The 72089-nt window shown below is 44.8% G+C and overlaps 1 protein-coding gene and 1 pseudogene across 1 annotated transcript; both read right to left on the bottom strand.

The window, feature by feature from the left end:
- Positions 1-13594: 13594 nt before the first annotated feature.
- On the bottom strand, positions 13595-40682 carry LOC126474753 (homeobox protein slou-like). Its single transcript, XM_050102230.1, has 3 exons — positions 40625-40682; positions 14159-14238; positions 13595-14053 (listed from the first exon to the last, which is right to left on the bottom strand). The coding sequence occupies exons 1-3, from the start codon at positions 40680-40682 to the stop codon at positions 13595-13597; spliced, it is 597 nt and encodes a 198-aa protein (XP_049958187.1).
- On the bottom strand, positions 19874-19991 carry LOC126476875 (5S ribosomal RNA; annotated as a pseudogene).
- Positions 40683-72089: the final 31407 nt, after the last annotated feature.

Genomic DNA, 72089 nt, shown 5'->3' with positions numbered 1-72089 from the left:
GTGTGTGTTTTACTTATTTTTTCTGGTTTCCCCATAATCTTCACTGTGAAGACTTGCACTAAGCAATTTTCACTATCACTGTTTACAAACTACAGAAACAAGACGATGGACATTTTTGAATGTTTTCTCGGTGAGAGTTCTGAAGCTTTGTGAAGTATATGTCATTCTGTGTGTGTGTGTGTGTGTGTGTGTGTGTGTGTGTGTGTGTGGAGAGGGGGGCGGCGGTGGGGTGTTTGTAGTTTGGTGTTGTCTAATAGTTCTTTGAGGGCAGAGAATGCAGCGAAAGCTAATAACTGAAGAAAACTAGCAACTAAAAAAACCTATAGTTGAAGGACAACAAACAATAAACGAATACACAGCTCTCTGCAACGGAATTCTATTCTCTGTTCTCGAAGAACTATCAGACAACACCAACCCGTAAACACCGAGAACCCCCTCTCTGTACATACACACATACACACACACACACACACACACACAAAGAATCTTTTAATTAGAATTAGTCGATGTTAGGCATAACCAAAACATTTTCAGTCGACAAATTTCGGAGTCAGTAACAGTATTCCGGTAAATTATCAGTAGTGAATTGATTTGGACGCTCAGCGTCGTGAAGCTATCAAGCATGTGACGGTACTGAGTGTATATTGTCTGAGAAACTGTCGTAAATTTGTTCTAAGGTGCCTTTCATAAAATGCAGTTTGTGTACGGCTGCTATTCATTGCCATAACCTAAGGCATGTCTCTACGGAGTATAACGGTAAATGTTCGTGGGGAGTGACACGAGGGCGTGGCGTAATGCCTCAGATTTTTTATCTGAAAACTTTTTAAAAATTTTAATTAAAATAAACGTAATTAACATTGCACATCTTTATTCTTCATGTATACATATCTACCGCACTCTGCTGCTAGAGGGCTTCGAACTTCAGCATATAATATGGTGATGTGTAACTGACTACTTTATGTTGGTGCGTGAGAAACAGTAATCGTGTTTCGAATTCGAGGAGTTTGTCCACACGTGGAGCATCGTCTCCTTCATCATGACAATACCAGAGCACACACGACCGCTGCGACATCTGCAACAATACGATGGCGTGGGTTCACTGTCATCGATCATCCTCCGTCCGACTTGGCCCCATCCGATTTTCATCTGTTTCCATAACTTAAAGAATACCTTGGAGGAATTCGCGTTAATAGTGATGAAGCGGTGCAAGCACAGGTGAGGCTGCGGTTCCGTAGACAAAGTCAAACATTCTGCACTGACGCTGTCAACAAACTGGTGTCTCGTTGGGAGAAATGCGTTCGTCACCAGGGTGGCTACGTTGAGAAATAAATACGTAGACATGAAGAATAAAAGTACAGAACGATACAGTTCGTCCATAACAACAGACTCGAGTGCATAGCTTTTCGACACTTCATGTTACGCGGGACAACTACAATGGTATTGTCAAATGTTTCTGAGCGTTTCATATGGTCCATTAAAAATATCTACTGTGATGTTCTTGTTCAAATGCGAATCTAAGGAGTTTTCGATTCAGCTAAACTGTTGGGATGTTTTAATATCTGAATGTGGCTTGAAAGACCGAAACTGACTGTAAAATATTAGCGATTTATCTATCAGGTGTCGATGTACCTATACGCTGAGTTTCACATGTTACGTATAATATGCCAAGTTTCAAGAGCTAACATCTCACTTCAGATTGTCCTAAACATCAGTTGATATGAAGCCGATGGCGGTAACCATTGAAAGCCCTTGCTGTAGAAGTTGAGTATGTACTCGTACATGACGGTGTATGCTGACGCCAGAGTACCAACCCTATTGTATCCAAGCAGACGAACACTTTTGCTTCACACTCCCTGTGATGTTCTTTACAGGTAACCTGATCTTTAGGTTACCGATGCTGTAAAAAGGGCAATTCCATCCACAATCGCTGTTATGAGAAACTCAGTGAGCACACAAATTTAAAACGAATGACGAGTGACAACAGCAGTCACTTTCAATGTCATTTACTTATGTCACTACTAGTTCCGAGAGGCATAGCCCGTAATCACGAGGTATGCGTTCTATACTATATCACTGACTTTACGGAATGGAGGAGACATCGTTGAACATAAGGTACCAATAAAATATTCCAGTTCACATTCACGCCCTTTCAGGCAGTGAGGCATAATACGTTACAAGGTCGTTAAGCAAAACACGTCAGTACATGGGTGGTCTAACAGTTTCTGCGTGTAGCGTATTCTAAATTCCGTAAATAAATATATGTCGTCTCTTCTTACGCTGCACATTGCAAATTAACTAACCGAGTGTATTGTTCAGTAGCGTAAAAAGCAATTTTTTGTAACTTACGTGATTGGTTTAATGTTATTTAGTAAGACTGAGTGCTCGAGGTTTTTTTAATTCTTTTTGAGAAAGATTTTATCGCTAGTTTAGAACTGTCAATTGAGAATGTATTGTTGAAAACTGTTGTTATGAACAGACATTCATTTCTTTTTGTTCTCTGTTCATTGTCATCTTTTTTCCTATGAAGTATGTGAGTACCACTACTTGATGTTGCCGACAATAATTGGTTGGTATTCTTAGTCATGACATTACAAATTAACTTATTATATTGTTCAGTAGCTTACAAAGCAACATATAACTTACGTGATTGGTTTAATGTTATTTAGTAAAACTGAGTGCTCACTAATACTAGCTTAGTGAAAGTTTACTCGTCGCGCCGTATTATATGTGTTCATTGGTTAGTGGCCCAGTTTTGTGCTCCCTGAAGAACTGAAACCACTTTCATTGATTCACGAAACGTTTGACGATCGCAGCTATAACGTGAATGTATTGCATCGGACTGTTTTCTTTGACACTACGTTCTTTTGATGCATGTGCAGAGATCCAAACGATGGAGAAAATGATTATTTTTGTTTTTTCTTCTAAGAGTACTTAGTGCGTCCCGAAAGTAATTAAGTATTTGAATAAAATTATTTTTATTTATTTAAAAATCTGTGCAAGATATTTCAGAAAGAATATAGCGATTACAAAAGGCTGTAACTACACACATCAAAAAAAGTTTTGCATCACCTTGGTTCCGAGAGTTGCGGAACCTGTACAGAAAATTGGAATAGATATAAACATAAACATCGTTTCCGCCCTTTTTATTGCTAATGAAAACCACACATTGATTGTTGTACCACCATACAGCGAAACCTTCAGAGGTGATGGTCCAGATTGCTGTACACACCGGTACCTCTAATACCCCTAGCATTGATGCATGCCTGTATATGTCGTAGCATACTATCGACAAGTTCATCAAGGCACTGTTGGTCCAGATTGTCCCACTCCTCAATGGCGATTCGGCGTAGACCCTTGAGAGTGGTTGATGGGTCACGTCGTCCATAAACAGCCCTTTTCAGTCTATCCCAGGCATGTTCAATAGGGTTCATGTCTGGAGAACATGCTGGCCACTCTAGTCGAGCGATGTCGTTATCCTGAAGGAAGTCATTTACAAGATGTGCACGATGGGGGGCGCGAAATGTCGTCCATGAAGACGATTGTCTAGCCAATATCCTGCAGATATGGTTGCACTATCGGTCAGAGGATGGTATTCACGTATCGTACAGCCGTTATGGTGCCTTCCATGACCACCAGCGGCGTACGTCGGCCCCACGTATTGCCACCTCAAAACAGCAAGGAACCTCCACCTTGCTACACTCACTGGACAGTGTGTCTAAGGCGTTCAGCCTGACCGGATTGCCTCCAAACACGTCTCAGACGATTGTCTGGTTGAAGACATATGCGACACTCATCGGTGAAGAGAACGTGATGCCAATCCTGAGCGGTCCATTCCGTATGTTGTTGGGCCCATCTGTACCGCGCTGCATGGTGTCGTGGTTGCAAAGATGTACCTCGCCATGGACGTCGGGAGTGAAGTTGTGCATCATGCAACCTATTGCGCACAGTTTGAGTCGTAACATGGTGTCCTGTGGCTGCATGAGAAGCATTATTCAACATGGTGGCGTTGCTGTCAGGGTTCCTCCGGGCCATAATCCGTAGGTAGCGGTCATCCACTGCTGTAGTAGCCCTTGGGCGGCCTGAGCGAGGCATGTCATCGAAAACTCCTGTCTCTCTGTATCTCCTCCATGTCCGAACAACATCGCTTTGGTTCACTCCGAGACGCCTGGACACTTCCCTTGTTGAGAGTTCTTCCTGGGACAAAGTAACAATGCGGACGCGATCGAACCGCCGTATTGACCGTCTAGGCATGGTTGAACTACAGACAATACGAGCCGTGTACCTCCTTCCTGGTGGAATGACTGGAACTGATCGGCTGTCGCACCCCCTCCGTCTAATAGGCGCTGCTCATGCATGGTTGTTTACACCTTTGGGCGGGTTTAGTGACATCTCTGAACAAAGGGATTGTGTCTGTGATACAATATCCACAGTCAACGTCTATCTTCAGGAGTTCTGGGAACGGCGGTGATGCAGAACTTTTTTTGATGTGTGTATTTAGACCCTAGCTCTAAGTTGACGAGAGTTACAGAGAATGTGGAAGAAAATTCACAATTTTGCATCTTTCAAACAATAGGATCTGTGGTGCTGAACATGTGTTCTGCTCTTAGTCACCAAAATTTCCAGACCTGATAACCATGGATTTCTTTACATGGGGTTATGTGATGATCACGTGTATGTGACTCTTTCGTCGAAAATAACTCCATGCACCTTTCTAACCTGCTCGCGTAATTGACTTCGCATATGATTCAAGATGTCGTGAAATGGATTCTTACTCAGATGCTGTCTGTTTGGCCAATTGCAGACCGGTATGAAGCACCTACATTATATGTTTTAAAAAATATATGAACTATTTTTTCCATTCTCTGTAGTTCTCATCAATGAATAGCGCTACGTATCAAATAATCACGGCCCTGTGTTCATTTTGAATTTTCCTGTAGTATGTTGATCGTAAACAATTCAACTAAGACATTCCAATGCCTAACATACGATGTCTTACAAAAAAATGTGAGGCACCCAGAAGATATAGTCGGATGTCAGTGCAACTTCGTACACGTACACACCATCAGTGGCCAGCTAAATGAAAAAATGGCTCAAGTGGCTCTGAGCATTATGGGACTTAACATCTGTGGTCATCAGTCCCCTAGAACTTAGAACTACTTAAACCTAACTAACCTAAGGACATCACACACATCCATGCCCGAGGTAGGATTCGAACCTGCGACCGTAGCAGCCACGTGGTTCCGCACTGAAGCCCCTAGCACCGCTCGGCAACAGCGGCAGGGCATGTAAATATAATCATTTACATGCAATTACCTGTGACAATTGGAACGACCACCAGAGTGCGTTTGTATCGATCGTGTTAGTTACCTGTCCTGCTAGGGTATATAAAAGAGGTGAACAGCGTCAGGTGCTGAGTGATGACTATGAACGACACAGAGATGCAGCGCACTCGTGTGAACCAGCGTTATCAGCACCTGACAGAGTTTAAAAGAGGCCTCATTGTGCAATGTCCAGATTTGTGGGACATTCTAATGTGGCAGTGGCCCGCTTTCGTAGTGCATTGGAACAGAAGGGCACGCATACTAGCTGTCAAGGTTCCAGGCGAGCACATCGTATCACCACAAGGGAGCGTGCGCTAAGAACATTGTGCAAAGTTCTGTGATATCCCGCACAACTTGTCGGATATTAGTCTAGGAAACTACCGTCTAGGCGTAACCACAACTGAAATGGCTGAGTTTGGAATGGTGCCTTGTATGGAAAACATGGGCTGCTGATGAGTGGCCTCGTAGTGTGTCCATCGATGAATCGTGGTTATGCACCACCCTGGGTGACCATAGTCAGCAAATGTGGTGGCGACCTGGGGAGTGATCACATTTTTTCAGTGTTTTGGAGAGGTACAGTTGTATTACTCCTGTCTTCGCGGTGTGAGCAGCCATCGGATATAACTTCAGTTCATCGCTGGTAGCCTCTCATGTGGCAGCATTTTGTTGCCATGTTTCAACAGGACAATGCTCGACCATGAATGGCTCGTGGACCTATGAACTGCCTGCGTGATGCTGAGGTACGCCCTTGTTTAGCAAGATCCTCAGGTCTGTCCCCTGACAGAACATATGTGGGACCAACATGGACGTCAACTCATTCTCAGTGCCAGTATGCAGAATGCCAGAGATCAGTTACAATTGTTATTGGCCACGTTGCCACATGAGAGGATACCAACGGCTTTATGACAACCTCCTCAAGCGAATCAGTGCATGACACCAGGCCAGAGGGGGAGCGACGTGAAACTGATTAAGTGGGCTCATACTGTATTTGACTCGCCACTTTAATCACTGAAATAACATCACATACCCTCTCAACACCTCAAGTTTCATTTCGTTTCCAAGACCACTTCTGACTGCTTCACTTTCTCTGTCCTGCAGTTTTTTATTTCTTTTTAAATATATGATTATGAACTTACCTGTGTATGCTTTATAGAAGTGAACTGACAAAGACTTGACACTGAGTTTTCATTCGTTCAGAACAAAATGATAACAACACCAAAATAAAAATTACTCACAGTTCTCGTGCAAGCTACCGTTTATGTCTCATCTGGAGACAAAAGATCACGTTCCAAAGGTGGGTGTTGTCAACTACACATACCCAGTGGATGACTGAAGCAGCAATGCTAGTTAAATTTTTTAATTGCACTCAGTGCTCGAACAATGGCTATTGGAAAGCAGTGGTGCTTATAGACAACATCATCAGTTAAAGCGTTAACATCCGACCAGTGTGGCCGAGCGGTTGTAGGCGCTTCAGTCTGGAACCGCGCGACCGCTACGGTAGCAGGCTCGAATCCTGCCTCGGGCATGGATGTGTGTGGTGTCCTTAGGTTAGTTAGGTTTAAGTAGTTCAAGTTCTAGGGGACTGATGACCTCAGATGTTAAGTCCCATAGTGCCAGAGTCATTCGAAACGAAGCGTTAACATCTATCAGTTCCGTGACAATAGTCTTCCGAGTAGAGATGACAGTTGACTTCACTGTCCTCCTGTCTGTTACAGTCACTTTAATTTTTCTTCCGCAACTGTGTTTAACACACGTAGTTTCCCCATTACCTATGTATGATGCCCTGACGTTAAATGTAGCAGCTCCAAACACTTCTAGCATCAGAGTTTGCTCCTATTGGAAGTCTAAAATGTCAGACATGATGCCAGATCGACATAATAGCGCAATACCTATCAGATTACAGTACTGTTATGAAAAACCATTCATAAATACAGGGCGTTCATATTTTGTGTGCTGTGCACTGTATACAAGGGTGTCACTCGTGCTAATATTAAATGTCCACAATATCCCCTGTAAGCACTGTTATATGCACCAAACCGCAGTCCCACTGAATCACAGAGGCGCTAGTACATCACTGGAGTATTCCATATGGTTTTCACAGGTTTCTACCACAGAGATACGAATACCGTCCGCATCTTGACCTGAGGTACGCCGCGGATGAGGATCCAAAAGTGGCCATAAATAAAATTCTGGCGGGCTTAGATCCAGAGAACGTAGACGTCAGGGCATTGGTCCACCTATTCCTATCGATATCACGGAATCTGTTATTTAGAAGCCGAAGGGAGTAATACTGACGTATATAACAGCTCCAGTGCGCATAAAGTGCATGTTCCGTAAAACTGATAAACACACATCTTCCATCTTGGGTTGTCGGGTGTTCTGCCGGATATCAGCGTCGTACTTGCACGATATTTCGGTCACGTAGCTCGAGACCTTCATCAGGTGCGACCTGAGACTGCTCCTCGAGTGGACCTGGTCCAGTATTTATGGGGGAAGGCCATAGGCATAAATACTGGACCAGGTCCACTCGAGGAGCAGTCTCAGGTCGCACCTGATGAAGGTCTCGAGCTACGTGACCGAAATATCGTGCAAGTACGACGCTGATATCCGGCAGAACACCCGACAACCCAAGATGTCATTAGATCGCCGGGAAAGCCTGAAGAGTCACACACATCTTCCACCATATCAGTTAGGACGAGAGAACATGAGTCACCAAAAATGCAAAAATATTGACAGATAATCTTTGTTGGTACCGTATATTAACACTTGAGTGAGTATTCACGCCAGCTCACACGTTCTGATACGTTTGCACGTACATGAAGAGTTATATAAAATGAGTTCCAACATGGAACTAAAACTTTTGCTGACCTACGTCCATTTTATCATATTTTCTTTTTCTACGTCTGAGTAAGTGTCCTAAAAAATTGTTCGCAGCTTTCTCGTACCACCTACATGTTAAGTGAATAATGTATATGTAGAAGAGGCAGTAAATTACGCTTTCTCCAAGTATTAGTCACGTCAACTTATTCGACATGGTGCAAGTGCTCAACGTGAAACTTCATTTCACCATCTTTTGCTGGTCTGCTCCTTCTTCTTCTATAGTACAGCTCCTCTCTCTCTCTCTCTCTCTCTCTCTCTCTCTCTCTCTCTCTCTCTCTCTCTCTCGTGTAAGAATATTGTTAATGATTGGTAATGTACGGAACCACAAATCAGTGGGAACAATGGGCAAAAAAATCTGTTTCATCAGCGAACTGCTATATTTTCCTTCAGGTGTAACAACAAATTAACATTTCTATATCTAAGAATTTACAAATAAATATTTTCAGATCATCATCTTAAATCAATAAGTTATATACAATACATTTCAAAACAAAATTAACGTATTTTCCAATAACTTTTGGATGAATAGTGAGAAAATAATGGCAGGAGAGGACATTTCGAGATCACGGTGAGAAATGGACCACAACTTTGCACTGTTTATAAACACGCAGTCCATCTGCAGCGAGTGTAATTTTGATCCGCAGTTGTACCATTTACGTACAAACCATGCACATACATGCACGGAACATAATCTTGGAGTTTGTTATGGAAGATTTTGGTACTTTAACTGAAGAACAATAAACAACACAATGAAATTATGTTTGCTGCCGAATGAACGAAAACAATGACCTCACGCTAAAGCACGTGTCTTGTGTTTATCACTGAGTGTAACACAAACATACGACAGGAAGGAAACAAAAACCACAGAACAATAGTACTTAAAAGATATCTGTAGCGCTTCGTAGTTCAGCTAAATATTAGCTATCTCTAACCGAAGCGCATGCCGATTCGGGTCTTATGTCTGCGTCTGAAAAATACTCAATCACTATTGCACAATATGCGCTATGAAATCTTACGTAATAAAAGGAGCTTTAGTATAAGGAGCATTTCAGAATGCCACTGGTTTGTTCAACAATAAGTGGAATACAAAACGCATTTCGCCAATCGCTTTACTTACAAAGTTGTGACTGCAATTGTATGAGTGTGGGTATACACTGTCAATAAAAGATTCTCACATTGTATCTAAGTTTCATAGAGTAGCACCTTGTTTATGAGGAATGCAACAGCTGAGTGTTAAACAAAAACATTTTACATGGCAATCTGCATTTAGCGCTCTTTTTAACATCAGTGGAAAAAAATTCTGTGATTTATACATGACGAGGTAGTAATGTTCTTTTCCATATATTTGCTTCAAAAGTTGCTAGTTTCCGTGCAGTAGTATAACACAAATTTTGCAGTCACATCACGAATAATCCTAGAGTGAATACATGGCTGTAATGGTGGCAGTTTACATTAACGTCCACAATATTACACTGCACACGTAACCTCTCACTTAACATCTACACGGCGACAGAAATGATCACTGGTAGGTGGAATTTGTAAGAACATTTCACATTGTAGGCTCTCATACATTACCAAGCGAACATCACACGAAACGTCGGCTGTGGCATGTAAGTAATACTGACAGCAAAACAACCACTGAGGTCGCAATAATCCACAGTTCAGCTTATAGAAGTACTGATACATTCACGCCCGATCTTGTGACCTGCAGAATTTCTGAAACAGCACGTGAAATTTTGATGAATAAATTTTTCGGAAGGAAATACTCTGCGGGCATCGGTGAAAGGTCAAGCTGTAGTGTTTGAGTAACATTGATTTTCAGTTAAATACGGTACGGTTTTCTTTTTGGCTTTCTCCCAGCGACAAACAATGCGTTGTCTGTATGGTTTACCTGCCTTGTAGATACAGAATGACGGAGAAGATTAACTAAAAATTCCTGACAGATTGAAAGTGCGGGCTGGTCCGGGATCTGAACCCGGGGCTTTGCGTTTTCGCTGGTAGACCTCCAGCGCCTGATACTTCCGAGGGCATCTGTCGGCCCAGATCTGAAACTTCATCTAGCTATTCCAGAATCCAGAAAAACACTCCTTCATAATATGCTACGTAGGCTAGCATTCCTGGCAGAAGTAACATGGCGGATAATAGATTAGCTGCGGCCAAGGGTGTGTATCCAGAAACAAAGTCTTTCACTCTGCGTCGGAACGTAGGTGTACTGTTACATGCAGAAAGATTGAAACTGTGCACCTGACCGGAACTCGAACGCATATCCTTGACCCTTGAGTGCAATTTCAAGGCAACAAAGTGAATCAGTGCACTGGCATTGTTATGTGCTAAAGATGCTTAACTTGAGTGTGAATCTGTGATGAAAGTGGTCGTTTTCCAAGGGAAATACTGTTGCGTAAATTCCGTCATCATGTGTTTGTGATTTACGTAAAGTTGCCCTGAAGCACAGTGGTTTGAATATCACAAAACTTTACTGAACGTAGACCTATTGCAGGTGATATACTTTCGTTTGGAACGAATCCTCCAACCTGCCAACCGACTGGCAGTCAGTTTTTGGGGGCCTAAAATTGGTTTTAGAATTGGAACCATGATGTACGCCGGCATTAAAGAAAAAGAAAACACTGCTAGACACGAAAGTCACGTTAATTTCTGTGATAAACTGTGGTTCGAATCCCTGACTTTTGAATTAGGATGTGGTACATGGTAGGTTATAACTGGCTGCTAAGTACCATAAGGTGAAGATGAGATAGATAGTACATCGAAGTAGGTGGTCAACATCCTGAATGTGGCTCTCTGCCAGGAAGGTTTACTGCAGCTCAAACCTTATTTCGTAGTTCATGTTTTATTGTGGTGGCACGAAATCGAGCATTTAAAGTTTCAAACAAATTTGATGTAAATTTCTCTTTTGAGCTATTTTCGTCCTGTGACAAGATTGCTATTTAAAGTCGAGACAAATACTCGTATTACAGTGTCGATACACCTATCTGGAGATCCTATACAGAAGCCTCCTCAGCGGGCAGTTGCACAAAACTGTACGAAACGTCGATTAGTCTTAGACTCAACATACTGTATCCGACCCTTTTTTAAATCTCTGTTGGTCCATTACAGTCAAGGGACATCGGATGGTACGTACTTTCCAATTCAACAAACTTTACCAACAGCCGTACACTTTAAGATTTTTACTTCATTTTGAAAATAACTAGTTTCGGCAATTCACTTTGCCATGTTCAGGCCCCATACGCTTTTTTCGAATCAACGAACTTATCGCATAGCGCCATAAAAGTGGATATCGTGAATCCCAATCGTTATGCAGCTGATTCATACGAAAGCGTGACAGCAGTTGACGCTGTCACGCTTTCACGCTGTCACACTTTCACGTTGTCACACTTTCATATGAAACAGCTGCACAACGATTGGGATTCACGAAGTCCAGTTTATGGCGGTATACGATAAGTTCGTTGATTCGAAAAAAGCATATGGGGCCTGAAGATGGCAAGATGACTCATCGAAACTGGTTGGTTTTAAAATAAAAGACAATATTTTAAAGTTTACGGCTTTTGGTAAAGTTTACTGAATTACTTAAGTCTGTCAAGAATTTGTTTACAGTGTAAAAGACACCTCACAGTTAAAATTTCATTGTGAGGATATGAATTCGAATATTTTAAATTCGAAATACATGGGAGACGAATTTCTCTCCTCATATTTCACTGTATTCGTAAGTATTCGCAACAGAACACCCATCCAACTTTCTCTTTCTCGAGATTCTGTGCTGAAGGTGTCTGACGGAGCAGTTGCATAAAACAGGACGGAACGCCCATGAGTCTTAGGGTCAGTACACCCAATTGCACAGTTTTAATCTTTAGGAAGTTTCGTTATCGGAGTAAACCACAAATTTCAATTTGATTTAGAGAGCAGGAATAACTCTAAATATTAATTAAGGCTTCTTATTTTCAGCCATAATGGCTATATTTGTGGACCGTGACTGTGTGGGATAATTATTTATTTCAAGTTTCTGCTACCAGTCACTTTTTATTTTATTTTATGCTTGATCTAACATAATGCAACGCGTTTCGAACATGTTCTGTTCATTTTCAAGCGTTAGTATATACATACATACATATATGGAGAAATGTTACTTAAACATAAACAGTCTTAAACTAGTCTAGAACACTTTGTCCATTGTTTTTTAATTTTGTAATGTAGCTGCTGGTGTGGCATTTAGGGGGAAGGAGGGGGGCAGTGTACATCTAGAAATCGAAATTGAAATCACTGATTTCGAATTCTAGATATACACTGCCCCCCCTCCTTCCCTCCCCCCCCCCCCCCCCCCCGCGAATGCCACACCAGCAGCTACATTAAAAAATTATAAAAACAAAAAACAGTGGACAAAGTGTTCTAGACTAGTTTAAGACTGTTTGTTTTCAAGTAACAATTCTCTATATATGTATGTATGCATGTATGTATTAACGCTTGAAAATGAACAGAACATGTTCGAAACTCGTTGCATTTGTTAGATTAAGCATAAAATAAAATAAAAAGTGACTGGTAGCAGAAACTTGAAATAAATAATTAATTAAGGCTGTCGATATATGGGAGCTGAATTTCTGGGGTCCTAGGCCAATTTAACTCTTTAAACTTGACGTAACTTGTATAACAGTGTCCATCTCGTCCTCCAGATCTGGTGGAGAAGCTATCTCAGTGGAGAGTCGTACCAAACTGGGCGAAACACTCATCAGGCACCGAGCCAGAGCCAATATAGCACTTCATTACACAGTTGTAATCTGTCAGGAAGTTTTATTACAACGTAAATTGCAGTTAACGTTTCATTCTGGGCAGAGGCAGTTTATCTGGATATTACTAAAGGCTCGAAAGTGGGAGCTGACTTTCCCCGGTCAGTTGCATTGGTCCAGTGGCGATTTCACTTTTGCAAGCTGAGCCAAATATTTATATCAGAGGGTCCATTAGCGTTTATGGACCTCAAGTCCCTGTACAGAAGCTCTCATTGGACAGCTGGACAAAACTGGACAAAGCCCCATAAGGCTTAGGGTCAACGTAGTATGGCCTAGGGCCAACATACATAATCTGGCTTCCATAATGTGTCAGAAAGTTACATTTCAGTCTGAACCTCATCACATTTAAGGTTTCGTGGTGAAGACAGGAATTTGTCGGAGTATTTTGGGTCCAAACAAATGGGAGGAGTTTCCCTGTCGAGCTACTTTGGTCCTGCGACGATTTCACTGTTCAGAGACGAGACGTAGCACAGTGTCCGTTCGCGCGTCTCGTCCCGGGGATCTCGTAACTACGGGAAGCGGGCACCGGGCTTATCGGCTTTGCGGTGGAGGGTGAGCGCGAGGCTATGCGGCGCGGCGCGGGCCGTGAGCCGGCGAGCCTCATGAGGAGTGCCCCAGGGAGTGGTGGCCGGCCAGCGAGTGGAAGTAGGGGTGGCCGTACGGCTGGGACGGCGGCGGCGCGGCGGCGGCGGCGGCGGCTGCGGCGGCGCCGGCGCCCGGCAGGGAGTAGGGGTAGGGCGCGTACAGCAGGCCGCCGTGCTGGTGGTGCGAGTAGGGCGAGCCGCCGAAGGGCGGGCCGGCGACGGCGGGCCCCGCCGGCGGGACCGTCGGCGAGTTCACGTCCATGCCCGGGTTCTGCTTCTTCCACTTGGTGCGCCGGTTCTGGAACCAGATCTTCACCTGCGTCTCCGTCAGCGACAGGCTGAGCGCCAGGTTGAGGCGCTCGCACACCGACAGGTAGCGCGTCGTCTTGAACTTGTTCTCCAGCGCCACCAGCTGCTCGTACGTGAAGGCGGTGCGCGCGCGCCGTGGCTTGCCGCTGCCGCCCCCGCCTCCCGCGCCGCCCCCGCCGCCCCCGCCGCCGCCGCCCACGCCTCCTCCGGCGCCGCCCTTGCCGTCGCCGCCGCTGCCCGACTTCTTCTTCTTGCTGCTGCCGCCAGAGGCGCTCTTGTCGTCGGACGCGTCGCTGCAGAGGTCCTCCCGCACGCCGCAGGAGTCGTCCTCGTCCCCCGTCAGCTCCTTTCCTGGAACACGCGGAATAACCCCAACTTAAAATCGCAATAACTTTTCACTGGCGCTACTACACTCTCAAATTCTCTACCACTAGTCACACGTCCTACCCCTTTTTAACAGTGTCTTACTAGGCACGCGCAAACAAATTCCCCATTTTTGTTAACAGGCGCTACTGTCTCCATGCTGAGGTCAGAAACTTTTCAGACTACCCTCGTATGTTAGATCAAAGTATAAAACAATATGGGAACTCTTGAAAGAAACTACTGCTTCAAGTTATACAGGGTGTTACAAAAAGGTACGGCCAAACTTTCAGGAAACATTCCTCACACACAAATAAAGAAAAGATGTGATGTGGACATGTGTCCGGAAACGTCTAATTTCCATGTTAGAGCTCATTTTAGCTTCGTCAGTATGTACGCTCAATGGAGCACGTTATCATGATTCCATACGGGGCACTCTACCTGTGCTGCTAGAACATGTGCCCTTACAAGTACGACACGACATGTGGTTCATGCACGATGGAGCTCCTGCACATTTCAGTCGAAGTGTTCGCACGCTTCTCAACAACAGATTCGGTGCCCGATGGATTGGTAGAGGCGGACCAGTTCCATGGCCTCCACGCTCTCCTGACCTCAACCCTCTTGACTTTCATTTATGGGGGCATTTGAAAGCTCTTGTCTACGCAACCCCGGTACCAAATGTAGGGACTCTTTGTGCTCGTATTGTGGACGGCTGTGATACAATACGCCATTCTCCAGGGCTGCATCAGCGCGTCAGGGATTCCATGCGACGGAGGGTGGATGCATGTATCCTCGCTAACGGAGGACATTTTGAACATTTCCTGTAACAAAGTGTTTGAAGTCACGCTGGTACGTTCTGTTGCTGCGTGTTTCCATTCCATGATTAATGTGATTTGAAGAGAAGTAATAAAATGAGCTCTAACATGGAAAGTAAGCGTTTTCGGACACATGTCCACATAACATATTTTCTTTCGTTGTGTGTGAGGAATGTTTCCTCAAAGTTTGCTCGTACCGTTTTGTAACACCCTGTATTAGTTATTATGGGATGCTCCGAAGTAATATGTATTGACACACAAAGGAATTACAAACGTGGGCTGCGAGTGGGTAGTGATTTAAATCAATGGGGAAAATTGAAAATTTGTGCCGGGGCGGGATTCGAATCCGAGTCTCCTGCTTAGAAGGCATATGCGATAACTACTGCGCCATCTAGACGCAGTGGTCAGCCTAGAAAGCCTCACATCAGACCCAAATTCTCGACTTATTCACATACAACGAATGTAGTACCCTTTGGCCATTATTTTCATTACTCGAGGCATTTCGCCAATTCCCGTAAGAGTTGCGAACCTGGTGTGCATCCCCACTGAAGATTATATATTAATACCTTCACCTGCTGCGGACATTGATACACATCATTAGGGACAGGCAAAAATGTGTGCCCCCACCGGAACTCGAACCCGGGATCTTCTGCTTACATGGTAAAAGCTCTATCCATCTGCGCCACCTAGACCACAGAGCGCAGCGCGACTGCAGGGACTATCTCGAGCACGCCTCCCGCGAGACCCACATTCTCACCTTGTATGTCCACACACTACATTCGTATCCATATAAGAAGTGTTCATTAGCCGTCTTCGCCTGAGTTATATATGTGTGGTGTCTACTGCTTCGGACATGTGCCTGAGTTATATATATATATATATATATATATATATATATATATATATATATATATATATATATATATATGTGTGTGTGTGTGTGTGTGTGTGTGTGTGTGTGTGGTGTCTATTCTCTCGGACATGTCCGAAGGAACAGACACCCCAGATATATAACTCAGGGGAGGACATCTATGTTCTCTTCAGTGCGGACGCCACCCGGCTCTAACTCTTACAGGAATCAGCGAAATGCCGCGAGTAATGAGAATGATGGGTAAGGGATACTACATTTGTAAGTTGAGAATATGAGGCGGCCGTGGTGGCAAAGCGGTTCTAGGCGCTACCGTCCGGAACTGCGCGACTGCTTCGGTCGCAGGTTCGAATCCTGCCTCGGGCATGGATGTTTGTGATGTCCTTAGGTTAGTTAGGTTTTAGTAGTTTTAAGTTCTAGCGGACTGATGACCTCAGATTTTAAGTCCCGTAGTGCTCAGAGCCATTTGAGAATTTGAATCCGACGACCCAATCGCAGCCCAAGTCTGTAACTGCTTTGTGTCTCAATACGTATTAATTCAGACCACTTCATTATGACTAATATAACTTGAAGCAATAGTTCCTTCCAAGAGTTCTCACATAGTTTTATGCTTTGATCTAACATACGAGGGTAGTCTGAAAGAACAGACACCACATTTACCTTTTGTATTGAGTCTATCGCGAAAGGAAAAGTCACGGGTTGGGTGAGAAGGCAATGCTATTTCAGTGATAGACCATATCTCGGGAACATTCTAGTCCCGTGGAAAGTTGTACTTGGGTGCATCATGAACGATTACGATAAAAGCTAAGTATCACATGAATGTAGGGCATTAAATTCCAACCTTGCTTATCGCAACTTTACCATGGAGTTTATCTGTTTTCTATTTTGCTGCTCTCGCTTGATCTCTGCAGAATATGTGAAGCAGTCCACAATTTTAGGGCTCCGTACCTCTGTCGGTAAAAACGAAATCGTTACAGGATCACTTTGTTGTCTATTTGTCTATCTGTCTGTGTGTTAAGACCCCATTTTCCTCCGGAACGGATAGGCGTCTCAAGTTGAAATTTATGTCACATACTAAGGTCTACGGTCCCTTGGTAGTGTAGAAATCTTAAGCTTCTAAGGCCACGAAATCAAAATATATAAGCGTCTGTCTGTAAACAAATTTTTTTGTGTGGAACTGTTAGAAGTATTAAGTTGAAATTTGTGTCAGATACGGTCCCTTGGCGGGCTAAATGAAGGCAACGGCCTTGCCGCAATGGATACAACGGTTATCGTCAGATTGCCGAAGTTAAGCGCTGTCGGGCGTGGCCGGCACTTGGATGGGTGACCATCCGGGTTGCCATAAGCTGTTGCCATTTTTCGGGGTGCACTCAGCCTCGTGATGCCGAATAGTAGCAGCTCCGGTCAAAGAAAACCATCGTAACCACCTGAAGAACGGTGTGGTGACCTCACGACCCTCCTATCTGCATACTTATCTGAGGATGACACGGCTGTCGGATGGTCACGATTGGCCACTTGTGACCTGAAGACGGAGTGCTTTTTTACTCAATGTAGTCAAAAGATACGCCCATATGTGTCAGGTATTTTGATACTCGCAAGCTCATTAATCAAAACGTTTAGATGAACTGTTTTTCAGTCTTCGTTTCAAGCTAGCCTTCACTTCTCAACGATGTTAGAAGACGCCAGAAACGACCTGTGGTTCACATTCCACGTTAAGCTGTAGGTCCTCTTTATCCTGCTGGATACTTGGGGTAGGTTAGGGACAGGCAAGTCGGCAAAGTGGCGTGCAATAGAGAGACTTGCACGAGACCACTGAGCCACACTCGTATTTGTACCGTTTTTGATTTTGGTTTTTTCTCTTTCTTCTCTATTCTGTACGAATTTCAGTCATACAGTACTAACTGTTCACTCTAACAGAGAAAGTGAGTAATCTCGAATGGTCAGAACTGCACGCAGATGTGCTCAGACTATAAATCGCTCACCAGTAAAACACTGGTATGAACCATCCGCGCGCAAAACTGCGAGTCTTTTCACGAGACACATTTAAATGATCACTTATTGAAGGTCCAAGAGAGGAACTTTGGTGACGTGTAAACAAAGCATCGAAATAACAGGTCAAAGACACACGGGAGTCGGCCGCTGTGGCCTAGTGGTTCTAGGCGCTTCAGTCCGGAACCACGCGGCTGCTACGGTCGCAGGTTCGAATCCTGCCTCGGGCATGGATGTGTGTGATGTTCTTAGGTTAGTTAGGTTTAAGTAGTTCTAAGTCTAGGGGACTGATGACATCAGATGTTAAGCCCCATAGTGCTTAGAGCCATTTGAACACACGGGAGACAATAAAAGATTGCCACCCTTTTGATGTGTTCTTCTTTAGGTAATGTAAGCTCTACATGAGAAGAATCGTTGATTTCGCACGACTTCAGTGTGAAAACCTCAAGTAAAGTCATTTCAACATCACACTTCGCTCTGTGCTACCTAGATCTACATAGATACTCCGCAAGCGACCGTACGGTGCGTGGCGGAGGGTACCCTGTACCAATACTAGTCATTTCCTTTCCTTGTTCCACTCGGAAATAGAGCCTCGATATGAGCTCTAATTTCTCGAAACCTATCTCCGTGGTCCTTAGGCGCAATGTATGTTAGAGGCAGTAGAATCGTTTGGCAGTCAGCTTCAAATGCCGGCTCCCTAAATTTTCTAAATAGTGTTCCTCGAAAGGAACGCCGCCTTTCCTAGAGGAATTCCCATTTGAGTTCAATCTGGAACGCTCCCCTGGTGTTGCTGTCTGCTGAAGCACAAGCAGCACAATGAAACCAATTACACATTGGTGGAAATAGTAAAAGATTACTAAACCAACATAATGTAGCTCGGACGCACAAAGTCAGTACAATGTCTGTGTCCCTGGCAACACAGTCTTACGTACGGGAACTTTGCTACTACCGCCACTCGTTAAATTATAAATAGACAGGTGTAGTATGAAATGAAGACGTAATAGTAACAGTAATTGAAAAACGAAGTGACTGGGAAATTATTGCGAGATGGATTAGTTGGTAGAAGATACATGTACACTATGTGACGAAAGGTATCCGGGCACTCATACGTAATGCGGAATTGACCACGAGATGTCATCAGAGCTGGACCCGCTAGTAAAAACGGGGGATTGGGAGTGTTGCGTCAAACTCATTGCTAATTACCTGACAGACAGTAAAGTGATCGTAACACTCCAAGGCCAATCATCCGACGCCTGTCGGGCAAGAGCGGTGTTGTCCCAAGGATGGGTTTCCTCACCCCTATCATTAAATATTTATGTCAACGATATGCCAACAGTGGTTGGAGTGCAAATAGCGAAGTTTTCTAATGATACGGCTTACTTTATCATCGGAAGACACATCCAGGCCAATATCAGACAACTCCAAGAACCACTCGAACCTGCAGTGGCATGGTGCAAGGTTAACGAAATACAGTTAAGCCCGGCTAAGACGACTGTCATTTATTCAGTAAAAAACCTCCGCAGATGCCTTTTACACTGAGTCTGAATGGACAAGACATTCCATCGAGTACTAATACGACATACTTAAGGATCGCTCTGGACAAACAATTATTCCTCTATAGACATTTACAGGATCTTAGAAAGAAAGCCACTGGAATGGCTAAGAAACCTTTCCCCTTTTTCAAAAGTTTGTACCTAAACACCACAGCTAAGTTACGACTGTATAAAGCTACTAAACTAAATTAAACTCCTCACGAACAGGCCATGAAGGCCCAAAGGCACCGACCGGCCGCCATGTCATCCTCAGTCCACAGGCGTCACTGGATACGGATATGGAGGGGCATGTGGTCAGCACATCGCTCTCCCGGCCGTATGTCAGTTTCCGAGACCGGAGCCGCTACTTCTCAATCAAGTAGCTCCTCAGTTTGCCTCACAATGGTTGAGTGCACCTCGCTTGACAACAGCACTCGGCACACCAAATGGTCACCCATCCAAGTGCCAGCCCATCCCGACAGCGCTTAACTTCGGTGACCTGACGGGAACCGGTGTTACAACTGTGGCAAGGCCGTTAGCTGTATAAAGCAACAGTCCTTTTTAAAATTCTGTACAGCAGTTCTATTTGGTGTCTGGCTAGCCAAACACACACAAATCGCCTCTAAGTAGTGCAAAATATAATACTTTGATGGATAGTTGGTGTCAGCCTTTATACCAGAATAGTTGATCTACATAACGAACTCCATACGGACACAATAAATGGAGTGACCAGGAAGCGGTCGACGAAATTATGTAATAACGTACACAACTTGAGATGTTCAGTTATCATATACTAACATTGGGTCGGACAATGCCACTCCCATAGCACCGTTGTAAAGTACAACGATCACTAGTACAATGAAAATATAAACTACTACATTAGCTGGAGGTATATTACTGGCCAAAGCAAAGGCCCTGATAAGTTAACCCCACAAGTCTACCAAATAAATAAAGTGAACACATATTCCTACTTGACACCAAAAAATGTGGATCGCCGTTGGCCATGTCACGGATTGCGCGGCCCCTCCCGCCGGAGGTTCGAGTCCTCCCTAGTGCGTGTGTGTGTGTGTGTGTGTGTGTGTGTGTGTGTGTGTGTGTGTGTGTGTGTGTGTATGTATGTGTGTGTTGTTCTTAGCATAAGTTAGTTTAAGTAGTGTGTAAGTCTAGGGACCGATGACTTCTGCAGTTTCGTCCCTTAGGAATACACACACATCTGAACATTTGATCGTCGTTGGGACAAAAAAAAAAAATACCGGATGTCACCCGAGTAACAAATCTAAGCCGACTGTCGTTAATTTGATTACGAAGTGGAAACGCAAAAGAAGAATCGCAGCTGAAGCAAGATTAGGCCGACCTCATGTGCTGAAGGACAGGGACCGTCGATAATTGTGGACAGCTGTAAAGAATCGCATGAAGTTATAATATTTCTGACTTTGCAGCCATCATATTCAGGTACAAGAAGCTCTTTTTAGAGCAGTTGAGAAGAAAGCAGTTGCAAGATGACGTAATGTGGTGTGAGGTACCGATGACAGATGGTTTAGTGGGTACGGGTATCGTGGGAAAGACCGCCTAAAGTGTGGTCCTCCTTCGCGATTGGGAGTTGCGCGCCAAAATGACATTCTTCTGCTATTAATATTAAACAAACTAAACAGCATATTTACTTACATTTCATACTTGAAGCATCTCTCAATAGCGTACTATTATTCCATTATTTCACAAGTATTAACAACCAGCAGAATAATGAACAACTGCGAAACTAAAAGGCAGACGAAGCACTTCGGTGATCCTCGGATGGCGCCTAACTTGGATGGCGGGCGAAGTGGTTCGGCTGTAAGATCAGAAAAAAATGGTTCAAATGGCTCTGAGCACTATGGGACTCAACTGCTGAGGTCATTAGTCCCCTAGAACTTAGAACTAGTTAAACCTAACTAACATAAGGACATCACAAACATCCATGCCCGAGGCAGGATTCGAACCTGCGACCGTAGCGGTCTTGCGGTTCCAGACTGCAGCGCCTTTAACCGCACGGCCACTTCGGCCGGCTGTAAGATCAGAGCTGGTTCGGCAGTGTCTGAGGACGGACATGTTGTCCGCCGCGGTATCAGTTAAGACTTAATTTGCAATGTCTAATTTGTGAACAGAGCTGGTACTGCGGTGTCGGGGGACAGACATGTTGCCTCCGAAATTAAATCATTTCTAAAATGACAGTTCCTCGCAAAGAGTTTCTTACAGAGTCAATATTACGGAATCACGACCTACGTGCTGTTTTCTGCGCAGGGGACAACAGCTGTAGAAGACTACAGGTTGGTGAACGTTTATTAGAACTTATGCATTCCACTCAGGGCAGCGGAAGCAAATAGGCGCCTCACGTGTACTGCAGTCTTGGTACAAATGAGACCGGTGACACGTCATCTGTGGTAATGTAGACGAGGTATGAAGAGGATAAATGTTTTTGGGGAAGGGGTTAATAACACGCACGTATATATCACCCTCTTCTCCCCCCCCCCCCTCTCTCTCTCTCTCTCTTTCTCAGCTTGCCGTAAAGTATAGGAAGAAGTCAGTAGCGAGTACCGAAATCCTACCAGCAGTACAGTTGGCACAGTTGCGTAGGGAGTTAGGAGGAAGGCGGTGCAACGATAGAGCAGTTCTTCATTAGCCATATATTTCTGTTCTCAGTGCTAACCTATGATTGATGTAGTCTAAAGGCAGGTGCTACTGGACAGTGGATGATTTGAAACTAGTGAGCTGGAATGATGAACTCCTCTATACACTGTGTCAATCCGATGGAAGGATTTGGGTTTGGCGAAAGCCTGGATAACATTGCCTGCCTTATGTATATTGCCAACAGTGAAGTACGAATATTGTGTTACAGTATGACGATGTTTGTTGTCTTTAGGGTGTGGTCTCCTCATTGTGCTTAAGAAAACGCTAAATACGGAAGGATATAAACATGATATTTCAGCACTGTATAGTATGTGCAAAAGAGGAACAGGAGGTTGTTCACAATAACATTCCTGAAATGAACTGGGCTACCCAGAATCCCCAGTCGGGACTCCCGACCTGAAATTAGTGTAAAACCTTCGGGATGAGTTAGAGTAAAGAATCCGGTACCGACCCAAGCGTCCAACATTGCTACCTTCTCTGCTCTCACCTCTTGAGGAAGAATGGCTTACCATTCCCACACACACGTTCACACACCTCGCTGAAAGTGTTCCCATGAGACTTCAAACAGTCATAAAGGTGAAGGGTGGACACGCCCCATATTAACATCCACTAATGCACTGAAGCGCCAAAGAAACTAGTATAGGCAGTGTGACGTATAATTTTATATACATAAAAATTTTCGGTGCCTACAGTGTCACGTCTTTCAGTGTCACAATTTTTTTATTTTTAAAGGGGATCACTTAAGACTATTTCCATGGGTTCGCCCCTCAATTTTCTCCATCATATCACAAAATTGTCGTCTGATGTACAAACTGAAAAAATTAATTCTTTTAATTCACAGTTTCGTAAATAATTTATATTCAAAACCTTAAACCTGTGTCACAGAACAAATCCTACATCGAGAATACTTTACACAAGTTTAAGGGAAGAAATGCTTCCGGTAATTATTACTGTATTTGTATATCAAAATATGAACAGACTGAAATGAACAAACAGTACATGAGACTATGTCAATCAATTCAACTGTAAAAAGCTAAGGAGCATATTACTAGCAAAATGAGAAATATGCAAAAGTGAAATGCCAAAATGAGCACTTCTCAATCGGGAGTAAATCAAAACAGTCAGAATGGCTGAAAGAGAGCACAATAACATGAGCCATAAACGAATAGGAGCTAGGCAACCAAGCAAATAAGAGAATAGGCAAAAATGAGACGCCAACAAAACGAGATCCGGCCGAACTCTGTCGGCACTTATATACGGTTGCGCTCGTGGCGGCACCTCGCGGCCCGTACGCAACACGCGCGCCTGCGACCGCAATGCACTCTTAGCGCTCGCGCGGCGTCTAACGGCCCGTACGTAAGTTGTGCGATTGCTGTCGCAGGTCGACCCTTAATCTATGATGTTACTGTTGTGGGTTGGCAGGACAGCCAACACCGGGATACAAGAGGAAGCCGAAAGGCACGCGTTTTAGCTCACGCAGGCTGGCGTGAGGTCTGGAACAGGACAAGGAAATTAGAATTTAGAAAAAACGAACGTAGCTGGTGGACTACTTAACTTTAATCCATTAATGGTGAACGTCGGTCTTGGCGGTACATTATTACAGTATCAATAGTAACTGGTAATAGCGCCTTGCTAGGTCGTAGCAAATGACGTAGCTGAAGGCTATGCTAACTATCGTCTCGGCAAATGAGAGCGTAATTTGTCAGTGAACCATCGCTAGCAAAGTCAGCTGTACAACTGGGGCGAGTGCTAGGAAGTCTCTCTAGACCTGCCGTGTGGCGGCGCTCGGTCTGCAATCACTGATAGTGGCGACACGCGGGTCCGACGTATACTAACGGACCGCGGCCGATTTAAACGCTACCACCCAGCAAGTGTGGTGTCTGGCGGTGACACCACAGTTACAGCATGCGTATTCAAATACAGAGATATGTAAACAGGCAGAATACGCCGCTGCGGACGGCAACGCCTATATAAGTCAAGTCTGTATTGTCTTTTACCTGATTCATTTACTGCATTTTTCGGCACCCCCCGTCGGATATTCGAGTCCTCCCTTGGGCATGTATGTGTGTGTTGTCCTTAGCGTAAGTTGAAGTTACATTAAGTAGTGTGTAAGGCTAGGGACCCATGGCCTCAGCAGTTTGGTCCCATAGCAACTTACCCAAGGATTTCTACTAGCCCTCTCCCTTTTACCTGCTTGATCCTGTGCTGCCTTCACAATTTCATCTCTCAAAGCTACCCATTCTTCTTCTACTACATTCCTCTCCCTTGCTCGTGTCAATCGTTCCTTAATCCTCCCTCTGACACTATCAAAAACCTCTGGTTCTTTCAGTTTGACCAGGTCCCATCTCTTTCATTTCCTACCTTTTTTCAATTTCTTCAATTTTAATATACAGTTCATAACTAATAAATCTGATTACCATTATACGCTGAAGCGCAAAAGAAACTGGTATAGGCATGCGTATTCAAATACAGAGATACGTAAACAGACACCCCAATACGACGCTGCAGTTGACAACGCCTGTATAACACACAGTGTGTCTGGCGCAGTTGTTAGATCGGTTACTGCTGCTACAATGGCAACTTATGAAGATTTAAGTGAGTTTGAACGTGGTGTTATAGTCGGCTCACGAGCGATGGAACAAAGCATCTTCGAGGCAGCAATGAAGTGCGATTTTCCCGTAAGACCATTTCACGTGTGTATCGTGAATATCAGGAAACCGGCAAAGCATCAAATCTCCGATATCGCTGCAGCCGGAAAGAGACCGTGTAAGAACGGGACCAACGACCACGGAAGAGAATTGTGCAGCGTGACAGAAGTGCAGCCCTTCCGCAAACTGCTGCAGATTTCAAAGCTGGGACATCAACAAGTGTTAGTGTCCGAACCATTAATCGAAACATCATCGATATGGGCTTTCGGAACCGAAGGCCCACACGTATACTGTTGACGACTACACAATACAAAGCCGGCCGCGGTGGTCTCCCGGTTCTAGGCGCGCAGTCCGGAACCGCGCGGCTGCTACGGTCGCAGGTTCGAATCCTGCCTCAGGCATGGATGTGTGTGATGTCCCAGGTTTAAGTAGTTCTAAGTTCTAGGGGACTGATGACCACAGCTGTTAAGTCCCATAGTGCTCAGAGCCATTTTTGAGCCACAGTACAAAGCTTTACGCCTCACCTGGGCCCGTCAACACCGACATTGGACTGTTGATGATTGGAAACATGTTGCCTGGTCGGACGAGTCTCGTTTCAAATTGTATGGAGCGGATGGACGTATACGGGTATGGAGACAACCTCATGAATCCATGGACGCTGCGTATCAGCAGGGGACTGTTCAAGCTGGTGGAGGCTCTCTAATGGTGTGGGGTGTGTGCAGTTGGACCCCTGATACGTCTAGATACGACTCTGACAGGTGACACGTGCGCCAGCATTCTGTCTGATCACGTGCGTCCATTCATGTCCTTTGTGCATTCCGACGGACTTGGGCAATTCCAGCAGGACAATACGGCACCCTACACGTCCAGAATTGCTATAGAGTAGCTCCAGGAACAGTCTTCTGAGTTTAAACACTCAAGGAACACTCTTCTGAGTTCAAACACTGCACCAAACTCCCCAGACATGAACATTATTGAACACAGCTGGGCCGCGCGGGATTAGCCTAGCGGTCTGAGGCGCTGCAGTCATGGACTGCGCTGCTGATCCCGGCGGGGGTTCGAGTCCTCCCACGGGCATGGGTGTGTGTGTGTTAGTCCTTAGGATAATTTAGGTTAAGTAGTGTGTAAGCTTAGGGACTGATGACCTTAGCAGTTAAGTCCCGTAAGGTTTCACACACATTCGAGCATTCGAACACAGCTGGGATGCCTTCAACGTGCTGTTCAGAAGAGATCCTCGCCCCCTCGTACTCTTATGAATTTTGGACGTCCCAGCAGGATTCACGGTGTCAATTCCCTCCTGCTCTGCTTCAGACATTAGTCGAGTCCATGCCACGCCCTGTAGCGGCAGTTCTGCGTGGTCGCGGGGGCCCTACACAATATTAAGGAGCTGCACTAGGTTCTTTGGCTCTTCAGTATAGATCTTCGGATACTTTTGATCTGATATTGATTAAAATCGCGTTGGAAAAAGTTGAAGAGTGAAAGTAAATGTAGGCCGGATCAAGATTTAGAACATATAAACCAAATTTTGGAGGCTGTTGCGCTTAACAGATATTCAGAGATAAAAGATTAAGCGCAAGTCAGAAATAAATCGAGAAGGGCATCAAACAAGCTAAAGGGCAGCAGGTGTTTTCTACGAAAAAATCCTAAATACTAAATATTAGAAAATATGAAGTCATTGCGATCAAGAAATTAAAAAAGTTCCGCAAGAGCACATCTAAAGAAAGCTAAACTTTTCACTGAAATCCACAAAAGTTTTCTCTGACGGTTGGGTGCTTATGTTTGTCGAGTGCCATCAAAGCTGTGATAATAGCCCCGTGTCCTGAGGCACTGGTTGAGGTACTGTTGACTAGACTTTCGTTCCGATTAGTCAAGCAATTAGGCATCGACTTTTGAGTCAAACGGAGGACACGAAAAAAAACTTAACGCCGAATTCATAGTCCGGCATCCCTCGGAAGCGTCCGCTCGAAGAAGCGAATGATCTGGCAGTCTTTTCGCCGTCCTCCCTCCTTGCATTTAACCATATAAGACTCTCTCCTTGTTCATAATCTTCCTAAATGAGCTCAAGTAATTAAACTGGGCTGCTAATTAGAGTTGCGAGACTGGGGCGGCGCGGGCGGAGGCAGGGATTGTTTTAAAGACCAACTAAGTGTTTAGTTAAATTCAGCGTTTACAAGAAGCGCCGCGGGCCACGGCGGAGCAAAAAGGGTTGAGGAGCGGGCGTAGGGCGGAAGACAGGGGCTGAGGTATAGGCGGGAGACGGCGATGATGTAAATTGCGGAGTTCCGCCGAAACATTGGTTTCAAGTTGTTGTTCTTAAGTGGAGAGCGGGAACAATCTAGAACCTTATCCGCCGTCTCCTCCGCTCCGCCACATTCCACACAAAAAGTAGCAGTAGCAGTTAATTACTTGTCGGAAAACCTCAAGAGGACTAATTAGGGCTTAATGAACGCAAATTTGAAAGACTAAGCAGAGCGAGGAGAAGACACAGAAGGGAAGAGAGCGAGAGGGAGGGAGGGGAGGGAGAAAGGTGGGGGGGAAGGGGGTGGGGAGACGAAGGTTCGGGGCGCTGCGACGGTGCTGCTGCGGTGGCGGTTTCTTAATGAGGGCGCCAGAAGCGTCGGTAGCTATGGCGGCGTGATTAGGCCTTCGCATTACGCACACGCTGCCGCCCACGGCCGACCAGGGCGTTTACCGCAGCCCGGCCGGAGGGATTCCGGGCACATGTTCAGACCGGGAACTGGACGATTGGCAGCGTTCTGGTGTAGAAGTTGATTCGAAAGGTAGCGCACACATTGAAGGAGCTAATAAGTCGAAATACGAGGGCCGTTCATTAAGTAACGTACCCCTTTTTTTTTCTCGATCAATTTCAATTGAAAATATGCGGAATTTATTGTGGGGCATCGTGACATATTGCCGACTGAGCCCTTATAGTTTCATGAAGTTCCGACAGGTGGAAGCGCTATACGTTGTCTGCAAAATGGCGTCTGTAGCGGATGGACGTTCCGAGAGGAGAGCTATCATTCAGTTTCTTTTGGCGGATAACCGGAGCACCACGGATATCCATAGATGCTTGCAGAATGCCTACGGAAACCTGGCAGTGAACAAAAGCACGGAGAGTCGTTGGGGGAGGCGTCTATCCATCATCGAAACAAGATTGCGCAAGCCTGGCCGATCTCCCGCGTGCATGCTGGCTGCAGACAGTTGTGACTGTTGCAATGTTTGAACGTGCGGACACTCTCATTCGAGGCTCTTTTGGACGGTGGATTCAAAAAACGGTGGATGAGTACGCAGCAAAATATACACTCATGGTCGTAAATTATGGAAAATGCTGATACATTATGAAACAACGCTATGGTCGGCGGTTTGCGGGTTTATACCACCTCGGGGTACGACCATGCGGTGCATTTGACCTGCGATCGTCGCACTGTGGCGCTGGCAGCAGTCCACATACGCAGAGGTGTGTTGGTGCATGTCAGAGTACGGTGCAGCGAGTAAGTGTACAGACGTTTTCAGACGTGCTAATGGCGACTGTGTGTTGAAAATTGCTCAAAGAACACATACTGATGACGTTATGAGGGGTAGAATGCTAGGGCGACTGGAGGCTGGCCAAACACAGCAGGTCGTAGCACGGGCCCTCCGCGTGCCACAAAGTGTGAGCTCAAGATTATGGCAACGATTCCAGCTGACAGGAAACGTGTCCAGGCGCTACAGTACTGGACGTCCACTGTGTACAACACCACAAGAAGACCGATATCTCACCATCAGTGCCCACAGATGGCTACGGAGTACTGCAGGTAGCCTCGCTCGGGACCTTAGTAAGGCCACTGGAACAGTTGTCTCCAGACACACAGTCTACAGACGACTGAACAGACGTGGTTTAGTCGCCCGGATACCTGCAAGGTGCATTCCACTGACCTCTGGTCACAGGAGAGCCTGGTGTCAAGAACACATTACATGGTCATTGGAACAGTGGTCCCAGGCTGTTTCCACGGACGAGTCCAGGTATTGTCTGAATAGTGATTCTCGCCGGGTTTTCATCTGGCGTGAACCAGGAACCAGATACCAACCCCTTAATGTCCTTGAAAGGGAACTGTATGGAGGTCGTGGTTTGATGGTGTGGGGTGGGATTATGGCTGGTGCACGTACACACCTGCATGTCTTTGACAGAGGACCTGTAACACGTCAGGTGTATCGGGACGTCATTTTGCACCAGTATGTCCTCCTTTTCAGGGATGCAGTGGGTCCCACCTTCCTCCTGATGGATGATAAAGCACGGCCCTACCGAGTTACCATTGTGGAGGAGTACCTTGAAACAGAAGATATTAGGCGAATGGAGTGGCCTGCCTGTTCTCCAGACCTAAACCCCATCGAGCACGTCTGGGATGCTCTCGGTCGACATATCGCTGCACGTCTTCAAACCCCTACGACACTTCAGGAGCTCCGGCAGGCACTGGTGCAAGAATGGGAGGCTATACCCCAGCAGCTGCTCGACCACCTGATCCAGAGTATGCCAACCCGTTGTGCGGTCTGTGTAAGGGTGCATGGTGATCATATCCCTTATTGATGTCGGGGTACAGGCGCAGGAAACAGTGGCGTTTTGTAGCACATGTGTTCCGGGACGGTTTTCTCAACTTATCACCAATACCGTGGACTTACAGATCTGTGTCGTGTGTGTTCCCTATGTGCCTATGCTGTTAGCGCCAGTTTTGTGCAGTGCCACGTTGTGTGTCACCACATTCTGCAATTATCCTTAATTTGTGAGCATGAGTGTAGTAAACGACTCCGCTGCAGAAAACCATCATTTGAGGAAACTATATGCTTAGAAAGTAACAACTTTGTTACTGTGCTATACTGGAAGAAAGCCTGGGAAGATACTGTAACTGCGGATCTCAAGAAATTCTAATGTAATCCTGTAAACCCGACTGGCTTTGATCTTCCAAGAAACACCCAAGTAATTCAAAGCCCAAGGCAAACGTGAGGACTCGTTGTATAAATGGAAACCAGATCTCCGAAGTGCTACAGTGAAGGAGAAAGGCAGACAATCCAGCGTGTAGTGCAGACATATTCATTAACAAGGAGAATACGCGTACTCGTCGTCACCAATTTCGTGTTTGTATAGCGAGGAGCCGTCTTTTTGTTGTATGATAAGAGAAGGGATGTGGTAAAAGCTGGCAAGTAGCCTACTTTTCTCGAATAGCACCAAGGGCGAACCTAGCTTTATGTGACCTTACGGACGGACAGTCTTTGCGATGAAGTTGAAATGAAATGATTATGTCCCTGGGCGAGGAAAACCTCCGATCCGACCTGGAATCGAACCCGGTACCCCACAATACAGAAGCAGTAACACTAACAGGCGCCCCCTCTCCCCCTCCCCCCCCTCCCCCCCGCTCCCACCCCACCCGCTCTAGACCTATTCCACTTCAGACGTTGGCTCCTAACACCCACACTACTCCCAAACTATATCTAACCTACAAACAAAAATGGCTCTGAGCACTATGGGACTCAACTGCTGAGGTCATTAGTCCCCTAGAACTTAGAACTAGTTAAACCTAACGAACCTAAGGACATCACAAACATCCATGCCCGAGGCAGGATTCGAACCTGCGACCGTAGCGGTCTTGCGGTTCCAGACTGCAGCGCCTTTAACCGCACGGCCACTTCGGTCGGCTTAACCTACAAACAAAAACTATCTCTAATGCCACCGCCACTTTCATCCTGAAAGTTAACTAGAACAGATTTTTGCCACCATTTTAGGCTGCAACCACAAACAAAAACGAAACACGCATAGACCACGGGCTGCAGTCGGCAAAAAACACTGCGGGAGAGAACTGAAATTTAATGCGGGACATGGCGTGAGCTATGGAGATCAGGAACGTCACGCCCCCACTACTTCTCCTTCCCCTTGCCAGGCAAATATTGGCGGGAAAAACTTCATCCACCATTAGGCTTCGAACCGACTACTTGCGAGTCGAACTCCATGCAAAGGTTCGCATCAGCGACTTTACATTTGTCGTACGTCCCACGTTGATTTCTGTGGTTATTTCACCCTGTGTCGCTTGTCTGTTAATAATGACAACTCTATGCAAACGCCGCTACGCTCGCTTGTACTGTGACAGCGTTGTCCGTGGTGAGAGGTAATGCCTGAAATTTGATGTTCGCGGCACGCTCTTGACACTGTGGATCTCGGAACATTGAATTCCCTAACGATTTCCGAAACTGAATGTCCCATGCGACTGGCTCCAACTACCAATCCGCGTTCAAAGTCTCTTAATTCCCGTCTTTCGGCCATAACCACGTCGGAAACCCTTCCGCATGAATTACCTGAGTACAGATGACAGCTCCTCCAATGCACTTCCTTTTTATACCCTTTTTACGCTGTACTGCTGCCACCTGTATGTGTGCATATCGCTTTCCCATGACTTGCGTCACCTCGCTATACACTGAAGTTAAAAATATTTTCGATTCCTAATTGTGTCTTTCTGATTAAGGATTTGGAAGGTGACATAGCAGTAGAAAGATGATAAATTATAATCTTCTCGTTGTTTTCTCCTATTTCATTATACTTCAGTATATGAAGGGGAGTAAAAAGGTAATAAACCGAAGTTCTCCTTTTTGTTTTGTTTTTAATTATTTGTTTACTTAACCTGATCTGATGAGGCTCATCAGACCGTCTCTTACATCGGACCATGGTATCACACGTACAGTAATTTTTTTACGCATCATAGTTTCCTAAGAAACAGTTATTTCTTTTTTTTTTCTTTATTGATTTTCAATTCCCCCCGAAGGGGGCGGGCTGGCAGCAGCTTACTATGCTCCTCTACAGCCTACAGACTTCTGTTTAAAAAATGAAGAAGAAAGAAACAAGAAAAAGCAGGCGATAAAATGGTGATTTAAAGTGTAAAATGGCGTAAAAATGCGGAAGGTTAAAACAGAAAGCAAAAGGGGTTGGCAATGTTGATAAAATACACAGGAATCAGACAAGTAACATAGTAGACACACAATTAAAAATCATGGCGACAGTCTGGTTTCTGTTCGCAAGTGAAAAAAAAAAAAAAGAGAGGAAGCACACCCAGCGACAGTATGATGGCTGTTCGCTACACGTCCCAAAAGACACAACATGGAGCATGCACTGGAAAAACACACTGTAAAACACTGCACGAAAAAGGCGGCACAAAGATGGCACTCCCGATCCAAGGCAGATGGGGGGGGGGGGGACGGGAGTAGGGGGAAAACAAGGAGGGAGGAGAAGAAAAAACGAAAAGGGGGGAACCAAGGAGGGAGAGGACTAATAAAGGGGGAGAAGGGCAGACGCGAGACGGAATGAGAGGAGGCAGAGGAGGGAAATGTAAAAGGACTTGGGGGAGAGAAGGGGGCAAAGAGAGGGGAGGTGGGGAAGAAGGAGGATGGAAGGGGGGAGAGGGAGCCCGGGAAAAGGACAGAGGAAAGGAGGGGGAGCGTTATTTCTTAGGAAATAACTCTTTTAGTATGACAAATAGAATCAAAATGATTTGAGTGTCTGAAGTGGCAATGTAAGGATGATTGATTTTAAAAACAGTGAAATATAGTTTTTTTTTATCTTCTTCCATTTGGTTAGACTTGTAACTACTTCATATGGAGATGCTGATATTTGTGTGTTGGAGTAAATAATACTTAAATAGTTCAGCATGGTGTGAGTAACTGTAAAAGGTGTACAACATTGCTTCCGCCTTTTGCCGATAGGTAGCGACAACGGTAAGTAGCGGTCAGAAGAAACAGATCGCAGACGTCAGGCAGTTAGCTTCGGCCTCGGTCAACACAACCTCATTCAAACATTAGTCGATTTGTGTCTGCATCATAAAGTTGTTATTAACTGAAAATTACGAGCCCAGTTCTCGTCATTTGTGGGAGGTGTTACTGTTTTGTTTCAGTATGAAGAAAACAGCGGCTGAGTCTCATCGAACGCTCTCAAGTACGTATGGTAATGGCGCTATTAGTGAAAGAACGTGTCACGAGTGGTTTCAACGCTTCAAGAACGGTGATTTTAACGTCGTAGACTGGCGAATTGGTGGAAGAGAGAATGTTTTCGAAGATGCAGCATTTGAGACATTGCTGAGTGAAGACTCGCGTCAGATTCAAGGAGAATTGGCTTGATTAGTGCGAGTGACACAGCAAGCCATTTCAAAACGTCTCAAGGTTATGGGCATGATTCAGAAAGAAGGAACTTGGGTCCCGTGTGAGCTGAAACGAAGAGACGTTTGTGAACAGTTGCTTCAGAGGCAAAAACGGAAGGGATTTCTGCATCGCATTGTGACCGGGGACGAAAAATGGGTTCCTTACGATAACCCTAAACGCAAAAAATCATGGGGATATCCCAGCCATGCTTACACGTCGACGGCCAAACCGAATTTTCACGGCTCCAAGATCAAGCTCTGCATTTGTTGGGACGAGCCCGGCGTCGTGTACTATGAGTTATTAAAACCAAGTGAAACATTCACAGGTACTGGTTATAGAACGTAATTAATGCGTTTGAGCAGAGCATTAAAAGACAAACGGTGGCAATATAGCGAGAGGCACGATAAAGTGATTTTGCAGCACGACAACGCTCGACCCCACATTGCAAAAGAGGTCAAAACGTGCTTCGAAACATTAAAATAGGTAGTCCTACACCACCCGCCGTATTCTCCAGACATTGCTCCCTCTGGCTATTACCTGTTTAGGTCAATGCCGCATGGCCTGGCTGACCATCAATTTTGATCTCATGAAGAAGTCACAAATTGGATCGATTCGTGGATCGCTTCAAAAGATGAACAATTTTATCGACGCGGGATTCGTACACTGCCCGAAAGATGGGAGAAAGTAGTGGCCAGCGATGGAAAATACTTTGAATGATACATGTGTAACCAATTTGTTTCATTAAAGCCTCAAATGTTGGGAAAAATGGCGGAAGCAAAGCTGTACACCTTTTACTAAAATCGATTCATTGATTGATTTGGGGGAGGGGACCAAACAGCGAAGTCATCGGTCCCATCAGATTAGGAAATGATGGGTAAGGAAGTTGGCCGTGCCCTAACAAAGGAACCATCCCGACATTTGACTGAAGCGATTTGGGGAAATCACGGAAAACCTAAATCAGGATGGCCGGACGCGAGTTTGAACCATCGTCCTCCTGAATTCGAGTCCAGTGTTCTGATCTGCGGATGTTGTTCTGCCTCAGCTACTGAAACGTGTTAGTATTCGGAAGTGAATCGTTAATAATAATGATTTCGTGTGGTTCAGTGGCCTTGTACAAGTCTTTCAGTTGGACGCGACTTCGGCGACACGCGCCTCCACAATCTACCCCTTGGCCCGTGTCCTACGTGAGCGACAGAAGCGACCGACAGCGAGCGACTTCTGGATACGTGACACTCCAGCGGCAAGCAGCAGCTTTAGGCGAAACGCTCGTGTCTCGTGCGTGCGAGCGGCCATGTCGCGCTATAACATGGCTGCTTAGAGCCAACCAGCTGTTTCCATAAAACTGAAGAATACTGTAGCTGGAGAGTAAGGCTAGAAAGTTATGTTTACTTAAGAAAATAAAGCCAAAAGAAATGCTGTGAATGAAATTTATGAAGGGAGGAATCGCAATGCAAGAATTTCATAAATATCGTCAACTACGAAGACCACCACACTTCGAATACACGTGAATCAGCAGAGGATCATTCGACTATCTTATCAGTAAATTAAATAGGAATGTTTTTTTACATGATCAAGAGCTTTTATCAGCCAATAAATGCGGAAGACTGACTGAATACAAGACTAACTACCTAAATACATAGATTGATAATACGAAATTATAGGTAGTTGTGGTGTAGAGGTAGCGTTACAGTACGTAATTGCGTGCTTCAGAAAGGTCCTGGGTTCCTTCTATAGTTTAACTGACTCAGTTACAATACTGTACACTAACTTTTATGTATACTGTATGAAATTTTGCAGATATTTGAAGTTGCGAACGTAATTCAACAACAGTCAGTGTTAAGGCCAAGCGTTTCAATTAATCTAAACAGTCTGTAAAAGTAAAGCATACGAAATTTTTGGAAAGAAAGTCGAACGTTTTGTGTAATGATTTGTCTAAAAGTATGAAATAAAAAATATTAGGGAAACGTTTGGTGCACCTCATTTTCTGTTTGCGATTTCGAGCATCATTCAAAGGCACGTAGAACGTTTCTCTGATATACTTATTGCTTTTACACAAATAATTTCATAAAATATTTGACCGATTTCTTTCATTTTTCATTTTCAAGTTTTATTCAGAAAGCATGATCTTACTGACTCCTCGTTTGCCTTCCTAACATACTTCATTCGAAGGAAGCCTTTTTGACATTTAAATACCCCACCAATGTATCTTTTTATGTGAAAAACAGCTAGGCCTTGAACAGACTTCATTTACATAGCTTAGCAGCAGCTTTCCGTGAAATATTTCATTTTTTCCCCAACTCATTAATTAAGTTTCCGTTAATTACCCTGATTACTTTCAAGCTGTTAAATATTTTCATGCAAAACTAGGCCTCATTCTGGTCACTGTGATACCCCGTTTACCTTTTTCTCTCCCTTTGTTTGGCTATGAAAATTCGTACAAAACTTCGTGGTATAATTTATAGGGAGTCTTGTTTTCGCTCTGCTCACGCGTTTACAAAAACGTATCGAGTGTTAAAATAGTCCTTTCTGCGTGCTGTCATTTCCAAAAATCGTCGTTTCGATATCTCAAACCGTTTATGTGATACGACGATTTTTACGATCACTTGATTCCCGAAGTGCAGGAAAGGTTCGGACGCGCCGCGAGCGACCCGTCCGTGGATATAACAACCAATATCTCAAGAATGAAGAGAGATATCATTCCGATCTCAACTTTAAATACAATTTAGATGTATTGGTTACATTTCATACGCAGTGATGTATGGCCTTAAATGAACTATACGGAAAGTCTACGCAATGTGATTTTACCTCTGCAAATTCTTAAAAATTTCGTGCAGCCATGTACCCAATTTCGTGCAGCACAGTAACTATGACGAATAAAAAACTATATTCAGACTTTTCTCGTTGAAAGATATCAAGCTATAAGATTTAAAAGAATCAAATTTTTTCACCGAATAGTATTCTTAAAATCGGATGACAAGTATTTCATAGCTGCCGTCGCGTGTGCTCCATTGCTTTGCCGAGAAGACACGTGGCTGTCGCTGTGTGTCGCGCGTGCTTCAGCGATAAGGTTCAAACACGTTTGAATCCAAACGTCGCCAGTTGCAGCGAGAGACAGGCAGCGACACAGATGTCGCTCACGTAGGACACTTCCATAACTATACTTATGATTGTGTTTCGTCGCTTGAAGTTGTCGCGCGCTGTCGGTCGCGTCTGTCGATTACATAGGACACAACCTTGGTCCTACAGGGGAAGGACGACCTATAGTTCAACATGGAATCCGAATCACGTGTCGTTGCTGACGAATCTTCACATCGTTGAGAGGTGGAGGCTAGTTTAAAGGCGGACTCTTAAATGTCCGGTGTTCCAACGTGATTCGATCCCGCGACCTCTTGGTTTCCAGGCACTTACTTTACCACTTTTCTTTCTTTTCAACCATTAGGTTAAAAGTCTTATCCTCTACCGACGGTTTTTGTAAAGGGCCTTCCCTCCTCAAAATTTCGCATAATGTGACTGGATGTCTTTCCGTGCTTCTTTAAAATCATATTTTTTCTTCTGGTGGAATAAAGGAATTTTTTTTCTTCTGGCACACTGATTTTCTTTTCATTTTAGCTTAATTTGTAACGATTTTATTCTTTTTTTGTATTCTCATTCAAGTAGTTTTAAATGAAAATCAGTTATTTAAGTACCCATTGTAATGAACCTTGCCTTTTCGGAATCCCCGCAAGTTAAACCGAAATGTCCGATACCGTATAAATTTTAGCAATATTTCGGTTAATTTGTTTATGTAAATTATATTTTTTCTCATCTGTAGATATTTCTGAACATATCTGATTGCCAGTAAGCCATTATTCTGATAATGTATGAGATCCGTTCAAAAAATACCGGAACATTCGTAATTTCGCGCCAGTGGTGGGCTGGAGCGAAATGTGGTTGGCATCCCTGCACGCGGCAGTTTTTAATGTGTAAATGCCAGTAGTGTCATTGTTGTATGTCTGTTAGTCATTTTTCAGTGCTGTATTGAGTAGAGCGTTGTGTCGCGCAGTTTGCGAATTTCGAGATGGCAGTGTTACAGGAGCAACGTGTGTACATCAAATTCTGCGTGAAGCTCGAGAAAACCTTTACAGAGACACACCAAATGATGCAGGAAGCGTACGGTGATGAGTGATTAAGCCGTACTCGGGGTTGCGAATGGTTCACGTGGTTTAAAAATGACCAGACAGATGTTACAGATGACTTTCGTTCAGGACGCCCTTCGACGTCAACCGACGACGCTCATGTCACGAACGTCAACGAAATTGTGCGTGCCAATCGAAGACTGACTGTCCGAGAGATTGCAGACGAATGTAACATTTAAGGTGGATCACGTCATGAAATCCTGACACAGCATCTTGGAATGCATCGTGTTGCCGCCAAGTTCGTTCCACGCCTCATGAGTCGTGCACGACTATTGCACAAGAAACGAAATCACTTTGCTGCCTCATCCTCCGTACACTCCAGACCTGGCCCCAGTGGACGGACGTTTTTTATTTCCAAAGTTGAAAACCCCGTTGAAAAGACGAAGATTTGCAACGATAGACGAGATAAAAGAGAAATCGCAGACGGCGATTCGCGCGATCCAGCGCACCAAGACTGCTTTCGGAAGTGGAAACGGCGTTGGGAGCACAGTATCAATTGTGGAGCAGAGCATTTCGAAGGATATGATACACAATAACTAAAAGGTAAGCATAGAAAAAGTTTGTGGACGAAGTTCCGTGATTTTTTGAACAGACCTCGTATTGTAATTATTCATATCAATCCATTCCGTAGTATCGATCTTGTACCATGAAAACTAACAATTACAATTGTCGACTTAAATGTTCTAATAGCCTGTTTACAGTATATATAATACTGTTAGACTTCAATTTTCGTGTAAACAAGTCTTCATTTATAACTTTTCTAATTTTACTATCGATAATGAAATGGATTTTATAAAATAACTAGAGGCTCCTTTTTTAATATGATCAAAATTTGCAACCTTTGTTATTAACCATTGGGGCTATAAATCTTCATCTAATTAATTATTTTCAGAAAACAATATATAAATAAAATCTGAAAAACAACTTTAATTAAGACAGTCATATTAATACCAATTTGGATTATATCCAGTTCCAGAAGGTACTGGAAGTTGGACTCGTAATGTATGATGTAGTTTTCAGACCAAGTGCGTCAAATAGCATCACACAGTCAGATTGGGTTAAGATAGTGTCAGGGTGGTTTTAGAAGCTGTTGAGTCTGTTCAACTACCTTCCTTGTCTAGCTCAAGAAAGTTGCACAATAGATAAAGAGACAAAGAGACACTGGCAGTCAGTCGAAAAGACTTGAACTATTATAGGAAGATAGGAACAGTAACACTATATACTATATAAAGAAAAGTGTCCGCTTGTTTATTTTATACAAACGTACCGTTTTTTTTTCAGTCTTGATCACATTTTGCACACTTTAGCTTGAAGGCAAGAGGAAGATCACTACCTGCATAAGATTTCGCAATCTGACTTGAAAAATTTATGTATGTGATATATAAAGAGGAAAGGTTATTAGCAAAAATTTCGAAAAGTACTTGACCGATTTACTTCAAATTTCTACATTTGAAAGAAACAATAAAGAAAATTAATGAAAAATTAAATGCCTAACAGATATATCGTGGTAACCTGACTATAATTTCTGTCGCGGGAATAAATTACTGTGGCAATACCCGTCTTGGAGATAGTACCATCAGATCTCACTAGACCGCGGGCCGAGCGAAAGCTGGAGAATTTGAGAGAAACATGATTGCGAACTCTTATTTATTGATTAGTTGCCTTTGTTACATACGAAATATACCGTAGAAGATATTTTAGTCCTGTTTCACAGTTATTTTTATTATTAAAATCCACAATGCCGTACAAACGCTAAGCCAGGTCGTGGATATAGTACCAACAATAATCACTAGATCGTGGGCCGATCAAAAGATCGAACACAAACCGAGATATCCCGAATTGGGATGTAAACTGTCGAGCAGTTTGAGTCGCGCTCACAAACCTACATAAAACAGTGAAAACCGAACTGAGACAATAGAATACGAATTCTCCAAAACCGCAATGAGATACTCGCCGCAAAATATAACAATAGATGGCGCAGCTAATCATTTTTTCATTCGGGGTAAATTTAAAGTATATGGAACATTTGCTTGAAGAAATGAATTAAAAATGCTAATACAAAATCATATAGTTCCTATCGAAGTTTAACAGAAACAACAAAGTTCTGTTTATCGAAGATAGATAACAAAGCACAACAGCGCACGCTAGCTGTTGTTGGGGAAAAGTAAGTTTCGCAGTTTGCGGTAACGTTGACCATACTCTGAGCGACTCACTATTTACTTGTTCTGGCACGCAATTTGAGTTCCCCATTTGATAATAATTTGTGATAATTTCTCATAAACGCTGAATTCGTACTGCCCAGATAAGAATAACTGGTTACGTTGTCTCCATACAGTCCTCCATATAGTGTGGTGCTTCCCCACAGTGTCAGCGTTATTTTGAGTGAATTCATGATTCAGTCCAGATTTTCAGAAAACTATGCTCTTTGATAACCTCATATTTATTGTGTCTAATTAGAGCAAATAAACAATTTATTATGCTCAGATTTGATTTAAATTACAAAGTGTTTTAAATTCTCCTAAGCGACACAGTAATAATAAGTGTAGTCTGTTGCACACCTAAGCTTGTAGTTCTCACAGTGACACTGTTATCGTTGTGCACCATAAGCAAGCTCAGCGAACATTCTCTTATTATTGTTTAAGGTAATGAGCATTGCACCCGCTCGTCTTGTCGCTTAAAAGCCTGTTTATTGACTGTGGAGAACTGTGTCTATTGCCTCTAGGATTACAAGTTTGCTGTGTGTTGTTTCATGACTATTTCGCTAATGTCCCTGCAGTATTCAGACGTAATAAGCAAGAACATTTTATAGCAACGTTATACCATAACGCAGATCCAGGATCACTGTCCAAGCAAACAGCTAACACTTTCAATTGCTAGGGAAGATATGGATGCACCGATGAGGTGTTCATTACTAAACGGTCCTGGACCCGTCATATGACTGAGTGCTTCTTAATTCCTGTTCGACTCTTTGTTTGTTTACGGTTCAAAATGGTTCAAATGGCTCTGAGCACTATGGGACGCCTCACTCCCCTAGAACTCAGAACTATTTTAACCTAACTAACCTAAGGACATCACACACATCCATGCCCGAGGCAAGATTCGAACCTACGACCGTAGCGGTCGCGGGGTTCCAGACTGAAGCCCCTAGAACCGCTCGGCCACAACGGCCGGCTTTGTTTACAGCCTTGTGCAGCCACCACATCGCACATATCGGCACATGACAGTCCTGGGTAGGATCGTAACACGTGCTGTTACAATAGTAAGCGTTCTTGCTACTCATGGGCCACGTTCCTTCCCACGAGGATTCTGCCATTCACGTCACGTTGTGACGTCACAAAACTCGACCAGCCCCACGTTTACTTTCACGTCCCCTGCCAGAACGGCTTTACCACGGAATCCTCAATCCAGTCACAAATTTAGCCACGTGTCGCTCGACAGAGAATGACGAAAATCGTTTTGGACGGGGCACAACAGAGCCCTCTGTCTTCACTGAAGGGCAGCAGGAACGCTCCCCCCCCCCCCCCCTCTCTCCGGCCGTCGTCGGCCACTTTGCGCGTCGGTTGCGGGCGGGCGGTGTCGGCGGCGGTCGCCATGGCAACCGGCTATCAAGCGCGAGTGTTGACACAGTGGCCAGCTCCGCTCCGCTCCGCGCCTAAACCAGTTTCATTCAATTAATCAATGGGGGAAACAGCGCCGGCGCGCCACGGGGAAGAAAATAAACAGCACATAAAAACTTGATAATTAAAACTCTTCCATCCCCCACCCCTCCCCCCTGTCCTGTCCGGCTAGGGCCCTCTCCGGGCTGCTTGCGTCTTCCGTCCCGCCTCGCGTAAATTAACTGCCCGCTGTGCAAAGAAATTGCTGCCGCACATTCGATAATTAAATTAAATAGACAACGCTGCGACTCGGTATGTACACTGGGTTCTTTAATTTGCAATTATTGCGAATAAGCCTGTCCAAATATTACGAGTGAGGGAATAAACAAGGGTAAATCCCGCCGGTCCGCCGCAAGTACCTCTGAGACTGTTTACTCTGTTCAGTTTGGACGGATCCTATTTCATATTTCCTCCGCACACAGCATTATCGAATGTATTCCGCAGGACGGGCGCGCGCAATCTCCCCGATTTATTTTGCGTGGACAACAGAGCGGGCTGCTCGGAATGAGACATTTTCTGAGCGTGTGGCGGCAGAATTTGCGCTGAAGTCAGCCTGTAACCGTGGTTTGAGTCGCAGTTCAAACCTGGATCTTTGTATTTCGGGAGGAAGGCTCTCACACATTTCTTCTTCACTTCCCGTTATCGGTCACTGGCTGCAGTACCAGGCTTTGCCCTGTAGGTTCAGTAGCTGTCACACAAAGTGATCGGCCCTGCACCGGCCGAGATGGCCGAGCGGTTCTAGGCGCTACAATTTGGAACCGCGCGACCGCTACGGTCGCAGGTTCGAATCCTACCTCGGGCATGGATGTGTGTGATGTCCTTAGGTTAGTTAGGTTTAAGTACATCTACATCTACATCTACATTTATACTCCGCAAGCCACCCAGCGGTGTGTGGCGGAGGGCACTTTACGTGCCACTGTCATTACCTCCCTTTCCTGTTCCAGTCGCGTATGGTTCGCGGGAAGAACGACTGTCTGAAAGCCTCCGTGCGCGCTCTAATCTCTCTAATTTTACATTCGTGATCTCCTCGGGAGGTATAAGTAGGGGGAAGCAATATATTCGATACCTCATCCAGAAACGCACCCTCTCGAAACCTGGCGAGCAAGCTACACCGCGATGCAGAGCGCCTCTCTTGCAGAGTCTGCCACTTGAGTTTATTAAACATCTCCGTAACGCTATCACGGTTACCAAATAACACTGTGACGAAACGCGCCGCTCTTCTTTGGATCTTCTCTATCTCCTCCGTCAAACCGATCTGGTACGGATCCCACACTGATGAGCACTTCTAAGTTCTAGGGGACTGATGACCTCCGATGTTAAGTCCCATAGTGTTCAGAGCCATTTGAACTATTTTTCTTAACAGACCCAAGGTATACTACGTAATTTGTCTTGCTCAAAACTGCCCTGATAAATCTCACATCTGCATCAGTCAAAGCGTGAGGGCGTCCGGTACGTGGTTGGTTTCTTAATGATTTTGTTGCGCAAAATCGATCTGTTATCGACTGAACCGACGCTCTAGGTCTGTCGACTACTTTAGCAATCTCGTAAGAAGATCAGCACTCATGATGTAAGCGCAGAATATGTTTCCTTTCGATTAGCTTTGTCTCACTACCCTTACGGCCCATGGCGCTAACTGCACTGTATCGGTGCCGTTCAGAACCATAACAGGCGAGAGAGTGGGGCCGAGCACGGTTGACTCCAGTGTGTGCCGTGGGTCAGTGTTATACACTGCTGGCCATCAAAATTGCTACACCAAGAAGGTGATAAACGGGTATTCACTGGACAAATATATTATACTAGAACTGACATGTGATTACATTTTCACGCAATTCGGGTGCATAGATCCTGAGAAATCAGTACCCAGAACAACCACCTCTGGCATTAATAACGGCCTTGATACGCCTGGGCATTGAGTCAAACAGAGCTTGGATGGCGTGTACAGGTACAGCTGCCCATGGAGCTTCAACACGATACCACAGTTCATCAAGAGTAGTGACTGGCGTATTGTGACGAGCCAGTTGCTCTGCCACCACTGACCAGACGTTTTCAATTGGCGAGAGATCTGGAGAATGTGTTGGTCAGAGCAGCAGTAGAACATTTCCTGCATCCAGAAAGGCGCGTACAGGACCTGCAACATGCGTTCGTGCATTATCCTGCTGAAATGTAAGGTTTCGCAGGGATCTAATGAAGGGTAAAGCCGCGGGTCGTAACACATCTGAAATTTAACGTCCACTGTTCAAAGTGCCGTCAATGCGAACAAGAGGTGACCGAGACGTGTAACCAATGGCACCCCATACCATCACGCCGGGTGATACGCCAGTATGGCGATGACAAATACACGCTTCCAATGTTCATTCACCACGATGTCGTCAAACACGGATGCGACCATCATGATGCTGTAAACAGAACCTGGATTCATACGAAAAAATGACGTTTTGCCATTCGAGCACCCAGGTTCGTCGTTGTGTACGCCATCACAGGCGCTCCTGTGTGTGATGCAGCGTCAAGGGTAACCGCAGCCATGGTCTCAGAGCTGATAGTCCATGCTGCTGCAAACACCGTCGCACTGTTCGTGCAGATGGTTGCTGTCTTGCAAACGTCCCCATCTGCTGACTCAGGGATCGAGACGTGGCTGCACGATCCGTTCCATCCATGCGGATAAGATGCCTGTCATCTCGACTGCTAGTGATACGAGGCTGTTGGGATCCAGCACGGCGTTCCGTATTACCCCCCTGCACCCAGCGATTCCATATTCTGCTAACAGTCATTGGATCTCGACCAACGCGATCAGCAACGTCGCGATACGATAAACCGCAATCGCGATAGGCTACAATCCGACCTTTATCAGAGTCAGAAACGTGATGGTACGCATTTCTCCTCCTTACGCGAGGCATCACAACAACGTTTCACCAGGCAACGCCGGTCAACTGCTGTTTGTGTACGAGAAATCGGTTGGAAACTTTCCTCATGTCAGCACGTTGTAGGTATTGCCACCGGCGCCAACGTTGTGTGAATGCTCTAAAAAACTAATCGTTTGCATATCACAGGATCTTCTTCCTGTAGGTTTAATTTCGTGTCTGTGGCACGTCATCTTCGTGGTGCAGCAATTTTAACGGCCAGCACTGTACATCTCAGCAGTCTGACTCTAGCCTCTTGGCCTATCATGTAGCTGGCAACTGCTCTATTGTTCCGAAGTCGGCCGGAGTGAGGCGTCAGTCATCGTATGAAAGGTCTGGCAGTCGCCACGTCTGCCCCCCCCCCCCCCCCCTCATTTATTCTCAGCTTCGAGATGCACCAGCAGCTGCCGCCTGCTCAACCATTGGCGGCCAAGTCCTGCTATAGAGTTTTTGCGCCAAGCAATACTAGCAGTTTAGCTGTTCGTTACTTTGAACAGAACACAGCAATGTCGTACGTGTGCACCCGTCCTTTCATTTGCTTTGCGAGTGCGAGTATCTCGGGTTCCAGCTTCAAACCCAGAGCACTAGCCATGTGGTAAGATTCGCTAAAAACTCTCCCTTTGTCGCTTTGAGCTGTTTCTCAAGGTTCAGCATCCTCTCTCCATACCATCATCCGATTTGATCGTAGTCCTGTGTACCTAGCTATGATTCGGCACACACTCCTTGCCGTTTATCGTTGTGTAATACCAGTGAAGGCTGCACTTGGAGTAATATATTACTTCGCTCAGCTCTGATTTCAGTATATATCCTAGATTTTAATACTCGTCAGCTTCTTTTTTAATAGTGTTGTGATTCCTCCCATCTTTCCTAATATCCAAATAAATTATGGATCCTCTGCAAGTAGGAGTGTCGCCGACACGTTACTCGGTCGGATACTCCTGTAAATTTACATCTACATGATTACTCTGCTATTCACAATAAAGTGCCTGGCAGAGGGTTCAATGAAGTACCTTCAAGCTGTCTCTCTACCGTTCCACTCTAGAATGGCGCGCGGGGAAAACGAGCACTTAAATTTTTCTATGCTAGCCCTGATTTCTCTTATTTTTATCGTGATAATCATTTCTTCCTATGTAGGTGAGTACCAGCACAATGTTTTCGCAATCGGAGGAGAAAACTGAAATTTCATGAGAAGATCCTGTCCCAACGAAAAGCCCCTTTGTTTTAACTATTGCTACTCCAATTCACGTATCATGTCAGTGACACTATCTCCCCTATTTCGCGATAATGCAAAACGAGCTGCCCCTCTGTACTTTTTATATGTCATCCGTCAGTCCCACCTGATGCGGATCCCACGCCGCACAGCAATATTCCAGAGTAGGGCGGACAAGCGTGGTGCAAGCAGTCTCTTCAGTAGACCTGTTGCACCTTCTAAGTGTTCTGCCAATGAATCGCAGTCTTTGGTTTGCTCTACCCACAATATTATCTATGTGATCGTTCCAATTTAGGTTATTTGTAATTGTAATTCCTAAGTATTTAGTTGAATTTACAGCCTTCAGATTTCTTTTAGTACTCATGTGAATAACTTCACACTTTTCGTTATTCAGGGCCAATTGCCACTTTTCGCACCATAGAGATATCTTATTTAAATTATTTTGCGAGTCGTTTTGATCATTTAATGAATTTACGAGACGGTAAATGCAGCATCATCTGCAAACAATCTAAGACGGCTACTCAGATTGTCTCCTATGTTGTTAATATAGATCAGGGACAATACTGAGTAGGAAATAAACATAAAACGACGGCGGCCTGTTAATACGGCCTGTTAATATTTACCGCACCCTTAAACTGGGGCAAATTTTTTTCATTCTTACCACCTGGAACAGCAAGAGCTATGGAAGACAGTTGGACGCGGAAGCGAACTACCTCATAAACAAAACTTAATAGATTCCATACTGCGTTACGTCATTTGCTACTGATGCCCGATTTCGGTGGCTTTTACCTTATAACTCATGTGCTATGAACATTTGCAGTTCATAGGACCGGTACATTGGGGATTTCTCGAAAACGCATCAGCTTTGGAACGATTTGTTGTCATAAAAGACGTGAAACCACTTATCAGTTTTTAAAGGCATTTTATATTTTCCAAAGACTGACCCAGTGGCTTCGGGGAAATTCCACATTCACTTGTAATAAAACAGATTATGTTGACTGCCTGTTTTGTTTTACTTTTTTTTAAAGAAAAAATGACCGGTTTCTGTTCATTTGAACCACCCTCAGATCTGAGTGTATCGCTTACAATGGTTGCAAGAGTAATCGGCCCAGTTAATCAGCGGAGTTTACATGCTACGTCACAGGATATCTGGATATTTACTCGTATTAAGTGCTATGATTGCCTTGTCAGACAATGGCGCATTGAAATTCTATGAAATACTCGTCGTTTGGTTCAGTACGTTATATTTAATCATCAGATAATGTATTTCTTTTATTACATTTTTATCATATTTAGTACACTAACTACTTTCCTTTTTGCCATAGTGCCACAGCCCCTTCACTATTCGCCTCAATACCCTACTAGTTATTTTTTCTTGACAACTTGCTCTCTTCATTGGGTTGGGTTCTGTGACTACGAACGCTGTGGGCATCCTCGTCTGGTGGCGTATGTGACGCTGCTGTAACTGCTTTCCTTGGCTGTACTTAATAAATCTTTTAAATGTATGCACTACGAGGATGCTCTCCTTTCCATGAAGAGCCATCTGACGATGACGCTTGAACACGGCGAAACCGTTAGTAATTATATCATCCGTTTGCGGTTTTATTCAAGTTCCATTTACTATTGATTTCAACGGCTAGCCCATATTATAAAGTTGTAAGTGAAATTTGACTAGAATTTGTCCTGACCAAATAACATAACATACCCTCTCAAATCATGAAATTTCGTTCTCCCGTGAGCTTAACTGTTTCCTGGGAGTCAGTATATCAGATTAGGTACCATGACACAAAGAAACAACAAAAACAAAAAACTAAAGGGGATTTCTTTTTAAGAATAACTGGATTTCAAATTGGAAATGTGCGCACATCACTTCAAACAAAATCATACCGATAGTACAGTGTAATTTACAATGGATGAGGGGAAGAGGTGAAAGGGAGCACAAGCGGACACAGTGAAAGGATGCGAAGTATTCCAGCAGATCTCAGGCTGGTGATTTTTCCAGAGCTTCTCCCGCCGTTAATGACGGCAAAACGATTCAAGAGTGTACGGCCGTGTGTCGCTGCTCAGTAGGGGAAATACAGGGTGATTCAAAAAGAATACCACAACTTTAAAAATGTGTATTTAATGAAAGAAACATAATATAACCTTCTGTTATACATCATTACAAAGAGATTTAAAAAGGTTTTTTTTTCACTCAAAAACAAGTTCAGAGATGTTCAATATGGCCCCCTCCAGACAATCGAGCAATATCAACCCGATACTCCAACTCGTTCCACACTCTCTGTAGCATATCAGGCGTAACAGTTTGGATAGCTGCTGTTATTTCTCGTTTCAAATCATCAATGGTGACTGGGAGAGGTGGCCCAAACACCATATCCTTAACATACCCCCATAAGAAAAAATCGCAGGGGGTAAGATCAGGGCTTCTTGGAGGCCACTGATGAAGTGCTCTGTCACGGGCTGCCTGGCGGCCGATCCATCGCCTCGGGTAGTTGACGTTCAGGTAGTTACGGACAGATAAGTGCCAATGTGGTGGCGCTCCATCCTGCTGAAATATGAATTGTTGTGCTTCTTGTTCGAGCTGAGCGAACAAATGCTTGCTGGATGCGTGCTACATTTTCATCACTCGTTCTCGGCCGTCCACAACTTTTCCCTTTGCAGAAACACCCATTCTCTGTAAACTGTTTATACCAACGTTTAATACACCACCTATCAGGAGGTTTAACACCATACTTCGTTCGAAATGCACGCTGAACAACTGTCGTCGATTCACTTCTGCCGTACTCAATAACACAAAAAGCTTTCTGTTGAGCGGTCGCCATCTTAGCATCAACTGACGCTGACGCCTAGTCAACAGCGCCTCAAGCGAACAAATGTACAACTAAATGAAACTTTATAGCTCCCTTAATTCGCCGACAGATAGTGCTTAGCTCTGCCTTTTGTCGTTGCAGAGTTTTAAATTCCTAAAGTGGTGGTATTCTTTTTTAATCACCCTGTATTTCGGGAAAAGAAGCACATTACCACAGCAGATGCGACCAGTGACGCAATTTGTCGTTTGTTCATGCTGCGGTACATCTCCTCCTCGTAGGCGTCGCAGGCGCCTCTTGGGTATCTCCCGGTGTAACTGAGACAGAAAAAGGCTCATCGGCCGTTCCTCTCAAATCTGGCAGATAGTGAACTACAGGTGTTTCGCTTAGCAGAGGCAAGTTCGTGTCTGCTACCAGGCTTAATCGCGGTTTGCGTGGCAGTTGACTGTGATAAGTGTAACAGTTTCCAGATTTGGTGTATTTTCCATTGGTTTACGCGCTAACTCAGAAAAAGCCGCTGTGAGTCGATTACTCTTCGTATATTTGCGATTTCGCGATGTCATGTAGTGAAGTGTCAACTTAACATGCAACTTTTTCACTTCTCCGGAGCTAGGTTTGTTCTTCTCCAAAAATGCGTAGCAAGAGGTGAGTGAGAAGCTGCAAGGTGTAATTCGTGCTTGCAGCGAATTTTTCACCAAAGTCGCCATTGCATTGCAACGAGAACAATATTTCGACAAAAGACCAGGTACGATTGCCGCCATTGCTCCCAAAGGTTACCAGGAAATTCAGCTTCCTTATACTTAACACCAAGCACTATGGGACATGGTCACTCCCCAACAATATTCTGGATACTTCCTTCACTGATGGTGCACATGTTTCCTACAAATTTAGACGTAAATACGTATCTGATACATGTGTTACCCATAAATTTGCGTTTCTTAAACATACGTTTACGCTTAGTCATTTTATACGTATAAACAGCATTATTTGCAAATAAACTACAGAAATCGCTGGCTAGCACACTATTTTAATTCGAACTAGTACCACAAAAAAGGACTGATTTGTTTATTTGTAATTCCAAATCGTGAGACATAGAAATAGTTCAAATGGCTCTGAGCACTATGAGACTTAACATCTGAGGTCATCAGTCCCCTAGAACTTAGAACTACTTAAACCTAACTAACCTAAGGACATCACACACATCCATGCCCGAGGAAAGATTCGAACCTGCGACCGTAGCGGTCGCGCGGTTCCGGACGGAAGCGCCTAGAACCGCTCGGCTACACCGGCCGGCTCGTGAGACACAGCAGTGGCATCCAAAGAAGACAATTGACAGCCTTCTAGACTGTAGAGATCCCAAGATATGGCTGTTCGACTCAGGGGTGTATATGAGGTGCTGAAACATCTGTCACGTCAACTTTAAAAATATTATTTGAAGGCCTTAAATTTGTATGTTTTTAATGCACGTTATACCAAAATGTTCAGTAGAGTCTAAAATACATTTTGGAATGGAAAACACGAACTGTCGAATTACATCTAATTTGACATTGAATCTACCTTTAAATTTACAGCTAATACAGAGAGGTCCAAAAAAATGTATCCACTGTTTAAAAGTCCATAACTTGCAAACTAACTGACGGAGCTGTCTCATTTTTGGTGAAAGTGTAGCTTAAAGTCCAACTTAAAGATCTCACTGTAGGTGTTCGAAATGGTCACCATTAACATCCACACACAAACGATGCCGCCGAACAGCAGCACGAACTACTGACTGCAACGTGTTCAGTTGGATAACACAGCCTTCGGCTTCAAATTTGTCTCGAATGCGACGAATCGTTAAACGTGTCGGTGGCTCTGTTTGATACTCATTTCGCCATTGCTGTTGAACCTCTTTAATGTTTTCGTACTTACAGTACCACCTCAAAACTGACTTCCTTTCACCGAATGTAAGCCTTGCGCCAGCCATGTTTACTCGAGTAACTAGGAGCAACTAAGAACAAAACACTGATTATCTGGCGACTGTCATCTGACAAAACAAAACAACGCAATACAACGCTTGTGTGGCGATTGCCGGAACCACAGACTATTACACTACCAAAGATGAGACAACTCCGTCAATTAGTTTGCCACTTATGGACTTTTAAACAGTTGATACATTTTTTGGACCCCTCTGTATGTAAAGTATTTATTTGATACCCCGTGCGAAAACTTACAAGTAAACAAAAAGTATAAAACTGAATATTCAGACCAGTACAATGAATTTTCCAGTATGGTCGAGCGATGTGTGGCAATGGTGAGGCGCAGGACTCGCATTCGGCAGAGCGGCGATTCAGATTCCCGTCGGACCATCCAGGTTTAGGATTTCCATGGTTTTCTTAAATCGCTTAAGGAAACTTCCGGATGATTTCCTCTGTTGTGTACATAGTTCCGCGTAGTCAGCGCGTACACAACTTTCCCACTAGAGCGCGCTCCGCTAAGCACAACAGCGCAGGTCCAGCGCTCGTCCGTCTCCGCACTACGAGATGGCGCTGCCATAGAGACGGACCAAATTCTGCTTCCGTCGATCCGTGTATTAATATGTAACGCAGCCAATGAGATTGCTGCTTGCGTAGAACCTTTTCTCCTCGCAGATCACAGTCGCGCAGTGATACATGAACGCGCGAGGTATTATAACGAGTGTACAGACCTCCGATTAGTCAGTCTGCACTTGTCTGCACCAGTCTGTGCCAGTCTACATTTGTCTGTACCAGTCTATAGTCAAGTTTCAGTCTGCGCCTAATAAGATTACCATATTCCTGTACATAGCCATGAAGATAAATGTATAGACACTTTTGTCAAGTATCAGAGATATACAGGATGTTACAAAAAGGTACGGCCAAACTTTCAGGAAACATTCCTCACACACAAAGAAAGAAAATATGTTACGTGGACATGTGTCCGGAAACGCTTACTTTCCATGTTAGAGCTCATTTTATTACTTCTCTTCAAATCACATTAATCATGGAATGGAAACACACAGCAACAGAACGTACCAGCGTGACTTCAAACACTTTGTTACAGAAAATGTTCAAAATGTCCTCCGTTAGCGAGGATACATGCATCCACCCTCCGTCGCATGGAATCCCTGATGCGCTGATGCAGCCCTGGAAAATGGCGTATTGTATCACAGCCGTCCACAATACGAGCACGAAGAGTCTCTACATTTGGTACCGGGGTTGCGTAGACAAGAGCTTTCAAATGCCCCTATAAATGAAAGTCAAGAGGGTTGAGGTCAGGAGAGCGTGGAGGCCATGGAATTGTTCCGCTCCTACCAATCCATCGGTCACCGAATCTGATGTTGAGAAGCGTACGAACACTTCGACTGAAATGTGCAGGAGCTCCATCGTGCATGAACCACATGTCGTGTCGTACTTGTAAAGGCACATGTTCTAGCAGCACAGGTAGAGTATCCCATACGAAATCATGATTACGTACTCCATTGAGCGTAGGTGGACGAAACTAAAATGAGCTCTAACATGGAAATTAAACGTTTCCGGACACATGTCCACATAACATATTTTCTTTATTTGTGTGTGAGGGATGTTTCCGGAAAGTTTGGCCGTACCTTTTTGTAACACCTTGTATGTGGGAATAAGATTGACGTACCAATACCAAAGGAACTTCAGATTGTCAATTGTAAATAGCATCCAGAACCACGTTAAGTAATTTTTATGCTTGTAATTATTTTAATAAATGTGTGTGACAATTAATCAAGTTCTGTTTAAAGCTGGTCACCGTCAATCTGCTACTCTAAGCGTGCAAGTGGCATTTCTATCGTCTGACCTAACGGCAGAAGATAAACACGCCACGATAAGACCACGAGACATATTGCTGACACTCGCCTACTTCGTTAGAGCGACAAGTCAAATAATCTGATGGTGTGTGTACTGAGGGTCTTACAGTACGCACACCACACCCTCAGAAAGTACACAGCCGCTTTTCAACCCTCTTCCGACATTGACCTTCGTCTCTAATGACCTAGTCATCGACAAGACATTACTCTTTGTTTGATATTATTTCCGGTACGAGCAAGAAATTAAATTTAATTTGACATCCCTCCCGTGCTGTAACTGAGTGACGCGTTTTAAGTCAAACTGTTCCGGCAAGGCAGCTGTCTTGCGATTGTGATGCCCGCGATGGAAGCAGGACAAGGGGGAGGGTGAAACCCGTCACGGTGCAGGTCCTGCCCCTCTGAAGAAGCAGCGAGCCTGCCGCGGAGGTTGTCATCCCCTTCACATGAGGGGGTCTCCATTTGTGTTGTCTTCTGCCTTCACTCCATGAGGCACTTCGGCCGGATTAAGAGCTTAACCCAGCAGATCGGCGCAACATCTAGAGGACTTAAGTTATATATCACTGTCTCTCTTCCCTCACTTGAATAAATTATTTTGACGTTAGTTTTGATGCTGGGACTGAAACTACGAGGGTTACTGCCTCACAGAGACAAGCTGCACTAACCTGTTGAGCTCGACCCAGCACTAGAGATATTTGTTTACGTCACGTCGAGGAATATGTTGATCTTTTACATAGTTACTTAATTCAGAGCCGTACTGAGTTTCCAATCCTGTTCTGTAAGATACTGTGACGCTGAAGGCTTTTTAATTAATACGAGGGTAATCCCAAAAGTAAGGTCTCCTATTTTTTTATAAGTACGTACACCTTTTTATTTCTACAATGGTTTGCGTCAGTTTACAGCTTGAACATTTAGCTATTTTTCGACATAATCACAATTTATGTCGATGCATTTTTGTAGATTCTGTGGCAGTTTCTGTATGCCCGTGTCATACCAGCTTGCCGCCTTGCTGTTCAGAAAGTTACGAACCTCTTCATTCACCTCGCGTTCGGAGCTGAATCGCTTTCCGGCCAAATGTTCTTTTAACTTAGGGAACAGGTGATAGTCACTGGGCACCAAGTCAGGACTATAGGGTGGGTGGGTGATTATGTTCCACTGAAACTTTTGCAGGAGAGCAACGGTTTGCGGAACGATGTGTGGGCGAGCGTTGTCATGGAGAATGTGTACGCCCTTGCTCAACATTCCTCTTCTCCGGTTCTGAATTGCCCGTTTGAGTTTTTTCAGTGTCTCTCAGTACCTGTCAGCGTTAATTGTGGTCCCAGTGGGTATAAAGTCGACCAACAATACCCCTTTCCGATCCCAGAAAACGGTTGTCATGACTACCGGCAGACAGAGTGCCGCCACTGGCGTGATTGTTGCTTGGTCTCAGGTGTAAAGTGGTATGCCCAGGTTTCGTCACCTGTGACAATTGAGTCCAGAAAGTTGTCCTGTTCGGCTGCAAAGCGGTGAAGAAATGCGCGGGAAGCACCACCTCGTTGCCGCATGTGGTCCTCAGTCAGCATGCGTGGCACACATCTTGCGCGCACCTTCGATAGTTCAATGTTTCCGTTAAAATTCTATGAGCTGTGCTTCGGGAAACCTCAGGAACCAACGTGCAGAGATCATCCAGGGTGATCCGCCGATCTTCACGAATGCTTTGCTCAACCTTCAACACTGTCTCCTCAGAAATTGACGGTCTCCTGCTCCTTCGTTCGTCGTGAATTTCGGTCCGACCAGCTGCAAATTCTCTACACCACTTACAAACATTTTTGACATCCATGCACGACTGACCATACACTTCTGTCAATTGGCGATGGATTTCAATCGGCGCAGTGCCCTTTGCGTTACAAAAACCGAATAAGTGCCCGTGATTCGCACTTGGCGGTAACATCCAACGGGAGCTCCATTCTCAACGGCTGCCAAGCCAAGACTGAGCGCCTCAGCGCGGCGTGCGCATGTTTACACACAGCGCGTGAAGCACTCTTCATAACAGTGTGACCAACTGCTACACAAACAGAGTTCTGTACTTACAAAAAAATAAGGAGACCTTACTTTTGGGATTAGCCTCGTATTTATATATGTAGACACTTCCTAACGTAAAGTGGATACATTATATTTTCATAGGAAATTTAGGGTGTTGACACTTGGTTAAAAAACAGTTTAGAACTATGAAACTGGTGGTTTGTCCACAAATTTGATTTTCACAGACATCTGTTTTTCTAAAGTTTTTATGTGTGTGCTTTGCGTCCTTATGATTTTCAGTGCCTCAATCATATTGTTTCGGATTCGCGAAAGTGATAGTAACGCCACATAGTCCAGCCAATAAAGGAAAATAAAGGTAAAAGTATGTGTAGTCACAAATTTTTGTACATTGGGAACTGTGTTGAATAACATAAAAGAAATGCTGGCTGGTAAGATGCGAGCGTGAGGTCGGGTGCGGGATGCGAATTTATTAAATGTAAATTTTTTATGTTTTTCGTGGCTATCTCGAAAATTGCAGCTTCTAGCGAAAATGTTTCACAGTACAAAATTAAACTACGTTAAATTTCCTGGAAAAAAATGTCTGTTCACTTTGTCACTAGGACTAATAGTTTCCGCGTTGCGGAGGATGGCTCATCACTGATTATTAAAAATCTTGTTTTAATGCTATAAAATTAATACATATTGTTAAATAATATGGTTTAAGAACAAATATTAAATGTTTGTACCATATCTAAGTGCAGTAGAACCTTACTTAGGGATAAATTGTGTTCTGGGAGTGTAACTGGATGGAAAGGCGGGGGTGCAGGTTAGGATGTAAGGGAAGGTAGGTCCCTGGATTGAGATCATGCACTTCCTTCCTTTATAGCTCTAAAAATGAAGATCGAGCAGCCATTTGCCCATTCTCTCTACGTAAGGAAAAGCAACAACACGACGTTTCACAAAGTTATACCGACCCTTCTGCAGCTCGGCTTATGAATTACTGGCGACGCATTGTGCAGGCATATTCCACAAAGTGCAATGCAGCTATGAATGACGGATAATACTAACCCAAGAAACTCATATCGATAGAATCTACGTAAATCTGTGCACACTGTTCTTCAATGCTAAATGAAAATTGATGCTTAGTCATCCTGTACGTCAGCTATAGCGTTCTTCCGAGAAAGGCAACTTCCCCCATCACAAGTGCTGCTCGCTTTTCAATTTACAGGCAGACTTAATGTTCCCAGTATTTCCTGTCCAGTTGTCTTATGTGAGCTAACAAAATAACTTCAATCAAATGGTTCAAATGGCTCTGAGCTCTGTGGGACTTAACATCTGAGGTCATCAGTCCCCTAGAACTTAGAACTACTTAAACCTAACTAACCTAAGGACATCACACACATCCATGCCCGAGGCAGGATTCGAACCTGCGACCGTAGCGGTCGCGCAGTCCCAGACTGTAGCGCCTAGAACCACTCGGCCACTCCGGCCGCCTTAACTTCAATGAGCTCGTGTTTTTATGTGAAGACATTTTCGGTTTGTTAAGGATTTTTAGTATCTTGTTCATGACACTCTCTCCTACCATGGTAAAAAAATTTGTCACTGCACGAACTTTTTCCCCCAGTCGACATTTTTTTGTCTTCCTTGACTGGGCTAATAAACCGACAAATGAGTTTATTCGGACCACCACTGGTTTGCTCTGAACTCATGACTCCGTATATCTGTGTTTCACTCTCACGTTGATTCAAACTGAAGCTGAGTTCACCACCAACACTTTCTCTTTTCAGAAAGTCAACTACTCCAAATGAATACTTTCTAAACGAAACCAATACTGTTGTTTAGGCTCATTTTCTCTCAGCACGTAACAGCACTAAGCACTCCAATCTCCTAACGTTCATTATTAATCCTGTCAGCGAGCCTAACTTCAGTCTCAGGACTTGGTAACAAGGAAAGTTTCGCTACCAAGGAAGTTCGATATTCTGTGCTCTGTAGCGTCACGGTGTCAACGCCTCACTCCGTAAGTAACATCAGAATCTTTCACACATAACGCAAATATCGTCCAGCAGTTTCTTTTTTAAAGTAGAAACCTTCGCAACATGGCAACATTTGTTTATACTTGTAACGCGTCGCGAACAACAGTTCACAACAGACTGGATTGAATCGGAAGTAAATACCTTCGTAAGAATGTAAGTCTGCAGGCTTTCGTGGCTGTTGTCACTGAACTTAAAATGCTGAGTGTTCTAGCAGTAGTGGACGCCAGAACATCCTGAGGAAGATCCCAGCAGAGGGGTCGAAACGTCGATCATTTAGAAGAAATATGACGCGGCCTAATAACCCAGAAGATTTTAAGTTCACCTTCGTAAGAAGTTTGTTGCTGTGGTCATTTTTCGCAACAAGTACACTATGTGATCAAAAGTATCAGGGCACCTCTTCGTAATGCGGAACTGGCCACTACATGCTACGAGGATAAAAAATGAGGCTGGGAGTACTGTGTTGTCAGTAGAGAAGCAGTAATAGCAGAATGAGTCGATCAGGAAAGCTCAGTGACTTTTAACGTGGACCGATCATCGAATGTCCCTTGACTCAATCGGGTAAATCTCAACCCTTCTGAATTGGAAGATTGACTGTTGGTGATGCGATTGGGAAGTGGAAACCCGAAGCAACAACAACAGCTAAACGAAGACCAGACAGGTACCTTCGACGATTGCAGAGGTTGGTTGAAAAAAATTGCATAACCTTGCAGCTATCACAGTGACTGTGAGGGAACAGCTAACAGATTGGGGTAGAACAGTCAAACACCTCCTTACAAGCCATATACACTCCTGGAAATTGAAATAAGAACACCGTGAATTCATTGTCCCAGGAAGGGGAAACTTTATTTACACATTCCTGCGGTCCGATACATCACATGATCACACTGACAGAAACACAGGCACATAGACACAGGCAACAGAGCATGCACAATGTCGGCACTAATACAGTGTATATCCACCTTTCGCAGCAATGCAGGCTGCTATTCTCCCATGGAGACGATCGTAGAGATGCTGGATGTAGTCCTGTGGAACGGCTTGCCATGCCATTTCCACCTGGCGCCTCAGTTGGACCAGCGTTCGTGCTGGACGTGCAGACCGCGTGAGACGACGCTTCATCCAGTCCCAAACATGCTCAATGGGGGACAGATCCGGAGATCTTGCTGGCCAGGGTAGTTGACTTACACCTTCTAGAGCACGTTGGGTGGCACGGGATACATGCGGACGTGCATTGTCCTGTTGGAACAGCAAGTTCCCTTGCCGGTCTAGGAATGGTAGAACGATGGGTTCGATGACGGTTTGGATGTACCGTGCACTATTCAGTGTCCCCTCGACGATCACCAGTGGTGTACGGCCAGTGTAGGAGATCGCTCCCCACACCATGATGCCGGGTGTTGGCCCTGTGTGCCTCGGTCGTATGCAGTCCTGATTGTGGCGCTCACCTGCACGTCGCCAAACACGCATACGACCATCATTGGCACCAAGGCAGAAGCGACTCTCATCGCTGAAGATGACACGTCTCCATTCGTCCCTCCATTCACGCCTGTCGCGACACCACTGGAGGCGGGCTGCACGATGTTGGGGCGTGAGCGGAAGACGGCCTAACGGTGTGCGGGACCGTAGCCCAGCTTCATGGAGACGGTTGCGAATGGTCCTCGCCGATACCCCAGGAGCAACAGTGTCCCTAATTTGCTGGGAAGTGGCGGTGTGGTCCCCTACGGCACTGCGTAGGATCCTACGGTCTTGGCGTGCATCCGTGCGTCGCTGCGGTCCGGTCCCAGGTCGACGGGCACGTGCACCTTCCGCCGACCACTGGCGACAACATCGATGTACTGTGGAGACCTCACGCCCCACGTGTTGAGCAATTCGACGGTACGTCCACCCGGCCTCCCGCATGCCCACTATACGCCCTCGCTCAAAGTCCGTCAACTGCACATACAGTTCACGTCCACGCTGTCGCGGCATGCTACCAGTGTTAAAGACTGCGATGGAGCTCCGTATGCCACAGCAAACTGGCTGACACTGACGGTGGCGGTGCACAAATGCTGCGCAGCTAGCGCCATTCGACGGCCAACACCGCGGTTCCTGGTGTGTCCGCTGTGCCGTGCGTGTGATCATTGCTTGTACAGCCCTCTCGCAGTGTCCGGAGCAAGTATGGTGGGTCTGACACACCGGTGTCAATGTGTTCTTTTTTCCATTTCCAGGAGTGTATTTCTGTAGTCAATGATAAGCGACGCTTGAGGTGGCTAAAGCTCTACGCCACTGGACAATAGACGACTGAAAACAAAAACATTTGGAGTGATGAATATCTCTATACACTGCGCCAGTTTTTTGGAAGGATTTAGGTTTAGCCGAATGTCTGGAGAACGTTACTTGATATCATGTGTAGTGCCAACAGTGAAGTATAGAGGAGGTGGTGTTACGGAATAGGGATGTTTTTCATGGTGAGGACGTGGTCCCGTTATTGCGCTTACGAAAACGTTAAATGCTGAAGGATGTGAACACATTTCACAGCACCGTGCACTGTGCACAGTAGAGGAACAATTCGGAGACAGTGATGGTTTGTATCAGCATAAGAATGCACAGTCTCATAAAGCAGCATCTGAGAGGAAATGGTTTGTGGACAATAAAATGGTTCAAATCCGCAAGCATCAAAAGTTGGGGTGTTCACGTGCTCTTGTGCTCTGACACAGCAACCGCCACTGTTAGATGTGATGAGATATCCGCAATGGATTTGTTACTCGGTGACATCATGTCTAGGTTCGAAGTCACAGAGCCCTCCTACCCTATCCATCCTGCTCTTACGGCTTCTCTATTGACTACATAATACTTCCCATCTCGTTTTATACTGGCGGATTGGTCTCTCGCGACATATAGAGGACAATTCTGCATTACATACGGGTGTCCGAATACTTTTGATTAGATAGTATACATCAAACGCAGCTATGAAAAGAACGATGGAAAATCGGGAGGATTATATCACGCCGAATTTGTGGTCATGGACCTGCTTGATGGCCAGAACATATGATCATCATCATCATCTTCATCAAGTCAACTCACTAATGTTGTGGTGTAAAGGGCATCCAACCTGAAAGTGAAAAATAAATACTGAATGAGCGAATACAACTGTAAGTGAACCCGGTAACCGTAGGACACTCGCTGGGAACGAAAAGGGAAAAAAAACTTTTTTTTTTGTCAACAAGGCATATATTACACTTGATAACATGATGGATGTACGACTCACTAAATAGCAATCGTTTTCGTTCAGTGTGCGCACTTGACTTGCCTTCGGATCGTGACGCAAATAAGCACCAGTGCTGCTTTGTTGCGAGGTTTCAATTGCTGGCGCGGCTTAAATCATAGTGCGTTCCGCAGTGCAGAGGAGCACCGGGATATTTAATTAGAGCGGAGGGGAGGTCCGCGGCGCATTAACGGCGAAGAAGGCAGCCCTGTGCGGGGGCCTTTGACTGGACGCTGAAACGAAACGGCCGTTTAACGGGCCGCGGGCAAATGCACTGCCTCATAACGGACTACTGTTGCCTTAATTAATGCCTACGGCTGGTTACAAAACCTAGGTTCCACGTTCACTAGTAGCAGCAGACGGCGGATAATTTTGAGAAAGAACGAAACGTCTAACACTGTGTCGCCTTGCGTGGGTGTTTCAGGACGAATTTCAGGACAAACTGTACAGTATGAGCACAAAGTCTCGCCCTGATTACAAAAAATTGTTTCAAAGGGACTATGCTGGATACAGGCATGCGGTTTTAAGTAAATAGTAGCTTAAGTCATAAAGTTTTTTACGGATACACATCCACGTGTTCTCCGTTTGTGGCCTGAAGAACCTGTAGGCGATACTCAATTTCTATGTCTTCGTCAACATCTCTTTCGTCATTGCTTATACAACATCTACATCAACGTGATTACTCTGCTATTCACAATAAAGTGCCTAGCAGAGGATTCAATGTACCACCCTCAAGCTGTCTCTCTACTGTTCCCATCTCGAACGGCACGTGGGAAAAACGAGCACTTAAATTTTTCTGTACGAGCACTGATTTCTCTTATTTTATCGTGATGGTCATTTTTTCCTATGTAGGTGGGTGGCAACAGAATGTTTTCGCAATCGGAGGAGAAAACTGGTGGTTGAAATTTCATGAGAATATCCCGTCGCAACGAAAAACGCCTTCGTTTTAATGATTGACACTCCAATTCACGTATCATGTCTGTGACACTATCTCCCCTATTTCGCGATAATGCAAAACGAGCTGCCCTTCTTTGTACTTTTTCGATGTCATCCGTCAGTCCCACCTGATGCGGATCCCGCACCGCACAGCAATACTCCAGAATAGGGCGGACAAGCGTGGTGTAAGCAGTCTCTTTAGTAGACCTGTTGCACCTTCTAAGTGTTCTGCCAATGAATCGCAGTCTTTGGTTTGTTCTACCCACAATATTATCTATGTGATCGTTCCAATTTAGATTATTTGTAATTGTAATTCCTAGGTATTTAGTTGAATTTACAGCCTTCAGATTTGTGTGACTTATCGCGTAATCGAAATTTAGCTTATTTCTTTTAGTCCTCATGTAAATAACTTCACACTTTTCTTTATTTAGGGTCAACTGCCACTTTTCGCACCATATAGATATCTTACCTAAATCATTTTGCAAGTCGTTTTGATCATCTGATGACTTTACAAGACGGTAAATGATAGCGTCATCTGCAAACAGTCGAAGACGGCTGCTGAGATTATCTCGTGTGTCGTTAATATAGATCGGCCACAAAAGAGGGCCTATAACACTTCTTTGGGGAACGCCGGATAGTACTTATGTTTTACTCGATGACTTTCCGTCTATTATTACGAACTGTGACCTTTCTGACTGTAAATAAAGAATCCAGTCGCGTAACTGAGGCGATATTCCGTAGGCACGCTGTTTGCTTTTACAACATCTGGTATTCGCGCCGTAAGAGTTTGCACACCAGGAAATGGTGAACTGAACGGTTTATCCTTAACGTCGGCTGACCCAAAAAATAGCTCAAGAGGGGTAACGTCTAATGAACATGGCGGTCGTGATGGTGGACCGTCTGTAAAGATCCATCTTTTCGGAAAGGTTTCAAGCAAGATCTGGCGAACAAATAACCCCTATGTGGCTTGTTTAAACGCTACCCATGGCTTAAATCCCTGCAACTGAGATGCAAAATATAAACAAGATATAAAAAAAATGTTCAAATGGCTCTAAGCACTATGGGACTTAACATCTGAGGTCATCAATCCCCTAGACTTAGAACTACTGAAACCTAATCAACCTAAGGACATCACACATCCATGCCCGAGGCAGGATTCGAACCTGCGACCGTTGTAACAGCCCGGTTCCAGACTGAAGCGCCTAGAACCGCTCGGTCACAGCGACCAGCTAAACAAGATATATAAAGAAGTTAAATGTAGCACATTTGAAAACTTATTTATATACCACGGTTATATTTTATATATGATTGTATATATGTTTCTTGCTGCTAGCACAATCGATACGTAGATGTGATTCAGTTACTGTAAATTGTCAATCAATGACTAAAATAATCACATACAATATGTATTATGCTTCTATCATTAAGATATTGACATCTGTTAAACCAATCCAAAATAAGTTTCTCTTCATTGGAGTAAGCACCCTTTTTGTGCATTACTACCTACAAAAGCACCACTTCAGGTCCTGCTGCCTGTACTCAATAACCACTGACTTTTACTGGAGCAGACTCCACTTCCTTCAGTATTGCCCATCATTAACCTGCTATCACCACAGAGCACATTCATTTTACCAAACTCCAGAGTTGACTCTAACTTACCGTCCACAATGGATAACGAAACCTTATTACTTCCAAATTTAACTTCTATACAGAGCATTGAACCCTCAGCATATAAAATTATGCCATAACAAAAGTTATTTCTTGCCCTACGTAGAAAGAATTTTTTATTACCAAAATGGCACATGTTTTAAGTGTAGAGCTGTACCACTGATTCCGTTCTCAAATCATTAATCCAAAGAAGTTGTGGTCACACAAAATAGGATAGACCCCGAATAGAAAAAAGTAAAACGAAAATTTAAGAGCCATGCGGGAATAGACCTCAGTTAGAAAAGAGTTAGGATAGAGTGCACCAGAAAATAAGACTGGACACACTCAGCTAGGGAAGGCATCACTCACCAAGTGATGTGCCTGCGAAAGTCAGCAGACCCCCACCTCATTTTACTCCTACTGTTATTGTAAATAACTCTTACAAGCAGCCACTCTTCTGGATCAACCCCCATTTCCTCAGTGCCATATTCATTATACCCTTACATATAATCCCTTTTCTGTAATACTTAGTGGGAAAACTATCAATCTCATTCCTGACTTCAGATTCATTTAGAAAATTGTGTACAATTTCTTCCCTTGTCTCAAAACCTTCCCCATGCTTTAAGATTACACAGATCTTTGTACGATTATTTTCATTATTTATCCTCTAGTAACAGTCAATTTGCCCACTAACGACAAATTAAAACACCTTGACACATCACCTTATCTTCCAGAACCTCATCCACTCCTTTACTTAACTGATCCTCCCACTATGTCATCCTCTGTTTGCACCTCTGTCCTCACTGCAATCAAATTCATTAACTCCACAATATTCTTCTCCTCAAAATCATGCAACTCTTTCCTATCTGTGCTGTCCCCTTTTCCTGAAAAGATTCCTCGTCTGTTACATTGCACTCGTTTCCCTTTTCCCTGTTGATTTGCACCTGTGTCATCATCTGTACACACACACACACACACACACACATGCGAGGTCTGTTTAAACAATTCAGGAACTTTCGTGATCTCGTGCCAATGGTGTGTTCGAACGAAAAGGGGTTGCCATCCCCGCGAAAGCCTGTGTTTCATGTGTAATTGCCGGAAGTTTCATTGTTGTATGTCTGCTAGTTACTGCTGCTGACAAGATGACTCTTGCGTAAGCTGTTATTTATATATATTTGACGATGCTGGTGCTAATTTCATGTTTAACATTTGCCCCTATGGCTGCAGTACATTAGGAGACGTTTTTGTAGAACAGATCTGAAGATGGTCATTACAGACCGAAATCAGGAGTCTGCTGACAAGAAAAATTTGTGATCACAGATGTAAAGTAAAGGAAATTTATGCTATCTGTTGTTCAGTGCTGTATTGAGTAGAACGTTGTGTCGCACAGTTTGAGAATTTCGAAATGGCAGAGTTAGAGGTGCAATTCGTCTGCATTAAATTTTGCGTCAAACTTAAGAAAACCTTTACAGAGACACTCCAAATTATGGAGGGAGCCTACGGTGATGAATGTTTAAGCCGTACTCTGTGTTATGAATGTTTCACACGGCTTAAAAACGGCAGGACGGCAGTTGAAGATGACCCTCCTTTATGAGCCCTTCGACGTCTACCAACGATGCTCATGTCAGGAACGATACTGTGCGTGCCAATCGAAGACTGACTGTCCGAGAGATTACAGAAGAATGTAACATTTCAGTTGGACTATGTCATGAAATCCTCACATAGAATCTTGGAATGCATTGTGTTGCAGCCAAGTTCGTCGCACGGTTAATGAGTCAAGACCAGAAACACCTTCGCCTCGAAATATGTGAAGAGCTTTTGGATCGCCTCAATGAGAACGAGATGTTTCTTCGAATCATAACTGGTGATTAGACGTGGGTCTACGGTTATGATGTTGAGACCAAGGTTCAATCTTCACATTGGATCGGGAACGGTTGTCCAACACCAAAAAAACATCGTCAGGTCAGGTCAAATATCAAAGCCACGTTGGTAGATTTATGTGATTTTGAAGGGTTAGTCCTTCATGAATTCGTGCCAAACAGTTAATCTATGGTGTTATCGGTACGCGTTGCGACGCCTTTGAGAAAATCTGAGAAGTAAACGGCCTGAAATATGGCGAGACAATTCATGACTCAAACGCACCCGCACATTCAACCCTGTTGGTGCGTGACTAATCCATAAAAAACCAAATCACTGTGCTGATACATTCGGTCGGTGAATAATTTCGCAACGTTCTTCCATAAGTTTAATAAAGGCAACACATAACGTAGACTTAAGTCATCAATAACATATTCTCCTTCACTGTTTACCACAGTCTACCAGCAATGGAGTAACTTTTCGATTCCGCAACTGTAGAAATCGCTTGCTTTTGAGGCGAAGAACTCGTCGAGCCATGTTCGGAGCGTATTTTCGTCCGGGAAGGCAGTTCCTTGAAGTTTGTTCGGTAGAGAGAGGGAAAGTGAAAATTTTAGGGCGCAAGACTACGTGATTAAGGTGGGTGTGGATTGACTTCCCAACGAGACTCAAGTATAGTGCTTTCTGTCAGTCTAGCACAATGCGAGTGGGCTTTGTCCTGGAGTAGCATGACTTCACGCTGTCTTCCTGCTTGTTTTTCGTCGACTGCGTCTGCAAGATGTCTCAGATGTGGTGGTTACACCTCGGGGAAGAAATTCGTAGTACACTACACCGTTGCTGTTCTACCAGATGCACAACTTTTTTTTGTGGGTGTTTGTACGGGGAGGTTGTACGGGGGGGTTGCTGCTTTGGCCCGAGGCAGGATTCGAACCTGTGACCGTAGAGGCAGCGCGGTTCCAGACGGAAGCGCCTAGAACCGCACGGCCACAGCGGCCGGCTGTCCCCTTTCCAATTATGTATTATATTCATACATTTAAGTAAACGGCCGTGCGGGCGTGACCATGTACACTCCTGGAAATTGAAATAAGAACACCGTGAATTCATTGTCCCAGGAAGGGGAAACTTTATTGACACATTCCTGGGATCAGATACATCACATGATCACACTGACAGAACCACAGGCACATAGACTCAGGCAACAGAGCATGCACAATGTCGGCACTAGTACAGTGTATATCCACCTTTCGCAGCAATGCAGGCTGCTATTCTCCCATGGAGACGATCGTAGAGATGCTGGATGTAGTCCTGTGGAACGGCTTGCCATGCCATTTCCACCTGGCGCCTCAGTTGGACCAGCGTTCGTGCTGGACGTGCAGACCGCGTGAGACGACGCTTCATCCAGTCCCAAACATGCTCAATGGGGGACAGATCCGGAGATCTTGCTGGCCAGGGTAGTTGACTTACACCTTCTAGAGCACGTTGGGTGGCACGGGATACATGCGGACGTGCATTGTCCTGTTGGAACAGCAAGTTCCCTTGCCGGTCTAGGAATGGTAGAACGATGGGTTCGATGACGGTTTGGATGTACCGTGCACTATTCAGTGTCCCCTCGACGATCACCAGTGGTGTACGGCCAGTGTAGGAGATCGCTCCCCACACCATGATGCCGGGTGTTGGCCCTGTGTGCCTCGGTCGTATGCAGTCCTGATTGTGGCGCTCACCTGCACGGCGCCAAATACGCATACGACCATCATTGGCACCAAGGCAGAAGCGCCTCTCATCGCTGAAGACGACACATCTCCATTCGTCCCTCCATTCACGCCTGTCGCGACACCACTGGAGGCGGGCTGCACGATGTTGGGGCGTGAGCGGAAGACGGCCTAACAGTGTGCGGGACCGTAGCCCAGCTTCATGGAGACGGTTGCGAATGGTCCTCGCCGATGCCCCAGGAGCAACAGTGTCCCTAATTTGCTGGGAAGTGGCGGTGCGGTCCCCTACGGCACTGCGTAGGATCCTACGGTCTTGGCGTGCATCCGTGCGTCGCTGCGGTCCGGTCCCAGGTCGACGGGCACGTGCACCTTCCGCCGACCACTGGCGACAACATCGATGTACTGTGGAGACCTCACGCCCCACGTGTTGAGCAATTCGGCGGTACGTCCACCCGGCCTCCCGCATGCCCACTATACGCCCTCGCTCAAAGTCCGTCAACTGCACATACGGTTCACGTCCACGCTGTCGCGGCATGCTACCAGTGTTAAAGACTGCGGTGGAGCTCCGTATGCCACGGCAAACTGGCTGACACTGACGGCGGCGGTGCACAAATGCTGCGCAGCTAGCGCCATTCGACGGCCAACACCGCGGTTCCTGGTGTGTCCGCTGTGCCGTGCGTGTGATCATTGCTTGTACAGCCCTCTCGCAGTGTCCGGAGCAAGTATGGTGGGTCTGACACACCGGTGTCAATGTGTTCTTTTTTCCATTTCCAGGAGTGTATATTTGACGGTTTTCGGACTGAGATTTGATTTTTTGAAACACCCGCCTCCGAGGGCAACTATTTAGGAGGCGGGGATTCATAAGTTTTCAAAACCCATTCTTGGCCTTTGCCCTCCAGGAAATGATTCATGGCACAACAGACTACAGGAAAATGGTGAGAAATTTGTTCACCGACGAGCAGTACCTTTTATCATAGTAGAAGTCCTGAAAGAAATTTTCAAAGATTTGTTAGATATAATATTATTGACGAAACGTCTTCAGTGCCGCACCCAGAATCCTAACGAGTCAATCAGCAGCATAATCTTGGCCATAATTCCTAAGACAGTGTTTGTGTCAATTAGTACACTGCATACTGGTGTCTTTGATGCCGTGGCAACGTCCAATGAAGGAAATATTACAAGATTTGAAGTCCTGAAGAGAGTACTACAAACTGTTGGTCGTATCGTGGTGAAACTGATGGTAAATTTAGATAAAAATGTCTTAGGCCGTCAGAGAGAGAGAGAGAGAGAGCTGTCACAGACGTCGAAACAAGGGATATGCAACGCAGGCGAGCAGGAGAAAGAATACTGAAAGATGAGATGCTAGTGGATGCAGACAAATCTTCATAAGAAGCGCCCACCCCTGGTAGCTTAGTGGTGCCGGCACGGTAGCTCAGCGTATTCGGCCAGAGAGCTGTTCAACCTCTGTAATAAAAACACTGAGTGGAAGGATCAACAAACGAACTTGAACGGATGTCATGTGACGTCCTCAACGACCAAACACAACAATCAACAACGAACGAAATGAAAAAAAAAGTGGTCAGCGTGACGGAATGTCATGCCTAACTGTCCGGGTTCGATTCCCGGCTTGGTCGGAGATTTTCTCCGCTGAGGGACTGGGTGTTGTCCTTATCATCATTTAATCCCCGTCGACACGCATGTCGCCGATGTGGCGTCAACACGACAGACTTGCTCCAAGCGAACGGTCTACCCGACGGAAGGCCCTAGCCACATGGCATTTCCATTTCCATCATAAGAAGTGGGGATGTATTGCAACTTTAACGGCTGTATTTTTTTTTAAGAACAAAGTGTACTTTTTCTCAGATTCTTCTAGTCAGACTTTGTTCAGAATTGCAGGATATAGTTATTGGAATGCTTTGTGCATATTTTAATGCAGTGGTTTTCATATTTTATAAATCTCAAAGAAGTTAGAGCTTTGAAACTTCCTGGCAGATTAAAACTGTGTGCAGGACCGAGACTTGAACTCGGGACCTTTGCCTTTCGCGGGCAAGTGCTCTACCAACTGAGCTACCCAAGCACGACTCACGCCCCCTCCTCTCAGCTTTACTTCTGCCAGTACCTCGTCTCCTACCTTTCAAACTTTACAGAAGATGGAAACATCCCCCAGGCTGTGGCTAAGCCATGTCTCCGCAATATCCTTTCTTTCAGGAGTGCTAGTTCTGCAAGGTGCGCAGGAGAGCTTCTGTAAAGTTTGGAAGGCAGGAGACGGGGTACTGGCAGAAGTAAAGCTTTGAGGAGGGGGCGTGAGTCGTGCTTGGGTAGCTCAGATGGTAGAGTACTTGCCTGCGAAAGGCAAAGGTCTCGAGTTCGAGTCTCGGTCGAGCACACAGTTTTAATCTGCCAGGAAGTTTCATATCAACGCACAGTCCGCTGCAGAGTGAAAATCTCATTCTAGTTAGAGCTTTACATACATAGAAAAATGTGGAGAATTCTTTATTTTTATGTCGACTTGTTACAAAAACATTTATCTTGAAATTAATCAGAAGCTTTAGAAATCCTTCCTTTAAAGTGGTTAGAAATGTGTAGCGTACAATTCCGTTTTTCTTAGAATTTCTATTCTCAGAAGTTTGTGAGAAAAGGTACTATTTACATGAACAGATTTTCCATTGTTTGTTATGATTTTATTTTTAATTTCGTCATATTTAGAGTCTGTATGGCAGAAGAGCAGCCACCTTATCGCTGCCGTTGTGAAAATAAAAAACAATTATTGGCTTCAGGCAGTTTATCATTCACTGGCTCTCCGAGGATGCCTTTGAATACACATAAATCAACAAAGACTAAGGCCTCCAGTATTGCTGTCAACAGAGAGACCTATTTCGCGAGGAGCGTGGCTTTAAGCTAAATAAATAGTGTAAGCAGAAGTGGTCCATTAAGAAGGCGTGGTTGTATCGGGCCGCGCTATAAATATCAGCGGTTCGTAAATTTGTCCGTTCATTAAAGACGCTGACGTAAATATACGGCGAGCGGCGTGATGCATGGGCCGGGCGTCGTCCGTGCCGGGGTCTCGCCTTTTATTTGTCGCCGCAGCCAACAAGCTGTGTCACTGCCAGGTGGTTACGGCCCGCAGGCGCTGTCACAGCAATGCTTAATAACTCTAGCCCAGTTATTCAGCAGGCTTATTCGTTACTTGCTGCGTTATGTTCACTCCACATGCTAGGTAGGTCAACGAACAGAACCTTCCCACCACTTGCAACGTTCTAACATTAACTCGTCTCTGCAACTTGCCTTCCAGGGTCTTATACACTGAAGAGCCAAAAAAACTGCTATAAGCATGCGTATTCAAATGCTGAGATATGTAAACAGGTAGAATACGACGCTGCGTTCGGCAGCACCTATGTAAGATAACAAGTGTCCGTAGCAGATGTTAGATCGGTTACTGCTGCTACAATCGCAGCTTATCAAGATTTAAGTGAGTTTGAACGTGGTGTTATAGTCGGCGAGCGAGATAGAACACAGCATCTGCAAGCAGCGATGAAGTGCGGATTTTCCCGTACAACCATTTTACGAGTGTACCGTGAATATCAGAAATCCAGTAAAACATCAAATCTCTGGTATCGCTGCGGGCGGAAAAAGATCCTGCAAGAAAGCGACCGACCACGACTGAAGAGAATCGTTCAACGTTGCGGAAGAGCAACCCTCTCACAAATTGCTGCAGATTTCAATGCTGGGCCGTCAACAAGTGCCAGCGTGCGAACCATTCAACGAAGCATCATCGATATGGGGTCCGCGGCTCGTGGTCTTGCGGTAGCATTCTCGCTTCCCGCGCAAGGGGTCCCGGGTTCGATTCCCAGCGGAGCAGGGACTGGATGTTGTGTGTCCTTCATCTTCATTTCATCCTCATTCACTTGGAAGTCGCCGTAGTGGCGTTAAAGAACCTGCGGCGGCCGAATCGCCCCGCGAGGGGTCTCCCGCCACCAATGCCATACGCTCATTATCATTATTAACGATATGGGCTTTCGTGTACCCTTAATGACTGCATGACACAAAGCTTTACGCTTCGCCTGGGCCCGTCAGCACCGACATTGGACTGTTGGTGACTGGAAACATGTTGTCTGGTCGGACGAGTCTCGTTTCGAACTGTATAGAGCAGATGGACGTGTACCGGTATAGAGACAACCTCACGAATGCATGGACCCTGCATGTCAGCAGGGGACTGTTCAAGCTGGTGGAAGCCCTCTAATGGTGTAGAGCGTGTGCAGTTGGAGTAATATGGGACTCCTAATACGTCTAGATACGACTCCGACAGATGACACGTACGTGAGCATCCTGTCTCATCACCTGATCTATTCATGTCCGTTGTGCATTCCGACAGACTTGGACAATTCCGGCAGGACAATGCGACATCCCACACGTCCAGATTTGCCACAGAGTGGCTCCAGGAACACTCTTCTGAGTTTAAACATTTCCGCTGGCCACCAAACTCCCCAGATATGAAAATTATTGAGGATATCTGGCATGCCATGCAACGTGCTGTTCAGAAGAGATCTTCATCCCCTAGTACTCTTACCGATTTATGGACAGTCCTGCAGGATTCATGGTGTCAGTTCCCTCCAGTACTACTGCAGACATTATTCGAATCTATGCCACGTCGTGTTGCGCCAGTTATGCGTGCTGGCGGAGACCCTACACGGTATTAGGCAGCTGTACCAATTTTTTTGGATCTTCAGTGTATTGCAGCCCGGTGTATGAGCTGTTGGGCTGGTGCACAAGGTCATAGCGCTTTTGCTTTGCATGTTTGTATCCAGGTTGCTATGGGTTAATTCATCGATTGCCATTTTTTACTTCCAGTTGCTATTTGCTATTTGAGTTTACATATTCTCATTTGGCCATCTGGAGCTGTGGACGCTAGAAGATGGAATGCCAAGTTGAGAAATCGGAACAATTGCGACATATTCTTCTGCTTGAGTGCAATAGAGGAGCGAGAGCTGCCAAAGCAGCCAGAAACATTCGTGCCGTGTATGGGGACAAAGCATTTGGATACAGCACGGCAAGAAAATGGATATCCAGTTTTAAGGATTGACGCTGGTGACTCTCCACGTTCATGGTGACGTTCAGTATTTGATGACGATCATGTAAAAGCATTAATCCTCCATGATCCACGTCAGTGTACTCGAAACAGGCAAATGTGATGAACACTGGTGATTCCACCATTGTGCGACATTTCCAAACGATGTGAAGGGTACAAAAATGGGGTGTATACGTACTGCATCTCCAAGCCAAAATCACAAAAACCAGCGGGTGACTGTAGATGCATCTCTGCTAGCTCATCATTAATTGACTTGTGAACAACACCGACCATTCCTGTCCTGTATGGTTACTGGTGACGACATGTTTTTTTTCTGGAATAAGGAGAAGAAAGGACTGGTTGAGCCCAAACGAAGAAACGAAGAAGCAATTCCCTTCCACAGACCTGAACGCATCCACAACAGATTATGTTATGCATCTGGTGGAACGGCGATAGAGTGGTGTACTACGAACTGCTTACTGGAGGTATAACCATCACTGCTGACATTTACTGTCTACAACTCAGATGTCTTGCAGACGCAATCAAAAACAACGACCCGGAAGACTGCAAGAAGTAATGCTAGTCCACGATATCGCCCGTATTCTGCTAGAATGACAAAAAAAACTATACAGGAGTTGGGTTGGGAAGTGATTCTGCACCCACCTTATTCACCTGATCTTGCGCCCTCCGATTTTCACCTCTTCCGCTCTCCATATAAAAATCTTCAAGAAACTTCCTCTCCGGGTCAAAATGCTCTCCGAAATGGCTCGAAGAGTTCTTCGTCTCAAAACTACGTGATTTCGACAGTCAGGAGTCCAAAAGTTTCCCCACCGTTGTCAGACTGATGTAAGAAGTGAATAATGAAGGAGAATATACTGCATTATTGATTACTAAAATCTCTGTTATGTGTATCTGTTGCGAAAAACGTATAGCAAAACGCTACGAACTTAAGCACCTACACAGTATCTTTTTCTGAACCTACTTCGATCCTTCTTTCAGTTTTTTTCCCAGATGCTGCGTCGTCTGTAGGCACTGTTTATACCTCCTGGCGTCCGGAACCTACGAAGGCTATTATTTTTTGAATGTTCGGTCGGTCGCGAAATTAAAACCATAGTGAATATCCGATGAAGCTGTAAGCAGATGTGTTGCTTAGCGTTTCCACGATAACCGCCGACGCCTCACGTCACACTTTTCAGTAATGAATGCACAGTTAGGAAATAATGATACCTAGAACAATAGTGTCTCCCGCCAAGTGTGAAGTGCGTGCTGTTACTCGATTTCCTGATTTCCAAGCAGCCAATATACGAGGGACGTTTGAAAAGTCCGAGAGATGGCACTACCAGCGCGTATCGAGGTCATGTTTAGTTAGTAGCATCTCTGGAAAGAAAGCACACCAAGTTTCAGCGATATAGTCTTTTTCTTTGCGATTGGCATTCGTGTGAAACAAGGAAGTCGAGTGATTGTCAATAATTGGACGAAAAAGAATTTCGTGTGGTGATTAAACTTTACTTTATGAAAGGCAAAACGCCTCAGGAGATTAAAGAGAAGCTTGATAAACATTACGGTGACTCTGCACCTTCGATTAGAACAGTTTATATGTGGTTTCAAAATTTTCTGAATGGCTAAATGGGCACAAGTGATGCTAAACATTCTGGACGCCCTGTGGAGGTTATGACTCCAGAAATCATTGTTAAAATCCATGATATGGTGATGGATGACAGAAGAGTTAAGGTGCGCGAGATTGCTAGTGCTGTTGGCATCTCGAATGAACGGGTACATAACATTTTGCATAAACATTTGGACACGAGAAAGCTATCCGCAAGATGGGTTCCACGATTGCTCACGCTTGATCAAAATCGGAATCATGTGAAGTGTTGCAAGGATGGTTTGCAGCTGTTCAGGAAGAATCCGCTGGACTTTAAGCGTCGTTTCGTCACTGTGGATGAAATATGGATACGTTACTATACTCCTGAGACCAAACAACAATCCAAACAATGGGTTACCAAGGGAGAATCTGCACCAAAAAAGACCAAGACCATTCCTTCGGCCAGAAAGATTATGGCGACTGTCTTTTGGGATTCGCAAGGGACAATCCTTGTCGACTATCTGGAAAAGGGTAAA

This window comes from Schistocerca serialis, chromosome 4 (genome assembly GCF_023864345.2).
Source record: "Schistocerca serialis cubense isolate TAMUIC-IGC-003099 chromosome 4, iqSchSeri2.2, whole genome shotgun sequence".
Taxonomy (NCBI): Eukaryota; Metazoa; Arthropoda; class Insecta; order Orthoptera; family Acrididae; genus Schistocerca; species Schistocerca serialis.
The sequence above is the reverse complement of the archived record's forward strand: the minus strand, read 5'-3'. Positions and strand labels throughout refer to the sequence as shown.

Coding starts and splice junctions, on each gene's coding strand:
- LOC126474753 (XM_050102230.1), bottom strand. CDS start 40,682: ATGGCGACCGCCGCCGACACCGCCCGCCCGCAACCGACGCGCAAAGTG. Junction 14,239..40,624: donor GCGCAAAGTGGCCGACGACG/GCCGGAGAGAGG, acceptor CGCGTGTTCCAG/GAAAGGAGCTGACGGGGGAC. Junction 14,054..14,158: donor ACGCGTCCGACGACAAGAGC/GCCTCTGGCGGC, acceptor GGCGGGGGCGGC/GCGGGAGGCGGGGGCGGCAG.